Genomic DNA, 72,089 nt, shown 5'->3' with positions numbered 1-72,089 from the left:
CCTTGGTTTAGAATTTTATTTTTTAGGCTTGGGGGGTTGACCAGGTCAAGATGACCTCTGTTGGAAATTCCAAGGGAACGGATGAGTTCGTAGTGTGCTTTTACGTTGGTATACATCTTTGGTTTGTGTCTGGGAGGTCTCAGATGAGTGTCGGGTTTCGGATTGAAGTTAGTAAAAGACCAGATTTTTGCAGGCTCTGGTGTGCCGCACATGCGGATAATTGGCTGCACCTGTAGGCCTACTTCTGCGAGGCTTGGTCCGCAGGTGCGAGATCGTGTGAATTCAGGAGGGTTCGTACCTGCAGAGTATTTTTCCGCAGGCACGGGACCGCTTTTGCGGAAGTTCCACTGCACCAGCGAGATTGTGATATTTTAAGTGGGTTCGCACCTACGGAATATTTTCCACAAGCGCGGTCCCACATGTGTGAGGATTTGTCCATAGATGCGGGATCGCTGAAAATCGGAACTTAAATTCCCCATTTCGAAGCCATTTCTTTCATTCACAAAATTGAAACCTAGAGAGAGATTGTGGGCGATTTTGTGGAGATTTTGAGGAATACTTCTTTGGGGTAAGTTCCTTCTACTCTCTTTGTGATTTTAATATGTTTTGAATATGGAATCTTTGGTAAATATCATGAACTAGTTGGGGAAAATTGGGTCATAAACCCTAAGATGATTTTTATGAATCTTATTCAATTTAAATGAGTTTTGTTGGGCAATTTCTTGATTTCTAACTATCTAATCAATGAGTAATTAGTCCCTAATCTTGAATCTTTCATTTATCTCAAGAATCTCAGTTATGGAAATTAGGAGTTTTCTCTAAATTTGAAATTTTCGATTGATGATGAAATTAATGCTAAATTGGGACTAGTTTGTGATGATAATTAGTGTTTGGACTTCGTAAGTTTTGGGTTAACCTTTTCAAACTTGGATTTCCAATTTTTTCCCTTGTGGGCTTGGATTCTTTTTTTTTATTTTATTTTAAAAAAAGGTCATTTTCTATAGAAATATCTCACGACCCAACTAGCGGATCGAGCGGGCACCCACGTTAACCCCCTTGGTGGGCGAACCCTTCCCTTATTCAACATTCATTTTAAGCATACGTAAAGGAAATAGAAATATTTAAGCAGTCTTAGCATATATATGATAGAATGAGTGTGGAATAAGAGCTACATCATCCCCAGGGAATCTAGTCTGTAACAGTACAAGAGATACTAAATACTATAAGTTTGGATTGCCATGTAAGGCATCATAAGCATAAAAGGGATAACTGTCTTAAAGGCAATAGACAGATATAATATAAGTGAAAACTCGGGCTGCAGATCTAGCAGTGGCTCACCCTAAATCTCCAAATATGACTGCCTTGGGAATCACTCACGAGGGCCTAACGTGGATCCTGTAGCAAACTATGCACTTAGAAAAATGTACAGCAACTTAGTATTAGTACAAACACTATGTACTGGTAGGTATCATAGGTAGACAACAATTAGTTCACATATATGAAGAAATAAATCAATAAGTAGACATGTAAGCAATCAAGCACATTCACGAACCAATTCAAATATCAACTGTCGTGTACAAAATCAAGCAATAAAGAATGGATGTAAGTGTGAATGCATATGAGATGCAATGCATTGGCCAACTGTCCATACCGTACACACATGCTATGGACAGAAACCTCCACGTCTCAATAGTCATGAGCCATAGGGGACCCGCGAAGTCAATGTACACCCTTGTCCCGGCAAGAAACTTTGGGCAGCGGGTATAACACATTGCGCTCCAGTAGGAACCTTAAATCACAGATTCTCATCTCTCTTTTACACTATTCGGCAAAGACCTCAGATGCTCCACTTTCTCAGTTATCATCATTTAGTACCAATTCACAGTTCATATCAATGCATCATATGAAATGAGAATGTATGCCATGCAATGATATCTCAAACAACAGTAAATCATATCAAGAACTCATCCGTGTCTTATCATAGTACACATCACGATTCAAGCCTAATCTCATTATTCTTTCTTTTTTTGATAATAAGTGACATAACAAGAGAGAGATGAATGCATACACAAGTCACAACATAGCAAATACGGCGACAAGCCTAATCATTACAACTACGCGACAAGCCCACAAACAACAACAGAATCAACTTAATAGGATTTCACCTCCACACCATACCCAAAGGCCTAACATGATTTCCCCGTCAATATCTAACTCCTACATATGCTTCACTAATTAGAGTCTAACCGAAAAGTAATCGTAACCTACGTCGATGCCGAGCGGGTGCCACGAACTATCCCACGAGAACCTTGTCCTTCCGATGAGCTTCCGAACGTTCAAAATCTATTCAACAACGTAATCTACATTAGAAACGAAGACTAATAAAACCCATATTGCTAAAATACTATTCGAATAGAAAACAACCCTTTTTAAAGAGAAAACTGTGCCCACAAGGGCAAGAATAGGAATTTCAAGTTACAGTCGGTTAATCAACGCTTAGGAAGCCCAATACTATCCCTCAATTACTAATTAAACCCACTTCATCATCAATTCCGACATTAGATCCAAAACCGCCAAATTAGAGAAGAACCCTAATTTTCATGACTTAAATTCTTGAAATAAAATGAAAGCTCAAGCCTAGGAACTAATTACCCAATCATTAGATGGTAGAAATCAATAAATTTACCAATAAAACCCAATTAGATTGAAAGAGATTTATAATCATCATTTTAGGGTTCATGAACCCATCTTCCCCAAGTAGCTAATTAAAACTACTAAGTAAACATAAGTAATTCACAAAAGGAGAAATAGGAACTTACCCAACGAAGAATTCACCCAAAAGCTCTGGAAATCGCTTGTCACACCCCATTTTAACCGGAAGTTTTAGGAGTATGACGTATTGGTGATTCCTGTTTATTTTGTTTTAAGGAGTCGCCACCTAATTAATTTAACGGTGAATTAGGACACCTAAATATTAACTAAGGGAAAGGTAAAACTAAACCTCAATTAATAGTCTGCTTAACCAGTGTAATTCTAGGTAAGGGCTCTATATTATCCTAAAGGGAAGGGGTTAGGCATCCTTTAGAATCCGTTAACTTACGGTTATCCGACCAACTTAGGTTAATTAATTAAGATTAAATATAAAATTTAGAAAATGACTTTAAAATATTGCTGAAGTTTTTAAAAGACAATAATGTTAGTTGGAATAAGATTTACATAAAATATAATAATTTGCACAAAAGAGGACTTTAAATGCTATTTTAAATAAACTCATAAATATTACTACGGCTTTAAATAAAATGCTATTTTGGAAATGAAAACTTATGAAAAGATAGTTTGCATAAAAGAGAATTTTAGATGTTGTTTAGATAAAGCTTAAAATGTTGCTAATAGTTATTTTAAAGGGAGTAGCATAATAAAATGAAGTTTACAAAACATAATAGTTTATATATATAAGTAGAAGAAAAATGCGAATTTATGCGATGTTTTGATAAATAATTAACAAAACTAAGCAGTGAGATATTAATTGATTTTGAATTTTAGAAGTGTGAATAAGAATATAAAATGGCTAATACATTTCCTTTATCAATTCTTTTTATGTTATCTTTATCAACTATGCTTAATGAATAATATGTATGATTGACTCAAAAATTTGAAGAGTTACAAAAATGTGTTTGAATTTAGGCCTATTACTGATATTTTGAAATTGAGATAAGAATATGACCCTTTTAATTCGAAAAATCTGAATTTTATACTACCAACTATTCTAGAAGTCTATTATGGATATTATAAAGCATTTTAATATAAAAAGAAAAAAATGAAATTTATGGAATTAATTATTGATCTCTTTTAACTAACTACCCATTACTAAAACTAAGCCTACTAATTTATTTAAGATTCATCTAAGTTCAGGAAATAAAACAAAGTAGAGTATTAGTTGCACAAATACAAATCAAATGTATAAAATGAGATAAAGAAGCAAGCGATATTAAATGGGTTGTTGATTGCTGTTGTTGGGCTTTTAGCCCAATAGTTTCTTTATATAGCCTGCTGCGGCTGTTGCTGTCAATTGGGCTTCGGCCCAGATTTTTTTTTTTTTATCTGTGCTGCAGACAGAGCTGATAGGAATGACTCGAGAAGATTTCGTTAGGCTTTTAGCCCAACACCGAACGTGGAAGACGACGAGTCCTTCGGACTCGCACGCGATGGTCATGCACAAAATGAAAGAGAAACGATTAGTATGAGTCGGGATAATTAATGATGCAAAATTCATAACTCAAAGAAAGAGACTTCAAATACCATCTTATGACAAATAGAAAATTAAATTTGATTGGGTTGTCCATACACAAGCATATCCCTACACAAGCATCTCCCTACCCGAAATCAGATTTATGCATGTTTCACGTTTTGGACAAAAATAAAGTCGTAACAGATCCAGCAAATGAGTATGCAAAGAGTATGGAGTCAGCTTTAAAACTAGTGTAAGCATGCTTTAAATATCAACATTAGATTGAGCAATAATCTACCTCAAAGAGGGGTTAAATGTACCAGCCATGCCCAAAAAATAAAAGAACTGAAATATGCTTCTTAAATTAAAGACCAAACTGAACTCTTATTCAGACCCGAAAACAGATCACTGAACCGAACCGACACACACTTAGTCTATTAATTTTACTTAACTCAAACGTGAAAGGAATGGAGAAAATGAATAGCAAAACAAGAAAATCGTATATGGGAAAAAAAAAACAGATAGCCACCTAGTAGCAGAACTAATCCAACGAATTTGAAAATAAACAACTGATTTGAAATGAAGCTAAACTGAAGAAAGAACTCAGTTATCAAACTCAAACAGCGTGAAGATCTCACTGAACTTATCAAAATATCAGAATACAAGAATGACACAGATTAATGCACAGGATCAAAGAGGATGAATAATATGCAAAGGAAAGTCCAGAGAGCATACGAAGAAACATCCATATCTGGGCTTCATTACGCAGTGACTACTGATTCATGACACACATACGACATATGAAACATGATTAATCATAACATGATACTCTATATATGCTTAAACATGGATAAACTTAGGCTAGGATAACATAGAAGCATACTTTGATTAGGCTGAATCAAACAAAGATCCAATCATGCCTAACTGTAAAAATATAACCCATTATATACAACTTCAATCTGTAGCAAATATAAATTTCTTATAGCATACTAGCGGAATGAAACAGATTTCAGCTTGGGCCTAACACACTCAAATCATATCATGAAGAAAAAGCCAACTTTCTTGGTTTATCTAACTGCCTAATTCAAAACTCTTAGAAGAAAAAAAAACTGTTTTACAACAAAATGAAACTTACCAACCAGCCTATCAAGAAGGAAGAAGAGATGCTCCACATTTCGCATGATGATAACAAGTTTGTAGTTTGTTTGAGAGAGAAAAGAGATTTTACTTTAGATATGATCATTGAGAAATGGACATTTCAGATATGAGGTATCCTGGTTAAACAAATAATCCTAATCTACTATGATACCAACAGCCAGTTAAACACCAACAATCAGGACTACTAACATGTACGGGATGATTCACTTAAGGACTCATTATTGTTTTAGAATTCTCTTGTTTTTAGTTGAATACCATTTAAGTCTAGGTGTTCTATTTTGAGCTGATATCTTTCCTTCAGGAACCAGATCAGGACATTTTTACAAGAGAAAGATATGGACTTCTTAGGCAAGATAAACATGATATACTTTAGTGGTAGACTAATTTCATTGTATGGTCCCATTATCAGTTTTGCATACCAGTTATATATGGGTTTAAACCATGGTGTCTAGAATTAAGGGAATTACAGATTCAACTAGCTAAGACCAAAGCCAACAACACAAAACGACAACTTGTTTCAGACCTCCCTATGGTTCTATGGAGCCTATTAGTGATAGGATTTGAATGATATTGACTATAGGCTGAGTTAACTCCTTTTCGTATCTCAAATGATGCACATATAAGTTAGAGTAGTCAAATCCTTTCTGCTGAAGTTTGACAGTATAAAGGAAGAATAGGGCAGGTTTGGGTTCTTTTAATGTTAATGTTTTCAGGGAAAGAAATCAAATATCATTTTGAGTGGCAATCAAGATCACGATGCTGGACACTTAGCACACAAGGGAAAGATCAAACAAGTCTTATACACATATAAGCATGGGTTAACAGATCTATCTTAGGGGTTGATATATATGCCGATGTAGTCTAAACAAGTATGATTATACTTTCAAACCATCTAGGTATATCAATCATAGCACACAGCAGTCCAAAACATGCTCAAAATCAGTTAACTAACTCCTCTGGTCGTGGATAGCATTTAGTGTATATAACCAACCATTTTGCATATACACAGATCAACTAAGCTAAAGTTGATCTGAAATCGGATCGAAAAGGCATAACTATCTAATGATATATATTCTAATCCAAAGCATCATATAACTGAATGAAGCTGAAAACTAAACTAAAGTAAGACATAAACATACAGATTTTGCCAATTACCAAACTGAAACTAAACCGAACTGTGGCACAGACATTCAAACATTATTAATTACTAAATCGAACCTGGACTCATTAAACATGAACATGCGTAATGACACTAAGATGCTAAAATGAAATTAAACCAACTGAAACAACGACACACACACGAACATACCAGGAACTTCAGATTTGAAAGAAAAGAACATACTGACCTTTTGTGGGTGCAACGAAGTGAGGCCTCGAATCCTTGATCTAGTTTGAACACTGCGAATCCCAAATTCGTACACACTCGGGTCCAAACAGAGACCACAGGAGTAAAACAAAATGTAATGTTTTGAGATGATATCAAGATAATTTAGAACTAAAATTTAATGGAAAACTGGAACAGTTGAAAGTTCGTATTTTTGAGAGGAAAAATGGTGATTCGGCGTTGTTTTCAGGGGGTTTTCAGTTTTAATCCTAGGGATCCTTTCAATCGAATAATCAATTTCCAGGGGGTTTCGCCTATCCAGAAGGATCCTCCTCCTCTTTTTTTTTCCCCTTTTACGAATCAACCGAAATCACCCTTGATAGGGTATTTGTTAGGGTTTTCGTTTTATTAGGAGAGAGAGATGAGCGTGGGAACAGAGGAGCGTGGGGGTGGCAGAAGCGTGGGGAACAGGGCATGGTGGAGGCGGCAGAGGGGAGTGGGGGGTGTCAGAGGCGTGGTGGAGATGTCAGGTGAGGGAGATGGAGGAGAGAAGGAGAAAGAGAGAAAGGGGGAGGGGCGGCGGACGGAGAAAAAAAATGAAGGGGAAACCCTAAGGGTTTCCCTTATCATGAAAAAGAATGGGCCGGATCCGGTCCCTTGTGGACTGGGTCAATTTCTTTTGGACCGGGTATTAAAAGAATGGCTAGTGAATTAGAGCATGGACTGGTCTAAAAATTGGGATCAAAGTATGCGCTGGTCCCAAAAAATATTTATGAGTTGATTGGGCTTTGATTTGGAATCCGATAAATCAAAAATACGGACTGAGTGCATGAAATAGTTTGACTTTCCAAAATAAAATACCTGTTTAGATAACTCCTGTTAAAATATTGTTCAATATGAAATATACAATGATTAATGCTCAGATAAAAAATAGCGTTGTAATAGCCGTGCAATAATATTTCGAAAATCCACAGTAAAATAAATACTATTATTTAATTATGCAAAGATAAATGTGATGTGTGTGCGTAAGCTGGCAAAACGTCAAAATGATAGAAAATTGTGAATTATAATAATAGTAATAAATAATAATAATAATAATAATAATAATAATAATAATAATAATAATAATAATAATAATAATAATAATAATAATAAATGATGATGATGAGGATAGCTAGTAACTGTAATAGAATAATGCAATGCCGGTATTGATTATAGTAAACAATAATATATATTTTTTATTTTCCAAAAATATTAGAAGCGCAAATAGGTATTTCGGAGGAGAGGCGGGACAAAATTGGGTGTCAACATCGCTCACACAAACATTCTCTAGGTTTAGAATTTGAGAATGGAAAGACTGGTTAGAAATTAGGAAATTATAGCTTCTGACTATGTCCATGGATGTGGACGCGCCTACGCGATTAAAAGACCCGCATAAGCAGAGTCACTCAAAACCTCATAATCTCGCGTCTGCAGGCTAAGTCTCGCATGGATGGACCCGCAAAGGCAGACACTTACCAGCAAAAGTAGGACATCAGAAAAATCTAGTTTTCACCAAGTTCCACTCAAATCTCGACATCCATCCGAAGCATCCCGACTACAAACCAAATATGCAGACACATGTAAAAACACACTACGAATTCAACTATGCCCTCCGAATTCCTAATGTAGGTCACCTTGACTCGGTCAACCCCCAAACCAAGTTTCCAACCAAGGGTGCAAAAGGATCATGAATGCCTAAGAAATCGAACCAAACATCTCACCAAGTAATAATCGACCCTCCAGACCTCAAGAAATCGACAGAATTCCCAAAAAGGTCCGTTTACCCAAAAGTCAACTATTAGTCAAACATTTTTCACTTTAAGGTTCTAAGTTCCGCAAATCTCACCAAGACTCGCCTGATGACCTCGAGAATTGTGTTGTCCATCCCCGCAGTTCAAATACACTCTAACGGAACTCGGGGAAGGGTCAACAAGAGTAAAAGGGTCAAAACATACATAACGACCAAACGGGTCGTTATAAAATATAGGTGTCGTGATATCACGTCCAAACTAGTGGATCCAGTAGGCACCCACAATAACCCCTCTGGTGGGCAAACCCTTCCCCTATTCAATATTAAGTTCAAACATATGAAAAGTAATTAGAAAGAATTAAGCAGTCTTAAACATAAATAAACTACTAAGTGCGGAATACTAATACATCATCCTCAGAATCTGGTCTGAATCAGTACAAGAACCACTAAATACTATAAGTCTGAAGACTATAAGTCTGACATATAACTACTGTCTCAGAATATAAAGAAAAGACAAGTAAGGATAGAACAATCTCCAGGCTGCAGAATCTATCAAGTGCTCACCCTGAAAACTCTGAAACTGAGATCGGGATCACTCACGAGGTGCAAAAGAGGAACCTGTTACACACTCCACACTCAGAAACAGAGTACAAAAAGGTAGTATCAGTACAAAAACCATGTTCCGGTAGGTATCATAGGCCAACAACAATTAGTTCCCATATATACAAAAAAAGAAATCGAAAGGTAGACACGCAAGTTGTCAAGTACAAATCACAACACAATCCAAGATCAGGAACAATACACATGATATAAATGTCATAGCAGAATCAATGATATAAATGAATGAAGTAAATGAGTGCAAATGCAATGCAATGAAATGCACTGGCCAATTCCGCACGCAGCCTAGAGATGACTTTCATATCAACCTGTACACAATCTTCCACTCCGGTCACAATCTCGGATGTTTCCTCTCTCACTTATTATCACCTGTACCAAGTCACAATTCATATCAAGTATCATGTAAGATGTGTATGAATTCTATGCATGATATCAATATCAAGTGTAAATCATAATCAAGATCTCATTCGTGCCTTTATATGATCACACATCACAATAACAATCCTAAATCTAATCATTTCCTTTTCCAATGATAAGTGACATGATAAGTGAGAGATGAATGCATCACAAACACAACATAGTAAACGAGCGACGACCCCAACGAATCACACATAGATACAAAACAAATCACGATAACAAGGCGACAAGCCCACATAGTCAACAACAATACCAACCTAAGAGTATCTATCCCAACTTCATACCCGAAGGCTTCACATGCTTCCCATCAATAACTAACTCCTACATATGCTTCACTAATTGGAGTCTAATCGAAAGGTAAGCAACGCTGAGATGGTGCTATAAACCGTCAAACGCGAGCCTTGCCCTTCCGAAGAACTATGAATACTCAAAGTCTAGTCATTATCTAAATCTAAGTTAGAAGTGGAGATAAACGATGCCCATATTGCAATACATTCATTCAAATCATAAATCAACTATAGAAAATAGGGAAATCGGACCCACGAGGGTAAAATGGAAATTTCAAGATTGGAAATGGTAATCCAACATTCTAGAAGTTCAATTCTACTCTCCAATTGCTAATTAAACTCAATTAGTGATCAATTTCATCATTTAAGAGAAAACCCCTAAATTAGGACCCTAACTCTCCATAATCAATTCCTCAATCCAAGTTAGAGATTCGAGCTTATTACCTACTAATTCATGTAATTCTATGTTTAGACTAGCCAAATTCGTCAATTAAACTCATATTCATAGCCTACGATTCAAGTATCAAAGTTAAGGTTGAAAAATCATCTTCTCCAACTAGTCTCACTAGTTTCCACAATAGATTCTAGCTTAGAAAGGTAGATAAACATAATATAGGGTGAAAGAAATGTCACACCCCAACCTTACTAGGGTGTGATGGGCACCCGACCCCGATTCGGAGCCGAGCGAACCCGCTGACTCTTATTACATACATAACCTCGTTGGACTTCTAAATCAAATAATCATGAAATACATAGTGAAGCTTTCGAAAACTTTCTTTCTATTGCTCTCAAATCAAACAAAATCTGCAATAATATAGACTTTATAGCATACACATAAAGACACATCGGCTGATGGAACCGCTTACGGAACCGACATTCTATACCCACGACTCTGTCTGCAAAGTCTCTAACTTCAACCAAGACATCATAGCATAATACTCTGACTTGGCAACACTCCAAGGCCAAATGGAGCTTGCCAACTTCGCTGGAACATCTTTTATAATAGCTTCTACTCATCTGGGTGTACCTGCGCGGCATGAAACGCAGCGTCCACGAGAAGGGACGTCAGTACGAGCAATGTACTGAGTATGTAAGACATAAATAATAACATACGAGGGATACATAGCATGAATAATGACATAAAGGAAACATAGGGCATATCATGAGATACAGAGAAACCTGTACATATGAGTGCCTTTTGGCGGGTACCATGCATGCTTAGCGTTGCGGAACGTGAAGCCCGATCCATATATATACTATATTGTTGCGGAACGTGCAGCCCGATCCATATATATATATATATATATATATATATATATATATATATATATATATATACTATATTGATGCGGAACATGCAGCCCGATCCATATATATATACTATATTGCTACGGAACGTGCCGCCCGATCCATATACATATATTGCTGCGGAACGTGCAGCCCGATCCATTTACCCATATATCCCGCGTCCGGGAATCCCGCGTCCAGGCATCCCGCGTCCGGGACGATATCATCTTATACCAACCGATCAGGTGGCTATGCGTCTATAGCGCCTCACCTTTCCCCTTGCCCTATATACATATACATATACATATACATATATCATATAAGCAGCATGCAGGAGAGCCCAAAGAATGTTATGTCTCTATCGGAGTGACGTAAGGTCGGTAACCTCCGAATACATTATGGAAGACTTGATGGACAAGTATACTTACCGACACCTGAAGGCTCAGAAACAAGTTTCGGGGCAATCCGATTTAGTATAAGAAAGTTATGAGCGTTTGAAGTACAGAACCTTCTACGAACGTTTCAGAAGCCATTTTTTTGAAAAATCAAGCAACAATCATGCTAGGTACCTTTCGAATATCGTTGTGGATCAAATCAAATAGAGCTTTTGGAACCATATGTACGTATCAAAAATATATCAAAGACTCAATGGAATAATCATACGTGCTAGCATTTGAAAATCAAAACTTTGGTCATATCAATTATCTTTCGAATGCCATTCGGAAACATATCAAATAGATCTTCGGACATCATAGATACGCCTCAAACCATATGAAACAGCTTATGGAAATCAAGAACGTTAGCCATCCTAGTGGCTCTAAGAATGGGAATTTCTTTGAAATCATACATATACGTCATTTGCTCGTTTCATAAAGATCATGCCAAAGAAAGAAAGGGTAAGCCTTACATACCTGTTCCACGTCCAATTAGCTACGCTTATTCGTCCAATCTTGCTAGTCTACATTCAAGAGAATTGTCATAATCATTAGACTCATCGACATATACTTGACTTAGTATTCCAAATGAGTTCACTTATATTCTACCGAAATTTCGGCAGCATTTCCCCTGTAAATACACCATCCCCGAGAATCTAACTCGGCCAATTTATCAATCAACAATCCGAGAATTTAACTCGGCCAAATTATCAACAACAATACCAACAATCATGCCAACAATATCAACAATCAATTCAAGACTCATTCTAACATTAACCACCCTTGTCGCATAATTCAACGGCCTTTCATTTATCCAAATCAATCACATATAGTCAAGTTAACACCAATGATCTCACATTCAAGTATTAATCCGAAATCATTCTAACATAATTCAAGAATACTTCAAACAATTCTCATAATATTCCAAACAACCCAATCAACATATTACTTCGTCCGAAACCTTCCAAATTCAACAAGAACAATAACAACACACTTCCTTCTTTCAAATTCAATTACAACAACCCAACTTACAATCTTCCAAACACATGTCTCATTTCCAAATTCATGAAGTATATTTCCAACCATTAAATCCTCATATTTTTTTCATCATAGAATCTACCACAACAACAATTAAAATGCTAAGTAAAATCAATTCATCACTTCAATACTATACAATAACCACACGGCCACAACACCCCATATACACGGCCATCACTTGCACACACATATTTCATGCTTTTCATCCATTTCCACACACTACAACATGTACAAAACATTCATAACATATAAAAGAAGATTGATTCTTACCTTTTCTCCTTAATTCCCCACTTAGCTATGATTTGTAACTTGCAAGAATATGTGTTTTTCTTGCTCCAACAATTATCTCATGTTAAAGAGGACCTTCCAATTGCTTGGAATACCACAAGAAAATATTTTTTTGGATCAACTTTCCCATGGGTCATGTTCGGCCAACCCTTGGCCGAATGCCCTTCATCTCCTCTTTTTTTTCTTTCTTGAAACTTCTTGAGTTGAAATGATGAATTATGTGTCTTGCCATGTAAGCTCTCATATATATATATATATATATATATATATATATATATATATATATATATATATATATAGTTCCTACAAGCATGTGAGGGGCACATGCCCTCTTTCTTAAAACATCTTTAATATTAAAAAATAGGATGACTAATTATTTTACTTTTGTCATCACTTTTTATATATATACATATATATACACGGCCAAAGGGGGTTCTCCAAGAACTCTCTTGAACTTTTTCTGAAATTCCCATTTTGCCCCTAGCCTTCCACAATATTACCGTAAGCCACTTTGCGAATTTTCCCTTTTCGCCCTTAGCCTCTCTCAATATTTCCATACTAATAATGTTCATAAATAATATTCATAACCAACTTGTACATTAAAATAATTTTGGAAGATGGTCATTCCCTTAACTTACCACGATTACCTTGAAATATCCGAACGTACAAAATACGGGATATAACAAGAAACTTACCCCAAGATGAAAAAACTCTGAAAGCTCTTCAAATTGCCCCTAAGTCACATAGAGATTTAATTTCGAGAATAGGAAAAAAGTGGTTTGAAATGGGACATTTAACTCTTTCTGTTTCAGCGACATTCGCTCCAACGATCTTACCTCAGCGAAGAATCATCCGCTGGGGTGGATCTTATTAAAAGTCTAAACCTCACGCCTACGGGCCAAGTCCTGTAGAGGCGAACCCACAGAGGCGCAACTAGTCTTGCTGGGGCGAGACACCTGAAACCAAAAAAATGTGATTTTCACCAAGTTTCACCCCAAATCTCGACATCCATCTGAGGCCTCCTGGATACAAAATAGACATGGAAACATATGTAAAAACCAGCTACAAACTTACTCGTGGCCTCGAAATTCCCAATTGAGATCTATTTGACCAGGTCAACCCCCAAACAGCAAAAACAAACTTTCCAACCAATGGTAAAAAACGCTCCCAAATGCCTTGAGAACCAAATTGAATACCCCACCAAGACACAATCGACCCTCCGGGCCTCACGAAATTGACATATTTCCAAAAATGGTCTGTTTACCCAAAAGTCAACTATTGGTCAAACTTTTTTCACTCAAAAGCTCTAACTTCCTAAAATCATTCAAAGACTCACTCGATGACCTCGAGAACTATGTCGCCCATCCTTGCGGGTCAAAATCTGTCACGACCTAATTCGAGGTCGTGCGGGTACCTACCTTTTCCACCTCGGTAGGCGAACCCTCTCATTGAATTCACTTCAATTAAGTAATGAAGATTCATTTAAATCAATAGATACTTAGAAATTCAGCGAAAACTTCATAACATATTTAATAAATGCAAGAATCAATAAAATTACAATGATGTAACACATACAGACTCGATCCACTTCCCATGACCTGGTCTAGACTAGTACAAGAGCGACTAATGATTTCAGATTACCACTACATTCTAAGACTCAATCTCCGTCCCGAAATGAAATGGGAGGAGGTCTTCCAGATAGGCACCGCGTATTTTCACATATGCTTCGATCAATCACCTGAAACAAATCTACACCCCAAAAAGGGTGTAGCAAGTGCAATATCAGTACAAACCACGCGCACTGAGTAAGTATCATAGGCCGACAATGGTTAGTAAACATATCAGTAAAAGAATTCACAGATAAACATGATAACAACCCAATCAAGTCATACGGCTATCTACCACAGACTGTATATCAATATCCTTAAGCATTACTTTCACTCTAATAATTCACCAGTCAAGCTCGCAACGATATCAGAACTCACATAACATTTAAACCGATTGTTTCAGTCGAGTTGTCAACTCATCATTAAGACACTCGTTATCCTACATCACATAGAGATCAAACATATACTAATCTTACGGACGGTGTGTAGGATACCTCAACAAGTTTAATCAATAAATCCAGATCCAAGTATACGTCATTGCCTAAGTAAAGCATCTAATCCCAAATGTGCCAAGTCTGAATAAATCAATCTGAATCCAATCATCACAAGTAAACACCAAATCATCTCAAACAAGCCATAATGCAATGCAATGCAATGCAAGATGTATCACTGCAATGCAATGGAAGATGTATGGATGCAATTCCATGCCATGCAAATGAGTTGTACACATGTACTCCGGACGGAAATATTGACGTCTCAGTAGCACAACCCAGTGTGACTAGCGAAGTCTGAGTGCCACTCATCCCGGATCTTTTCCCAACAGACAGACGGGACCCTGGCTAATTGCTCATAGGGGAAGTCTCATCGGCACCACTCTGGGGACCCGCGGAGTCCATGCACTAACAACGATTTCGGGATAACATCGGAATCGGCCATGCAAAAACGGTGCTCGAATATAACCATCGGACATCGACCTCCTCACAATCACTCAAAAGAGTTTATCAAAATATTAATTTCACTCAATCAACGATACCTGATCATCACAGGGTATCAGCCATGCATCATGAATATGAGGGAATGTATGCAATGCACATATCAACAATTACGGAATTGAATCTCGGACATCGGCCTTCTGGCAATCACTTAGTAAAAGAGTTTCTCAAACATCAGTTTCATAAAATCAACAATGTTGGAATGGATCTTCGGACATCGGCCTTTTTACAATCACTCAAATAAGGAGTTTATCAAATTCAATTACTCAATCAACGATACCGGATCATCACCGGGTATAGGCCATGCATCATGAATGTGTGAGAATACGTTTAATGCGTATATCAAGTATCAACAATCAAGTTTAGTATCACAAGTACCAATAATGGGGTACTCCAACAATCTATTATATCATAATACCAACAGTGGGTATGCCAATAATATACCAATATCACAATACCAACGGTGGGTATGCCAACAACATATCTAATCACAATATCAAAAATACCACAGTGGGTATGCCAATAATATATCCGAACCAAGACGGATAATGAGGTCTAATCTCTATCAACAACTCGTGGCATCCAGCCAGCACAATAGAATTGTTAAGCACAACCAACGGGGTAACTAGTCCCAACACACAACAGGTCAATTTACATTATTACCACTTTCTTAATCAACCTATTAGCTTAGAACAAGTAATCTCACCTTACACTCACAATCATTCGTCACAACTCTTTTTAGAACTCATTCACAATCGTTGGTATATTTTAGCCTCCCATCTATCAACTAGGTTCACTAGTAATGACATAACACAATAATCACATAGTACGGAAATTTCTCATCATTAGACACAACAATAGGTTTCACCCGCTACTTTCAAGTCACATATATCCGCCGATATTAACGAAAACCCACATCAAACAACCTAAGGAATCTACAGGCCACAAGCCCGAATACACAAATCACACACCATCCTAAGATTCCATCCCAAATCTCCAATTCCTATACATCCATTCTCTGTTCCTTCTAATACACGAATATATGAAATTGACTGGAGTCTACCGAAAGAGAAGCCATAACCTACCTGGCAGCCGAACAGGTGCCACGAACCCACACGTTGCCTTGTCTTTTGAAGCGTCTCCAAATAATAAACTCTATCATAAATGAATTCTATGTAAGAAACCATGAATAATGATAACCATATTGGCTAATTTCTATTCGGGTCAAATTCCAACCCTTAATTTAGGAAAAACAGGACCGAAGGGTAAAATGGGAATTTTATGACAACAATGCCAAATTCAATACTAAAAGGTCAAAAACCATTAATTTAATCGTAGGAATACTCAATTAATTCTCAAAATCATCATTATTAAGAAAAACCCCAAATTTGGGTCTAAGAACCCTAACTTTAATCCCACAATTTTACCTCTAAGAATGGAAGAAACATGCTTATATAGTTTATATTCATCAAATTCATGCTTAATGAAGCTAACCCAACCAATAGTACAAGATTTCAAAGACAAGAACCCATTAGGAAGAAAACCCATAAAAACCCTCTTTTATTCTAGGAATTTCTAGCATGGATTCTTACTTAGAAAAGAAAATGGAAGAGATTAGGATTGGGGAACTTATGTCCAAGAGAATTCTAACCATAAACTCCTCATCTCGCCTCCAAGGTGGTAAGAAAATATAATAGAAGTTACGTGAGGAAATAAGGGTTTTTGGAGGCTTTTAAATCAGAAAACTGTCTGTCGGCCGCTATAGCGGTCGATCTTACCGCTCCAGCGGTACTACTGCGGCGGTCATCCTTACCGCTGCGGTGGTCACACCAGACACCCGAAAAATCTGGTGCCTTCCAAACTTGAAAACGGCACCCGAAACAATCCCGGAACCTCCCGAACACAAACCAAATATGCAAATATATACAAAAATGTACTACGAATGCAGTCGTGGCCTCAGAATTTCTAGTGGAGGCTTTGTTGACCAAGTCAACTCCCGACAGCCTAAATATCAATTTTCCAACCCAAGTCCCAAAGCGCAACTAGGTGCGTTAGGAACTGAACCAAACCCACCAATCGATTACAAATGGTCATCCGGACCTCTCGGAATTGACGAATTTTAGGAAAAAGTCCGTTTACCCAAAAGTCAACTCCCGGTCAAACAATTTTCGCTTAAAGCTAAATTTTTCTAGAGAACATTCTAAAGCCCACAGCGATGCCTAGGAAGTCATGCCAACTATCTCCTCGGGTCAAAATAGTTCTAACGAGACTCAGGAACGAGTCCATGAGGGAAAAAATGGAAAAGTCACGGTAACGACAAAACTGGTCGTTACATCAGATACCAATTAAACAATCGCTCGTCCTCGCGCAAAGAACGAGAGTAAGACAAGCTTACAATAACCAAGAAAATCATATCACAGCCAACACGAAACTCTTACGACAAGAGCAAACACAAATCGCAACTCGTTCGCACTTACCCAAAAGACCCAATTACCATAACTCTAAAACAAACACGGATCTCATATACATAAATCAAATGGCACGAACCCTTAGGCATAACTAAATCATAAAGCACTTCGAATTGATGAGATATTCTTAGCTAGCTAATCCTTTTGATTCACCTTTTTTTTTTCAAATCGTTCCTTTAGTCACAATTCTTAGAAGTGCACAATACAAACCGAAACCATGACTTACTCTTCCCAAAAGAGGATCCTAATTCTTCCTGAAAACTATAAGCTATTTCATCCAAAACTTATCTTTCTCGTAGCCAACTTGGTCAGTCTTAAATCTCCTTAGCTCTTCAAATCACATATCTAGGAACTTACCATCGAGTACCGCATAGAGCAAGACCTGTCAACATCCAATGATCAGAACAGAGCCTTATCGCAATCCTAGAATCTCTCCGAAGCACAATCATTACCGTTACAACCCATTGTACTAACCAAAGGTGGAATCTGGTGAGATACCACAAGGACTACTAATGACAAACCTCAAAAATCAGGCGTTCCTTATCACATCCATAAACTGATTTACGTGGAACCCATAAGTTCTCTTGGAGTTACAACCTCGATTTAACCGGTTCCATTCAAACCATAATGATCCACAATGAACGCACCATTTCAGAATATATCAGTAATCACACAATTGATTCCAAGATCTGAAACCCATCACACTCTTACTGCGCATAGCAAACAATAAGTTATCGCTCTCGGCTCTAAAAGCTTAAATTTATCCAAATTGTTCTCAAGGTACCGGATAACTAAATCTTGCGAATGCGACCTCAAATTCCTTAACATTACCCAATATGCATACCTGGTACAACCCAAATTTTTGGACACTAAGGACATATGTACTTATAAACTAATCTTTTAAATATCAAACTTTCCATTATAATATCTCAATAACTTATAATACTTCTAAGAGCATCAAGTCTCATAATCCCTGACACTAACAAGCATAATCATTTAGGACCCATAATATCTGAAGTCACTCCATCAATGTTGTTAATTACATGAAACACTTAGCACAACACGATTCTATCTCAGAAACTCTGATAGCCATAACATACTAAGAATTTTTACAAATCCTTTCTCTTAAACACACACTAACTCATTCACTGCAAAGTACTGCGAAACTATCCAAAGGGTACCACACAAGCCACTTCCTGTAAACCCAACATGTCGGTTATCTGAAATCTCACTTCTCACTTAGCCACTGGTCATAACTTCTTATCACTTACCCATTTCGTAAACTTACTTTCTCAAAATCGCACAACAATCACGAGCTCGTCCATTCCATCCTAGACAATAGAACCACTATTCAAATAGACTCAAGTACTCCCAAGGGCGTACCTAATTCTGGCCACCCTCAACTAACACTAACCAATTCTCGAAGCCGTTAAATCAATTACCGCAAATCACAAGTCTTGCACACTACCGAATCAACCTTGGGGATAGAATCACACAACACACTTTACACATTAGAGTTACCTTTCAATGCTTTGGAGTCTAACCAGACTAAACTCCAAATCCAACGAAGCACATACTTGGTCTACAATGACCCACTTTCCTCTACCAAGGTTCCCTTATTCCATTCCTTATTTTTTTTTTAATTCCAAAATGATCCATATCACTCAAATAGGTTTAAGCCTCATCTCTGATTCACTAAATTAGAACGTCTCCATTGTTGAACCTAAACACACCTAACCATTCAAGCGACTATACCATCAACTCAACCGGATAACAACACCGATAAATAACAAAACTCACCGAAGCCGCACAACAAGTACAAAGGCTCTCAGCCTCAATCTGATACTGGACGTAACTCCTAACAGCTGCCTGGTTACTAGAATCTCACTCTTGTAACAGTCATAAACACATTCTCATAAGCATGTTAGATACCAATTATTTCCTTCTTAGTGCTCAAGAATTTTCTATCCAAATCCTCTTTATCACGACTCAATTCCTTGCACACAACAAGTACCAATACCAATCCCCTTAAGAATTTGGATTCTCTATGCTCGCTCACAATATCGTCATGTTAGTACTTACTCTCAACTTCTCTTATCTACCACACGCAATCACTATACTCGTCGAATCTGGTAATTCCTAGCGAACTCATTCTCGTCCTCGCATGCCAATACTAAAAACTTAACTATTGCAAAATTATTGTCTGCCCTAAGTTCACCTGTGCCACAAATCTGAACCGAGATGACACCTCTCATACCATACCACCACATAATGTACGAGATCAAATGCATGAGAACAAGTGTTTGTTGTTTGAGGGAGGATGAAACAAGGATACATATATAACAATTGGAATCACCTAGATACCAATTGGAATTGCCTAGATACCAATTGGACACGCCGATATACCAATTTAACCGAAGTAGCACGAATAGAAAGAATGAAGGGAGTTTTTCCAAAGATGCCTCATAGCCTCTCGCGGATGGGTACAGACGTCTCCGTACCATTCCACGAGACTCTACTATACATTGCTCTTGTACCTAGTAGACCGGTAACCTAAGCTCTGATACCAACTTATCACGACCCAATTCGGGGTCGCGCGGGCACCTACCTTTCCCACCTCGATAGGCGAACCCTCTCATTGAATTCACATTAATTAAGTAAAGGCGATTCATTTAAATCAATAGATACTTTGAAATTCAACGAAAACTTCATAATATATTCAATAAAATCAAGAATCAATAAAATTGCAATGATGTAACACATACAAACTCGATCCACTTTCTATGACTTGGTCTAGACTAGTACAAGGGCTACTAATGATTTCAGATTACCACCACATTCTAAGACTCAATCTCCGTCCCAAAATGAAATGTGAAGAGGTCTTACAGATAGGCACCGCGTATGTCCACATATGCTTCGATCAATCACTTGAAACACATCTACACCCCAAAAAGGGGGTAGCAAGTGCAATATCAGCACAAACCACGCGTACTGAGTAAGTATAATAGGCCAACAATGGTTAGTAATCAATATCAGTAAAAGAATTCACAGATAAACATGATAACAACCCAATCAACTCATACGGCTATCTACCACACACTGTATATCAATACCCTTAAGCATTAATTTCACTCTAATAATTCACCAGTCAAGCTCGCAACGATATCGGAACTCACATAACATTTAAATCGATCATTTCAGTCTAGTAGTCAACTCATCATTAAGACACTCGTTATCCTACATCACATAGAGACCAAACATATACCAATCTTATGGACGGTCTATAGGATACCTCAACAAGTTCAATCAATAAATCCAGATCCAAGTACACGTCATTCCCTAAGTAAAGCATCTAATCCCAAATGTACCAAGTCTGAATCCAATCATCACAAGTAAACACCAAATCATCTCAAACAAGCCATAATGCAATGCAATGCAAGATGTATAGATGCAATGTCATGCCATGCAAATGAGTTGTACACATGTACTGCAGACGGAAATATCGACGTCTCGATAGCACAACCTAGTGTGACTTGCGAAGTCTGAGTGTCACCCATCCCTGATCTTTGCCCAACAAATAGACGGGACCCTGGCTAATTACTCACAGAGGGAGTCTCACCGGCACCACTCTAGAGGACCCGCGGAGTCCATGCACTAATAACGATTCCGGGATGACATCGGAATCGCCATGCTACAATGATGCTTGAATATAACCATCGGACATCGACCTCCTCACAATCACTCAAAAGAGTTTATAAAAATATCAATTTCACTCAATCAACGATACCGGATCATCACAGGGTATCGGCCATGCATCATGAATATGAGGGAATGTATGCAATGCACATATCAATGATTTCGTAATTGAACCTCGGACATCGGCCTTCTCACAATCACTTAGTAAAAGAGTTTCTCAAACATCAGTTTCATAAAATCAACGATTCCGGAATGGATATTCGGACATTGGCGTTTTTACAATCACTCAAATAAGGATTTTATCAAATTCAATTCTCAATCAACGATATCGGATCATCACCGGGTATCGACCATGCATCATGAATATGTGAGAATGCGTGCAATGCGTATAGCAAGTATCAACAATCAAGTTTAGTATCACAAATACCAATAATGGGGTACTCCAATAATGTATCATATCACAATACCAACAGTAGGTATGCCAACAATATACCAAATAGCCTAAGGAATCTACAGGCCACAAACCTGAACACACAAATCACACAACAATACCATCCTAAGATTCCATCTCAAATCTCCAATTCCTATACATGCATTCTCCATTCCTTCTAATACACGAATATATGAAACTAACCGGAGTCTACTGAAAGAGAAGTCATAACCTACCTAGCAGCCGAACAGGTGCCACGAAGCCACACGTTGCCTTGTCTTTCGAAGCGTCTCCAAATAATAAAAATCTATCATATATGAATTCTATGTAAGAAACCATGAATAATGATACCCATATGGGATACTTTTTATTCGGGTTAAATTCCAACCCTTAATTTAGGAAAAACGGGACCGAAGGGCAAAATGGGAATTTCATGACCACAATTCCAAATTCAATACTAAAAGGTCAAAACCCATTACTTTAATCATAGGAATACTCAATTAATTCTCAAATTATTATTATTAAGAAAACCCCCAAATTTGGGTCTAACAATCCTAACTTTAATCCCACAATTTTAACTTTAAGAATGGAAGAAACATGCTTATATAGTTTATAATCATCAAATTCATTCTTAATGAAGCTAACCCAACCAATAATACAAGATTTCAAAGCCAAGAACCCATTAGGAAGAAAACCCATAAAAACCCTCTTTGGTTCTAGGAATTTCTAGCATGGATTCTTACTTAGAAAAGAAAATGGAAGAGATTAGGATTGGGGAACTTACTTCCAAGAGAACTCGAACCATAAACCCCTTAAGTCGCCTCCAAGGTGGTAAGATAATATAATAGAAGTTATGGGAGGAAATAAGGGTTTTTGGAGGCTTTTAAATCAGAAACCTGCCCGTCGGCCGCTATAGCGGTCGACCTTACCGCTCCAGTGGTCACCTTTACCGCTGTGGCGGTCACACCAGACACCTGAAAAATCTGGTTTCTTCCAAACTTGAAAACGACACCCGGAACCCCCCCGAACACAAACCAAATATGTAGATATATATAAAAATGCGCTACGAATGCACTCATAGCCTCATAATTTTCAGTGGAGGCTTCGTTGACCAAGTCAACTACCGACGGCCTAAATATCAATTTTCCAACCCAAGTTCGAAAGCACAACTAAGTGCATTAGGAACCGAACCTAACCCACTAATCAATCACAAATGTTCATCCGGACCTCTCGGAATTGACGGATTTCCAAAAAAAGTCCGTTTACCCAAAAGTCAACTCTCGGTCAAACAGTTTTCGCTTATAGCCAATTTTTTCTAGAGAACATTCTAAAGCCCACAGCGATGCCTAGGAAGTCATGCCAACTATCTCCTCCAGTCAAAATAGTTCTAACGAGACTCAGCAACGAGTCCATGAGGGAAAAAATGGAAAAATCACGGTAATGACAAAACAGGTCATTACAAAATCATACCAACAGGGCTCGGGAAAGGGTCAACGCGGGGAAAAGTTCAATCATACCAAACAGTTCGTTACACTTGAGTCTCAAAATTTAGTGTAGAATAACAATCTGATAGACTTTGACCATTCGGAGATGATTCATAAAGGGACGACTCAAGTTGGATAGTTCGTGGCACCTGCTCAACACTGAGGTAGGTTACGGCTTACCTTTTTTGTTAGACTCCGGTTAGCGAAGCGTATGTAAATATTAGTTATTAACGGGAAAACATGATAGGCCTTTGGTCAAGGTATGGAGGTGAAATCCAACTAGGTTGGTATTATCAACTGTTATGTGGACTTGTCACCAACGTTCCATATTTGTGATATATGTTTCAATTCATATCTCTCTTGATATCTCACTTATCATCCGGAAAGTAAGGAATATGAAAATGACACGATTTGTGATATGTACTTTATGGAAAGTATCGATGAGTTTTGATATAAATTACTGTTGATGTTGACATCATGCATGGCATGAACTCTTATTTCGTATGACGATCTGATATGAACTGTGATTGGAAATGATGATAAGTGAGAAAGAGTAGCCTCCGAGGTCTCTGCCGAAGAGCGTAAAAGAGAGATGAAAGTATATGATCCGAAGTTGTTATCGGAGCGAAAATAAGTGCTCGTGATCCGAGGCCATTTATCGGAGTGAGAGAGTACTCGTTCCTGAGGTCATTTGTCGGGACTAGGGGTACATGGACTTCGCAGGTCCCCCATGAGTCATGGCTATGAGGGATTGCCCTTAGCATGTGCGTACGGATTGTTTGCTAGTGCATTGCATATACATTCACTCATTTATCTTTGACCGTGTATATGGAATCTTATACATTTAGTTGATCTTATACATTGACTGATATTGCACTTGTGCCTGACCTTATACTTGATACTGTACATTAATTGTACTTAATCGCTTATCTCTCTACCTGTTAGTTTCTTTCCTTTATATATGTAAACTAATTGTTGTCGGCCTATGATGCTTCCCAATACTAGTGTTGTACTGATACTACTCTTGCTGTATTTTTCCCTTGAGTGCAGAGTTCGTCGCTATTTCTATCTCGCAGCCTCCCGACTGATCCCAAGGCTTACTTACCAGAGTTTCCAGGGTGAGCTACTTAATGGATCTGTAGCCCAGAGGCTCCTCCTTATACCTTTCATTTATTTTCTATTGAGACAATTATTATTATGTATTATGAGACTAGTTCTAGTATTTAGATATTGTACTAGTGTAGCTTTTGCACTAGTATTCAGACTAGATCCTTGGATTATATTATTTCTTATTTTTCGCACTTACATTATTATCTGATATATCTATTGAGACTTAGTTTATTCATGTTTTTCACTTCCGTATTTAATTTATGGCATGATATGAGGGAAGGGTTCGCCCACCAAGGGTGTTAGCGTGGGTGCCCATACGATTCATGAGTTGGGTCATGACATCTAGATAGTCCATATGCTAAAAATTATGAAGTTCTAACCACAAATGGATCCTCAATATCATAAACCTCATCAAAATCCAATTCTATGGAAAACCCTTATTTTCTACTTTAGAAATCATGAATGGAAGCATAGATTATTGGAAGGAATCACGTATAATCACTTATATTTAGGTTAGGAACTTACCCCGATGAAGAAACTTGAACTTAGCCTTTGAAATCACCCTAGCCCGAAATCTAAGTCTCAAAATATCGAAGGATGAAATGATTTCACGAAATTAGGATTTTAGTACTGCTAGGGGTCTTTGCAAATGCGACCCCTGGCTCGCAAAAGCGACCTCCGCATTTGCGGACAACCTCTCACAATTGCGAACTACCCCTTCCCTGACTAATTCTCGCAAAACTAGAAAATAGTTGAACCAGGTTTTTCTAATTTTTTCACTAATTCCTGATCCAACACTCAAAACTCATTCAGAATCCCCCGAACACAAATCAAATATGATTTTTTATCATAAAACACACTACGAACTCCCTCATGCACTCAGAATATCCAAAAGTGGCCACTTTGACCTGCTGTTGAACAAGTTCAACTCAAAAACTGTAATGACCTGTTTGGTCATTACGGCTTCCTTAATCATTTCTCGAATTACCCCTTGTTTGAGTTTGCACCAATAATTATAACACGTGCGGTTTTCGGGTATGGGTATCTTATAGCCGGGTTGAAAAGGTAATTAAAGCAACTAAGAACTTCCAGGTCCAATTGATTAGCTCCGGCGATAGTCAGGCTGCGTTGGGTGTGCCTGGGCCGGTGGTAGAACATTCGCTTTGGCATTTTAAGTTAGTCCGCCTCAGCAGATCAATTCCTGCAAAAGCGAGGACGCCTCAGCGAGCCTCCTTCTGCTTCTGAAAAAATCGCTAAATCTGACCTGGTATATATTTCTCCATTTCGGGACTAGACCTCATTTTACACCAATACTTATCTAGGACTAGTTAGAGAGAATTTCCAGAGCTTATCTATGGTCATTAGAGAGGGTAAGTCAACTCCATCTCACTTCTTCCTGTCATGTCCCTTATCCTCCATTGTGTATCTTCCATGTTTAAGATCGAGGTTTGTTGGAAACCTTGTGACTTCTAAAACCCTAGGTAGGTAAAATGTATTTTAGAACTAATCTAATGATTGATTAAGGATAATAAGTTATACTTTAGCTAGGGGAAAACATTTTCTTACTTTTATCTCTAATCTTATTTTGGATTTCTTAAATGGGTTAGCGTAGGGTTCATCTTGAAATTGAGAGTTTTGGGAATACAAGGAATTTATAGCTTATTTGGGGTTAAGTGATCATGGAAATTAGGTTATTAACCATTGGAAGGCTTAGTGATATAGTTTAACGGGAAAGTTCCAATTTGTATTCTTGTGGGCTCGGGATCGTTAGTCCTTGAGTGTCTTCGAGCCTTTCTAGAGTCATAGTAAACCGAATATTTCTCTACATGTTACTTACGTAGTCTAATTATCTTGTTAGACCTCTTCGTATCGGTATTTCCCCCACTGAAGGATGGTAGAGTTCGAGTGGATGTTTGTGGCACCTGTTCGGCTACGAGGTAGATTTACTACTTACTTTAGTTAGACATTGATTAGTGTAATATATATATATATATATATATATATATATATATATATATATATATATGCATAGTATTGACGGGAGAAGTCATGATTAAGTCTTCGGACATGATGTTGCGATGGATATACTCTTAGGATGGTATGATTTGTGGATATGTGGGCTTGTCGCCGTTATTTTACACATTATGATTTATGGTGTACTTGTTATGTTGGAAGTGAGGTGATATGATAAATTCTGTATAGTGAATGTAAATAAATTATTGGTTCTATTTCCATGGTTGTTGTGATTTATGCAAATCTTATTACGGCTTATAGCGCTTTGTGGTTTCAAAGAATATTCACTGGCTTAATTGCATTGATTTCTCATTCTTGCATTCATACATTCATGCATGATGGAATTGTTGTGGGAAAAAGTTGGATGAAAGAATCGTGGAACAATTGATAGAAAAATACTTTGGAAACATGTTGTAGAAAGTGAAAGATGAAAGTCACCTCTAGGCTTTGTGCGGAGTGGCTGGTTTTATGAAAGTGAAAAATGAAAGTAACCTCTGAGATTTGTGCGGATTGACTGGTACATGGACACCATAGGTCCCTCATCAGTTATGACCACCGAGACGTCAAGATTCCTTCTGGAGTATGTGTGCATAGGTTGAGACACTGGCCATTGCATTGCATTCCATCACATTCATATGCATTGAATTTAACTTATCTTGTCTACTCTTGATTTCGGCGCGTATCATGACTTGTTGATTGTATAGAAGACGTCTAGTTGAGCTGAATATACATATATCAGGGTTTAGGAATTGAATAGGGATATGATATGAGCGCAGTGAGACTCGTGTGTACCAGATATTGTGACTTCTTGTGTTGATTGTATAACTTTCTTACTATCTTGCCCAACTGTTGATTTCTACTTATTATATATGTTGTACTAATTATTGTCCGTCTATGACGCTTACCAGTACATGTGTTGTACTAATGCTACTCTTACTACATCCTTCTTGGGTGTAAAGTTTGTTACTGGTTGATATCCGAGATTCCATTAGCTTCCGAGGATCTCACTGAGTTCATTACAAGATTTCTGTTATTTCTCATTCCGACAGAAGTTGTACATAGTTTAAGGTTGTATTTCATCCTAAAGTTTAAGGTTGTATTTCATCCTAAGTTGTAATTTAGTATGCTCTTGTACAAGTCTAGACCCGGTTTTGGTTTCGGTGTATTTATGAAAGTACTTACTTATTATTTTCTACTCCTTTTAAATTTCAAAGTGTTGAAATGGTTACTTATTGTTGCTTAAAGAGTGAGAAACTCGGGGTTTTAGTTTGGGAAGGGTTTGCCTACAGGGTGGGATTGTGTAGGAGCCCGCATGATCCGTGATTTGGGTCATAATAAAAACTCTAAAATCTCAACTCTCCAACCAAACACCCAAATCACACCTGAACGCCTCGAGACCCAAATCAAAGGCTCAACTAAGTTAAAAATCACCTCTTGAAACTAGTGAAACCGACGAAACTCCAAAATGATATTTACCCTCGATCTTGACTTCGGTCAATCACTTCCATTTCCTTAACTTAGAAAACTCATATTCTACTAAAACCAAACCACCTCCCCCCCCCCCCCCCCCCCCCCCCGACCCCGATAGCCTCGAGAACCGCGTTACCCATCCCCCAACTCATAAATACTAGAACGAAACTACGGGAAAGGTATATTTGGGAAAAATACGGTAAAAATCTCAAAACGACTAAGCGAGACGTTACAATAATGGAGGAAGGTTTTTAATATTATGAGGAGTCTACTTTATCTAAATTTAAATTTTCGTTAGATAATTTAGGTTGTTGAAATACTTCAGAAATTCTTAATATGATTCTACAGGTTTTTTTTATTCTCAATTGGCTATTTAGAGCCCTCTATACCTAACACAATATTAAAGTGAAAAGTTCTATCATTTTTCAAAAAGTTTGCGGCTTACTTTTAAAAAAAACTAAAGTATCAAAGCCTCACTGGTCTTATAGGATCCATGAGTTTAAGAACTATTTGAACATTATTTTAAACTAATACCAATTTTTCAACTTTACTTTTCAAATATGGCAAGAAATTTAAATGCCTAGCAATTTCTTACTCGTGGTTACTATCAAATTTAATCAGTAAAAATGAAATTGTATTTTGAGGCCTACAATATGTGGGAAGTTGTAATGAAAAATAGACTCTTACAACCACTTCCTACAAGTCATATATACCCTTGTGCAAATTAAAGCTCTTAAGAAGAGAAAATCAAAAAATATAAAGCCAAAACTGTAATTCAACTTTCAGTTGTACATTAAATTTTCTCAAAAATCATTGCTTGTGAGACAAAAAAAAAATTGGGAAAAGCTAAAAAATTAGTACCAAGAAAGTGATCGATTTAGACAAATGCAGAATTTGAATCTCTTAGGAAGTAGGAGGATGAGACTATCAATAAGTATTCTTACGGGATTTCTTTGTTTGTTAATAGATTCAGGTTGCTTGACGTGGATTTCAAAGATGACAGGACAGCTGAAAAAAATCTTTTGATAATTTCAGAGAGATTTGAGTCTAAATTCTCCTCTCTAGAAGAGGCTAAATATCCCTACCGTCTCAGTTGCAAAATTAATAACTGTTATTCAAGTACAAGATCAAAGAAGACCCTTCCGACAAGACAATGTGCTTTGTTTGAGCAAATTAAAAAAGAATAAGTCAATTATCCTCTTTCCAAATATTGCAAATTATAAGGAAACATACCTGAAACTTTTTTATTGATAGAGACCTTAATACGATATATAAAAATTGCAAAATATTTCATCGAGTTCAATTTGATATGGCTTGGTTTACTGAAGAATGTGAATATATATTTCAACTTCAAATCACTAGAGTTCACTTTTTGTGTATACTTTCGGTTTTATTTTATGACACACACAAATGTACTTAGAATGTGGATTTAGCTAAAAGTTTGTATTTTTAGATATAATTTTTGTTATAGTTGACCATAGAGATACACGTGCAAGATATGTGCCTAGTAATTAGCAGTATTATAATGAAAAAGCAAATTACACAGTGAAAACAAAGGTATTCAAAAAGCCAAATAGCAATTCTGTGGAACAAAAAATCAAATTAGAAAGGTTCATATAGGAGTGTAACGACCCGTTTGGTCGTTTTAGGCATTTTACCGTTTCTTTCCCAAAATATTATTCTAGTAGTCTCTTTTCTGTATTTATGACTTGCGGGGATGGTTGACGCGGTTCCCGAGGCGGGTGGGTTTAGGTTGATTTTGAGAATTTTAGAGATTTCTAAGTTGAAGAAGTGAAAAGAGTTGACCAAAGTCAACATCAGAGGTATTCTTGTCATTTTTGAAGTTTCATCGATTCCTTTAGGTCCGGAACGTCATTTGTGACTTAGTTGAGCATTTGGTTCGGGTCCTGAGGCGTTCAGGTATGATTTGAGTCATTGACTGGAATTATGAGTTTTGGATGTTTTGGAGTTGACCATGGTCAACCCCGGGTCAAGACGACCTCTTTTGGAAAATTTGAGTGCGCAAGCAAATTAGTAGCGTCGTTTATACTCGTTCTACATCTTTGGTTTGTGACCGGAAGGTTTTGGGTATGTTTCGGGTATTCATTCTGGGTTTGGGAGACACTTGAAATTTTCTGGTGTCCAGGTCTGATTTCCTTCTTCGCGTTCGCGAGGGAGAGGACGCATTTGCGAGGCCACATTCACATGGCCCATCTTGCGTTCGCGAAGAGGAATGGGTTTGGGTCAACCCAGATGCGAAGCTTCATGTTCGTGAGACCAGTCTCACATTTGCGAAGGCCATTTTTGCTAGGCCGGGTTGCGTGTCGTCGCGATCGTGGAATAGATCCTTAAAGTGAAAAGCGTTTGACAAATAGTTGATTTTTGGGTAAACGGACCTTTTCAGAAACTCGTCGATTCCGAGAGGTCCGGATTATCGTTTATGAATTGGTGGGAGGTGTTTTTGGGTTCCCAAGGCACTTGGGAGCGTTTTGAGACTTGGGTTAGAAACTTGGCTTTAGGCCATTGGGGGTTGACTTGGTCAAATAGACCTTCGTTGAGAAATATGAGGTCACGGGTTAGTTCGTAGCGCATTTTTATGTGTGTTTGAATGTTTGTTTTGTATCTGTGGAGCCTCGGGTGATAGTCGGATTTCGAGTTGAGATTTGTCAAAAACCAGAAAAAATCTGGTGTCTGGTGTCCGCTGTAGCGGCACTAGACTCAACGCAGCGGTCTTGCTATAGCGAGTGGGGGACCGCTGTAGCAGTCGAAGAGGATTCGAGGCATGCCGCACCAACGGACAATTATCCGTTGGCGGGCACGCTGTGGCGGTCATGATACCACCGTAGCGAGGCCTGTGTACCTTTGGGTTAGGCTCCATAGCGAACCTTGGGTCGCCGTGGCGGATTCGCTGTAGCGGTTTCCCATACCGCTGCAGCGCATGACAGGCAGTTTTTAGATATTTTTTCTACGTTAAAACCCTTAAACCCTCGTCATTTCATTCCATCCTTTTCTAAGCATTACTTGGGCGCCTTTGAGAGCTTTGGAACTGAATCTTCATAGAGGTAAGATCCTTGGTCTTAGAATTCATTACTCACCTTCCTTAATCATTAATCCATGCTAGAAATCACTAGAATCAAAGAGGGAAAGATGGGTTTTATGATAAATTTTTAAAATGGGTTTTAGATTTCCTAAATAGAAATTGTTAATGAAATTGGCTAGTATAACCCTAGAATATGATATATTCATTGTTGTGAAGCTTATATCTTTTATTATTAGAGGTCAATTTATGGATTGAAGAGTTAGAGTTCATACCCAAATTTGGGGGTTTCACTTTAAATCCGCATTTGGCTTAATCTTGAGTTGATCTAGAAATTGATTAGTTGGTTTTGACCATCTGAACTTGAATTGAATATTTCACCTTAGAATTTCCCATTTTAATCTTGTGGGCCCATTTCCTAAACTTTTATAGGTTAGATTTGACCTAATTTAAAGCTTAGCAATATGGGTATTGTTCTTCAGGGTTTCTAATCTAGATTAGTTTTATAACTAGACATTGAGTATTTGGAAGCACTGTGAAAGGGCAAGAAAAAGGTGTGGTTGTTCGTGGCTCCTATTCGACATTCCAGGTAGGTTACAGCTTACCTTATGGTTAGACTTCAGTTAGTAAAGCATATGTAGAGTTAGTGATTATTGAAGACAGCATGTTACGCCTTCGGGCATGAAGTTGGGATGGAGTCCTAGGTTAGTATTGTTGTTTGATTTGGTTTGTTTCCTTGTTGTGATTTATTGGCTTGTTTCCACGTGTGTGATATTAGATTAGATGCTTAGTCATTTTATCATGATTGAGATATGGCTATCCCTCACTTATTGGTATTTTCTTGGATAGAGGAAAGAACTTGACTTGTTATTGATATAGAGAGATGTGTCCATGTGTGGCACGATTGATTTGATATGTTGTAATCATTCATTGATATTATGCAATGTACTCGTTCTCATCTTTCATGATAGTCTGATATGAATACTTAGTGACTTATTCATGGTTGTGAACCCGTATCTCTCAGTTATTGGTTATTGACTTGTGAAGAGGAAGGAATTGATATTGAGGTTGTTATTGTGATATGCGTCCATGTGTGGCACGGTTGGCATTGATATACTCTTATTGACATTGATATCATGCATGCATTCATATATATTTATATATATTGGATCAGGTTGCGCGTCGCAACACTTACTTGGATCGGGTTGCACGTACCACAACACTGACTTTAGATTAAACGTTCCGCAACACTAACTTGGATTGGGCTGTGCGCCACAGCAGGTACATGGACTTCGCCGGTCCCCCATGAGTCATGACTGTCGGAACGTAGACATCGTCCGTCTGGAGCATGTGTGTATCATTGCATTGCTTTGCATTCATATTTATTCACTCATAATTCTGATTTCTGGTTGTGGTTACTTATTGCATTGTATGGTGTTTGTGAGCATTGACTTCCTGGTTGGTTACTGATTTGAGATCGCTGTGTGACTGATTAATATATAAATGGGAATTAATGGATTCAAGGACTAGAGGCTTTCTCCTAGGTTAAGACTTGAGGTTAAGAAGTACTATTATTAGTGTACTGGTGTTTTTGGTTATTATGAGGAAATGTGGAAACCTTGGCAAGACTTGGGTTCAGATGCTTGACTATAGGCTTGATCTGGATATAATTCATTGAGTTGTTATTCTTAGATGTGTGTTTATGCTTTATACTTGATTGTGAGCATGTCTATTCTTCAATCTCTTCCTTTATATATTTTAACTAACTGTTGTCGGCCTATGATGCCTACTCAGTACGTGTTGTTATATTGATGCGGGCTTGCTACACTCCTTTTCGGGGTGTACAGTTTGAGACAGGTTCCATTTCCACTCCTCGAGGCCTGGTTTGCGAGTATCGAGGGTGAGCATCTGATGAGTCGCTGCCCGGAGACTCCTATATCCCTGTCTTTATTTTCTTCCATTCAGACAGCTGTATTTAGCATTTGAGACTTATATTTTCTAGGCGTTACTTAGTTTCTCTTGTATGAGTCAGACCAGTTCCTTGGGAGTTGTATTTATATTCAGCACTTATGATTATTTATAAATCAGACTTCTACTTATTTTGCTCTATTTACTTTATTGTGGTTTGAATTGATGATTTGGGAAAGGGTTAGCCTAACGAGGTGGGAAATGGTAGGTACCCGCGCGACTTAGTAAAATATGATCGTGACAATCTAGACTATGGGTAACATAATTTTACTTTCAATTTCCAGTTTTGCCCTTGGGACTCGGGTTTGGTTATTTTGGGTTCATTTTTGGGTTTCTATCTAAGTACAGCAATTTGGGTATTGTTGGGTTCATATGATCATATAGGTTACTAATTTGATCATGTTAAGTTCAATTTCTCTATAAATTACCGTTTTGACCTTCGGAGTTGAGATTTGGGCTTTTGGGTTGACTTTTGGACCCGAATCCTTTACAATTATTTGAGTATCCTTCGGTTCATATTTTGACATAGAATTTATGCTTTTTAGACTTCAATCGTTCGGAAGGGTAAAGCATTGACTTGAGGGTTCTTGGCACCTGCTCGACTTTGAGGTAGGCTATGGTTTATGTTTAGACTCCAATTGGAGAGCATATATCGCTTATAAATAGGGTATTGGGCGTGATAGGGCTCCCGCCTTACTGACCGTGATGAGAACTTGGTGAGTACTGGTGTAATTGTGTGTGGTGTTGTTATATCTAACGATTGAGACGAGGATTACATATTAGGGCCCTCGGGCATGGTTATGGTGATGAATCCACTGGTTTGGTATGTTTGATGTTTATGTGGGCCATGATTGATAAACACTTGCAATTGTTTGTTGTTGATTACCTCATCACTCTATGACTTATACAAATTATGAAAGAATGAATCATGTTGGTGCTTGAGTGGAAGTATTTGAGTTGTCTATGATATATTATGCTAATCTATCTTCATATGTACGATTTATGAATCTTGATATTGTTGCACACATGCATTCATTCGAACACACATACATACACACACACACACACACACACACACACACACACATATATATATATATATATATATATATATATATATATATATATATATATATATATTTGGGATCGGGTTGCACGTCGTAAAATATATATATATTGGGATCGGGTTGCACGCCGTAACAAGGTATATGGACCTCACGATTCCCTATGAGACATGACTGCGAGGCATAACCCGTAGCGTGTGTGTATCAGGTTTGACATATGGCCATTGCATTGCATCGCATTGTATTCATACTATCATATTTCCATTGTTTCTCTACCCGTCCTACGTGCTATGTGTTTATGTGTATTATGGTGTTGATTGGACTATTGGGGATTGGTTGGTGAAGTTAGGTTGAATTGTGTGGCGAATGTTAGCTTCAATCTTTATATCTTGTATATGTGTTTTCCTTTCTTTGTCGGCCTATGAATACTTGTGGTGGTACTCATACTACACTTGCTGCATCTTTTTTGGTGTAGATACCGCTCCGAGTTCTAGTTTCGGGCCTCGTTTTTTATCCCGAGGCAGTTGATGTGGAGTTTCAGGGTGAGCCTTCAGATTCCATCCGCAACCCTGGATCTCCCTCTATCTCATTTTTTGTCTTTACTTCCTTTTGAGACAGTTGTTACTTTTTAGTATTCTAGACTTGTAACAAATATTTAGATGCTCTTGTACAAGTTCAGACCAGATTTTGGGGTTGTAATATTTTAGTAACTTCCGCACTCTTTTATATATATTAAGGATGTTTAGAAGTAATTTATAATGTTTAATTTTCCGCATTTTTTCCCTAAAAATAATTAATGATTTGGGGATGGTTCGCCTACCAAAAGGGATTGTGTAGGTGCCATCATGATCCGTGAATTGCGTCGTGACACGGTGTATTTGTCAATAATTGATAGACAAAATTAACATTTTCTATCATATACCTATAGAATATGGCGTTACTCCTTTTATTCCTTTAAGTCATAAATTTTGTCCAAGAATAATGCTATTTTTATTGCTAAAAGTTTATAAAAGAAGAGGATAGAAGTAGCTGCCGCAAAGACAGAAACATAGAAAACAACTAAAAAAGTGAAGATTCATTTTTTATTACTACAAATTTTGGCGTCTTAAGAGAAGAGTAATAATAAAATGGCTCTTTTTGTCAACTTATATTTTTAAATTTACAACCCAAGAAAATGTTCCAAGAATGTGTATACGGCTATAAATTTAATACTATTGATATAAATTTTGTAATGACTCACCAGGAATACACGTGCAAGGAGCATGCCTAATTGTTAGTAATATAATAAAAGGCCAAAATAAAGTGAAAATAATAATAAAGTTGAAGAGCTGAAAAATCAATTGTATGAATCTAAAATCAAATTAGATGTTCACAAGGATTAAAATTATATTTTTCAATAACTTAATTCTTTTTATGTGTCACACACGTGCAAATTTTTTTTTTTTTTATATTTTGTGGCGGTAAAAATTGAACCCATAACCTGCATCCACTATAATAGCATGAAATATTCTCCCTTCAAATTGACGAGTCAGAATCCAAATCAAAGCCATGATTAAAAAAATGCCCTAAACAGAAACAAAGGAAGAAAATTTACTTTAATATTAGATGAAGTTGAGAACTCCTCAACATTTTATTCATTATTCTTAACCAATACCAAATTTTTAATCTTACTTGTCAAACATGGAAAGCAACAGTGTCTTTTTAAATCTCACAAATTTGCACTGCTGAAAATTATCAAAGTTGATTAGTAACACTGAAACAATTTTTTGAAGATTGTGATCTTTTTTGAGAAGTTATAATGGAAGATAGACTCTTATGATCCCTTCCCGTAAATACTACCATTGGTTTTTGGTATTCCATTTTTTTTAAAGGAAAAACAAAGAGAGAGAGAGAGAGAGAGGGGAAACAAAAAAGACTGTACCTGACTATATTTTATGTTAGGATTCACAACAAGTGAAAAGAATCAAAACAAATGGTATCTCAGAATCTTCTTGGAGAGAACGAAATTGCAAAACAAGCGATCTTACAGCTTTCTCTTCTTCAGCAACATGGTGGCAACTTAGCCATCTCCATGGCTACCACCGTCTCTCCCCCAACCTTTGGCTATGAGAGAACCTTCTCAAAACCTTAACAAACACACTTCAAACCCTAACCCTCAAGTTTCTTATGCCACACGCCTAAATCCTAAACCAATCGAGTCATCTTTTTCAAAAACAAACATAAAACCTATTGAAGTTATCCATGGGATTCTCACGCTTCAGTTTACAATGGATGAATGAGAAGAACTTGCTAAGGAAGAAGGGATTCATCAAGCCATAGTGGTAAAGCTCTCTTCAAGTGTGCCGGATTTGCCAACGATGAGAACTTTGCTGCCGAAAGTTATCCATGGGGTTCTCACGCTTCAGTTTACAATGGATGAGTGAGAAGAACTTGCTAAGAAATAAGGGATTTATCAAGCCATAGTGGTAAAGCTCTCTTCAGGTGCGCCAGATTTGCCAAGGATGAGAACTTTGGCATTAAAGGGCAATGTTTGATCGGATTACTTGTCCCTAAATAATTACTTATTAGGGCTGATCAATATGACGACTTTGTAAATGCTCTAACAAGGTCAGTCTCCTACACACAAGGGGAAGGAGTATTAAATTAGGGGTTTTCCATGGTTGATTGGTTTTAACCCTAAGGAGGAAACCATGAAGGCGGTGGTTTGAATTTCTCTTCCAATCTCCGGAGCTGTTTGTGAAGAGGTCCTTGTTATCCATAGCTTCAGCAACTGGAAAATCCATTGACATCAATAAAGCCATGCAAACAAAGTCAAGACCTAGTACGACTAGGGGTAAAGTGATTCTTGATTTAATGGACACACTGCCTGATAGATTGAGGCTTCAATGTGTGGACAAAAGGACTAGTAAAATAGTGGAGCAATTTTAGGAGTTTTTCTATGATAATTTTCTATCATATTAAGCATCAAGCACACGACGAGAGTAAGTATCACTTACTAGGGGGAAGAAAGTTGATAGGATTCAAGATTGGATACCCACAATTGATGGAGTCTCTGTTGAAAATTTTCAAAGTGATGCAAGGGATTATTTGAATGCTAGGAAGTAGCTTGATGATGTACAATCAATCGTGAATGAGCAGGAAGTTGAGAATTTGCCTAGGACTAACGGGACTAATGAGGTTTTGGATGATAAACATGAAAAAAATGGGCAACGAGCTAAAGAGATGGAAGTCGCGGTGGATATGGATTCAGGAAAAGTTGCGGATGATGCAAGGCTTTCCATGTAATCGAAAGAGTTAGGAAAAGGTAAAGATAAAGTTGGTGATAACGATTGGACCGTCGTAACACACAAGCAAAGCGTGGGCACCATAGTTCACACTTTAGCTTGTGACAATGAGTTAAACATTTTGATAAAGCAAGGTGTTCGATCAAACTCCTCAAAGAATACTATTTGTCCTAACCATTTTGATGCTCTTTCAGCTAGAAAGGAACAATAGTCTAGTCTGGGCCCGCATAGTGCACATCCGGAATTGGCAAACATGCTAATGCAACAACTTGTTACTATTTTAGTGTCACGCCCCAGTCTTGACTGGAATAGACTACATTCTACATACATACTATAGGCATCTACTGTGAAATTGTAATAATCTACATGACGTAATAAACCTGTAAATCTATTAACATTAACTATAAGATAATATGTCCATATAATCAGAATACTAAACCTATACATGACTGAACCCGACCACAAACGTCTATGAAGCCTTTAGGATAACTGAAATTATACAACTGACATGTTGTCAGGACAGGGCCCTGACCTATCCATAATCTCTACGTAAAAAGTATAAGATCTGACTTAGCTCTAGGAAGAAATGGAGCCTACACTATCTCACTTAACATTTATACCATCTAGAATGCACGCCTGCCACTCGGTATACCTGAACCTGCAATGTGAAACATAAACAAATGCAGCACCCCCGGCTAAGGGACGTCAGTATAGAAAGATTGTACCGATTACGTAAGGCAGATATGAAACTTATACAATAAACTGAAGCTGAGTAAGGGAGCAACAGAAGAACAATCAAACTTATATGACTAAAGGCCCTATAACTCTCTATGGAAACACATATTAATTCTTAATATACTTCTGTCTTTCTGAATTTTCTTTAGAGTCTGATGGTAACTTTGGGTCTCTATGTGGAGTGACGTTCTGGGCCTGTAATACTTGGGACCACTGTTCATTAGATTTTTTCTTAACTTTCCTGTAGGCCTTACTTGGCCAAATGAATACAACATAGTATATCAATAAAATATAGTACATACGAAATGCTCGAGGTAGCACCTATGGGTTTCATAGCCGGTCCATAAGAACCATTTGTATATGCATAGCCTTGAAGTCAACTGTATATGTATAGACCCGAAGGCAACTGTATATGTATAGCCCTGAAGGCAACTGTACATGCATAACCCCAAAGGCAACTATAAATGCATAGCACCGAAGGCAATTGTATATGTATAGCCCCAAAGGCATCTGTATATGTATAGCCCGAAGGAAATTGTTTATGCATAGCCCCGAAGGCAACTGTGTATGTATAGGCCCGAAGGTAACTGTATAACTGTGGGCCGATACGTTTCTTAGTCCGTCCATAAGACATACCATCTCTGAACATGCAATGAACGTGATGCAATGCAATGCAATAACTTATTAATGACATGCATAATATATATACGTTAAGCATTTTGGGAAACTTACTCTCGAGCTTTTGGGAACACGTAACTTATTCCTTATAAACTGATCATCCGTGAAACTTTCTTTCTATCTTCTGTGGGACTCATGATAAGGAACGACACGTGACTCAACTACATGTCTAGGGATACGATAAGGAGTTACACGCTTACGTTCTAGATTCTCATTCGGTACTTGACAACTTTATATTCTAACCCTCTTAGTCACCTCACCCTCGGGGAGGATCATGCTTACTATATCACCTTGGTTCGTCATTATTTACGTTCTAGCCCCATAGTCTACTATACTCTTATAAGGTCTTGTATCCCTCTATATTAGCTTAAATCGTCCTAAAGGATTGATCTGTGACTCAATAGGGTAATAGGGGTTCTGCTAATCTGTTCACCTTACCTTACACTCTAGCCTCCGTGACCACTTCTTAAACATTGGCCACTTGGCATAATTTATCTTAAGCGCCATTCATTTTTTATAATGCTCTATAATCTCCTTCTGTACACTTGTAGGCTATCAACGTCATCTTACTTAAGGAAAACTCTAATCCTACCATAACAACTTAGAACTCTACTCTATGAGTAAATCGCTTGAGTACAGCTAAGCATGGACATATAACATTTCTTAAAAAGACTCATAAGGCTTGTAACATAGAGTTAACACACTTTTAAACTCTAGGCTTCATGATTCATGTAGGAAACAATAAATACTCGTCGTGCCATAGTGCCGAGTCAAGGAATAGCCTTACGTACCTCACTTCGATCTTCGACTGACCACAACGAGTCCATCCTTTGGATATACGTCCAACCTATTTAAATAGGCTAATATCAACATAACTACAGTCTTACAAAATATTACAGCTATACCAATATTATCATCGAGCAATCAAGGAGCGACGAGCTCCCTAGGCTATCTACAATGGTATACTCCGCACCCGACCTACTTTTAATATCTAACCAGCTCTATACGAGCTACTGAACCCCAACCAATCTCCATACCACATAAAACAACCCCTAATTACATAACTACTACAACTTGGACTCACGGCTTCCGATCACTATCCCGTGAGTTCTTACCAAAATACATACCTTGGGTGATTTCTCAGCTAATGGTGGTCCCGCGATTTCCGAACGACCCCAAGAATACTAATCTCTCCCCGAGCATAAAAGTTGATCAAAACTCTTGTCTATAGTTGACTAACGTCACTAGAGTATTTCTTATCATTGATACTTTTGGAAAAATAATCAACACTCTCCTTCTCTTCTCCCTAGCGTAGCCTCTGTATACATATAGAAGAGCTGGGCAAAAAGTGAAAGAATGGGACATTTAGAAAAAGAGAAGATCCATAAAAGAAATGGATTCAAAAAGGGAGAAATAAATAAATGAGTATGGAAGATAAAATCTGTGGAGTAATTAAGAAGAATGTGAAATACATTTGTTGCTCGAGAAAATGTTAAAATACGTGTCATTAAATGGAAAAAAGGTTTGTCAGTTGCTGCTACGTGTGAGATAAGGCCAAGATTAAAGTAAAACTCACATCTATCTATATAGAATAGCATCATGTCATCACAAAAAAATTCGTAATTATTAAATAAATAAAATAAAACAGACAACAAAATATTATAAACACACAAAAAATCAAAAAGAAAAGACAAAAAAAAGAAAAAAAAAAAAAGGAAAACTAACTTACCACATCTGTCACTAACTCACACAACGTGCACATTTATTTTATTTTTTAAAAAAATTGTAATTAATAATTTTTAAAAAAAAAAAAAAAAAGACACCAAAGAATCAGAAAGAAAAGACAAATATGACTTACCACATCTGCACGCGTGCACATTTAAAAAAAAAAATTAACAAATCAAAAAATAAAAAAGACAACAAAAAATCAAAAATCTATCTATCTATCTATATAGAATAGGAGAGGCAAAAGAATGGTAAAATAACAAGTGTCATCACCACAAAATTCAGAATTTAAAAATTAAAAAAAAATGCACCTTTTAGTAAAAAACTTGAAGGAGCAATTTACGTACTCGGCAAAATCTATCTATATATAATAGGAGAAGCAAAAGCATGATAGAATGACAAGTGTCATTATGAGAAAAATCCTATTTTAAAATAAAAATAAAAAGACAATAAAGGAATGAAAAGAAAAGACAAAAAGAGAAAAAAAAATTATGAAAAACTAACTAGCACGTCCATACCCTATTTCCCAGGAACTAACCCACAAACATACACAAACACGGTTTAAACTTTTAAAATTCAATAAAAATACGATTTTTGGCTCCATTTTTTTGTTGCAAATTATATTTTTTAGAAAAATATAATCTATCTATAAAAAAAGAAAAGTAGTAAATATGCAAAACTAGAAATATTTGAATTTAATTTCAAATACGTGTGAAAACTAAAGGAGTAACCAATTATTACTATATGAGTAACCTCCCACTTTTTATAATGTGTAAGCTACTATTAACTCCCCCCAAAATCTATATCACAATTAATTTCCATCGAAAACAACATGAAGAAAGCAGGACTCTTTGCAACCGCCGTTCTGCCATCTTTTTTATTACATCCACCATTGAAGTTTCTTTTCATAAGGTAAACATTCAAATTTCCTCAGTTTTTTATAGAGTTAATGGCAGGACCTATATTACCTTTAATAAAATATTCATATATTTTAAAGGTACATGATTACGTACATGTGCTTTAATTTGCAGAAAGCCATCTCTACTAGGAAAATATGTATCACTCAGAAAAGAAAAAAAATGTTAAATTCCCCTTTGTTTCATGTTTTGAATTGGTTTTCATTATGTGTTTGGTGACATTCACTATTACTCCCTCTTTATCAATTTATATGATACATTTTCTTTTTAAGTCTGTTCTAAAAAAATTATGAATTTTTATATTTAAAAATAATTTTACTTTAAACTTTCTGTTTCATCCCTAATTAGATGATTTATAGGTACATATAAATATTTATATTTATAACTTACTTTAGATCAATATATTTAAAAAATGGTTGTTGTTTTAAATTTTTATGCCTGAGCAATATGCTTAACATAAATTAGGAGGGAGGAGTACACAGCGAAACATGAAATGTATGATTACTTGCAAAAGTGCTATTCCAGAATCCCATTTTTTTCGTCATGCTATTACTTGCAAAAGTGCTATTCAAGATAATTTCCAATTTCTTTTTTTTTTTTAAATCTCTCCAGATGTATATAGATCTAGGATAATAACTGATACCGTTGTATTCAAAATTTTGGATTAGAATTGACTTGAAAGATTCTATGAAAAAAAATTATTTATCCAATAATCTCAAATTTTAAAATTCAAATTAGAACAACAGAAAAAAGAGACAGCCAATATTAATATTTTACTTAATAAGATTAATATTTTTGTTTTTACTGGTGGATTGTCACGAAAGGAAATATTAATATTTTACTTAATAAGATTAATATTTTTGTTTTTACTGGTGGATTGTCACGAAAGGAATTTAAACTGCAGTATCGTGTAATTAAGAATATAATTAATCATGTAATTTATTCTGCTTGCCTTTATTTTTTTCTCTTTGCAATACTTATTTATAAAGTGTAGCAAGATTACAATATTATACGTGTGTCGCCTGTGTACTATTGAGAATGTCGAGTACTCCTTACACAGTAACAAGAGATGGATCATATTTTAAAGACCAAATTCTAGATTTTGATTATAAAATAATGTAAAAGTAGAATCTAGGAAATCATCTTTTTTTCCTGGAAGCATAGATATCACAGTACTATTTCGAGCTAACTAACAGTAAATACACATTTCTCTGATAATAATCTTGAAAAGAAGAAAGTGATAAGAACAAGTCTTAAAGAAATAGTCTTAGCCAAATTGCACAAAATGGCATTAAGATTAGGATAGAGTACCGGATAAATGACAAGTAGACTACTTATGCATTTGTATACGCAACTGAACAAATATAAAGCCAAAAAAAAAAACATAAAGCATAATCAATCTTTAAAATCTATATTATAGAAGGAGAGCTGTGGAGAAGAATATTAAATAAAGTGACAAGTTATTAAAAATTTAAATACCAAATTTTGAACAATATTAATCGGTACTATATTTATAATTGAGTAATTTTTTAAATTAAGTGTGGTTATTTGTTAATCTGAATTGAAAGATATTTTTTTAATAGAGTATGATTATTTTTTGAATTTCAATCACAAATATTCAAATAGATCTTAGCTGAGGATCCAACACATTTTCAGAATAGAGATTAGCAAAGCAAAAACATGTTATTTATGGGTAAGAAAGGTTTTTTGTTTCATAAAAATAAAACTGTATTTTCTAGAATAATGAGAAATTTTTTTGAACAATATTTATTTTGTCTACAACATAATAGTTTTCATAAACACCTGTAATTCAACACAACTGTTACTCAATCTTTTTGTTTTGAGAATGAAAAGATAGGAAAAGAATCTGTTCCAACAAAGAAAAAAAATATTTATTATAATAAAATATCAAGAACTTTATATTCAATATTACATTTAGAAAAAAGTATGACATCATAGAACCTTTTTTACCAAATATATTGGAATAAAAACAGAGAAGACATCCTTAATTTTCTAAAAGCAATATTACCTAATATCCTCAAGTATGTCAAATTAAATTTGATATGATTTTAATATTTTTGTACGTGTTCGCGCATCGCGCGGGTTACAATACTAGTAAATAATAAAACCCCAATTGTTTGGTTGCGAGTGCTGAGATAGGTTTGTTTTTTAATGCATAAGCAGTCATAAAGTTTGGCCCAAAAGTAAAAAAGAGAAGTGCGATCATTGAAGCTGTTTTGGTGGTCGAAGATTTTGGACTTTCTAAATGTGACGAAGATATTATTATTGAAACCTAATTTGAACATTTGCTAAAGATAAAAGAACTGAATGTTGTTTATTTAGATATGTTTAATGCTTTAGTTTCTTTATATGGTGAAGATGGGTAATTCTTAATGCTTTAGTTTCTTTAGTTCCATTTAATGCTTTGTTTACATGCATATCGTCCCTTTTCTTTTCTTTTTTTCACAACTTTTCGATAATAGGCAGTTTAGGTGGTTAACTTGTGTATGCCATATTATTGTTATTAAAAAGAAAAACTAAGAATTAAAATAAAAAAATAAGAAAAAGGAGAAAGATGAGAACTGTCTAACAAATTAAAAATCTCAAATAGAAAATCTCTTTGGAGAAAGTGAGATGACAAATTTTTTTAAAAAAAACCATGTAAATTTTTCAGCCTTGGGCATGGTGGAAGCTTGAAAGAGGGAGAATCTATAATACAATGAGAGAGAAAATTACTTAATATTTATATTAAATAGGCGTTTGGCCATGAAAATCAAATATTTTTCACTTTTTTTTTTTTTTTGAAATTTTGAAGTTAGAGTTGAAGATGGAATTGTGTTTGGTTATAGTTTTTGCCAAGAATATTTGGTTGTTTGAATGTAGTAAAAGTGAAAACAAGATTTTAGGTGTTTTTCAAATTACAAATAATTTTAAGTTGTATTTGGAATTTCCATGGCCAAACGCTAATTTCCAAATAATGTAAAAAAAAAATCAAAAAAAAGTGAAAATTCTCATGGTCAAACGGGTCCTAAATTTGTGGAAGTATGTAAAAGTGTGTGACTGTGGCGGCAAGGGTGTCAAACCAAATGGCAAATAAATAAAATGTCGTTTAACATATTTTGACAATGTCAATAGTTAATGTAATAACAAGATGATAATTGAGATTTTCTTAAAGCATTATAATCTAATTTGCAATTACTAATATTCTTTAATATTAACCGCGCATTGCGCGGGTACAAGTACTAGTTGCTAATAAAATAGTAATAAATAAATAAGTTGACCCATCACTAATGGTAGTATAATTATATAATTAAAAGTTAAAACTTGTGTACTCAGCAATATGGATAATATAATTTGTATACAAAATGGGTAAATATTATTCATTTACAACCTAATATCAAAAGTACAAATTTTTGTACATTAATTCTCAAAATGGAAAAAGAGAACTTTCTTATGAGAAAATAATTTCTATTCTTATAGCAAATAAAATCATATTTATAAACTTTCTCATGTCATGCATAAATAATTTACGGCGTATCAGAAAAGTAGTTATAACAAAAACTAGCTAAAATCATATTTATCAAATTTCTACAAAAAGTGTTTCACTTAAAAGAAAATACCATATCAAGGAAATATATAACAGTTTCAATGTTGTAAAACTTACGGGGTCTTACAATAACACTATCATAAACCCTCTATAACCTCATGAATGATTTAATCCGCTCAAACTCATATGGATTTACTACGACACATCCTAACGCCAAGGTACGAGGTGTTACATTTAGTTTGTCTCCTCCCTATTTTGAAGCCTTTAATGGATACTTTGAACGCTTCGGCGTAGGAGGTGCCAACACAATCTATGGAGTCGTTTGGTGAGAAGCAAGATGACTCTGGACAGCTACTAATCTCTATGGATAATAAACAAAATATGGGCACAATGGTGGCCTCAACTCTAGTGCGCTCAGCCAACAATTTTGACGTTAAGAGTGGCCAAAAAGGTGGTATGAGTGTGAAGAGTTGGGTAGACATGGGGGGATTAGGGGCGGGTCTCATCCCCTCTAATGCCCAGCAAGTTGAGTCCAGTAGCCCCCGCATTTGTGCCAATCCGTGCCATTGTTCTTCCATCTCTAGCCGTTGGGCAACTTGTGGCTCAAACGAGTGCACTTTTGAAGCTATGAATCCTACTAAAAGGAAGCATATTGAAATAGTGACCAAGAGGTATGAGTCAAGAGCTTTAGTGGAAGATCCATTGGAAGTTTTTTGGTGGTGATTTGGGCATTGACATATTTGATGAAAAAGATGAGAATGAGGTATTGGATGAATGATTTTCTGAGGTGGCTAGGGATGAAGATCTTTCACCTATGCAACAAAGAAGTGGATTCAAGACAAAGAAGACCCATGGAAGAGAGCATAGTTGGGATGGTAAAGTATCTGAGGAGGTTGTTTTAAGGGAACTACCAATGAGAGCGGAAAAACAGAAGGAGACAAGGTTTAACTACATCAACAAGGTCCAATAGATCCAAGAAGAATTGATGAATTATCAAGAGATTTTAGAGCGATTGGAGGAAGAAGACAGTGAAGAAACAATTTTTTATCAAGATACATATCTTTGAAGATTCAAAGGAACAAGGTTCTGGCTCTACATTATTACCTATTTTAATTTTTCAGTATGTAAGTATGATCATAGAGAATGTTATATAAACTCTATGATGATCATCGAATATTTAGTTATCTTCTTCTTATTTTTTACATGCATGTTAATTAGTTGAGGTTTTTTACGCCTCAATAGGATTAGTAAGGTAAGGCTTAGGCCAATAGCCCCACTTACTTGTACTTTTTTCTATGAGTTTCACTTTTATTATATAAAACTATAGAGAGAGAGAGGGAAATATTTGTTTGCTTAAGGAAAGGTTATGGTGTTGGCTTGGCTTAGTGAAAGAAAATTGGTTGCTTATATAAAGATAAGTGGTTAATTAGTGCTTGACAAATACTTGATAACGTGTTTCTCTGCTTGTTTTTCTATGAGTTTCACTTTTATTATATAAAACTAGAGAGAGAGAGAGAAATATTTGTTTTGCTTAAGGAAAGGTTATGGTGTTGGCTTGGCTTAGTGAAAGAAAATTGGTTGCTTATATAAAGATAAGTGGTTAATTAGTGCTTGACAAATACTTGATAACGTGTTTCTCTGCTTGTTTTTCTTTTAATTTAAATAGTTTTGCCAACTGTATTCCGTTGGTCATGAATTTTTGGTTTCTTCTTTCCCCTTTTAGTTTACTCCATTGTTTTTTTTTTTTTTTTGTGAAAAATATATACAGTGAAGAGGCATGCAGGACATATCATATACTATAATGAAATGAGTGATATAGAATAGAGGTTACATAAAAAGGTTCAACTTTTAGCTACTCAAGCCATAGGTCTATATATGCATATCATAATCCAAAATTAAAGGATTATTAAAATACTTAATGAGCATTCTATGAACCAACTGAACCGTAAATTTACTCAATGAAATCACTAAACATTCATATGGGCTCCTGCATCCCTACCATTATATTTGTTTACACATAATATAATTAAGTAATAAAATATATGTTTTTCCTTAACAACTTAAGGGATGAATATAAATTTTGACTCATAGTATTGCTATTTTCGCACTTTGAATTACTTAAATATTTCCACCTTATTTTTCCTTTTCATTACATTGCTATTCACTAGGCACATGTCTTGCACGTGTATCTCTCTTGGTAATTATAACAAAATTTGTATCTAAAAATACTAAACTTTTAATTATATCCACATTCTTAGAAAAGATAAACATGATTTGCTTCTATAACTTATTTTTAACAATGTCTTGACTTTTTACTGTCATTATAGTACTTGTCAGTAAGCACACCTAGCATGATTCTCGTTTGTCAATTACCTAAGGTATATCATCAAACTTGTACGTGAGTTGTCGAATTATTTGTTTTAATGCTAATGTTATGTGAAATACAAAGGTCAATCCATATCCGTTTCCTTTAATTGCTTAGGTGGAATGAAAAAAAAATGATATATTGGCAAAAGAAAGCCAAAAATATACTCCTTCTAAATAGCACGTCAATTTTGATACAATTATATGTGAAAGTAGATGTTACAGGCAATTCTTAAGAGAACAAAATAAGATTTGTCATTAAGAACCAACTTCTTCACATTTTCTTTATTAATTAGCTTTTTTCTTTGTTCAATTGTCGTTGGTGCTACTAGTTCTATCCTCTTCTTTGGTCACTTCCTTTTTTATGAGTTTTTAACAAAAAAAAAAAACAACAACACTGAATTACTCTTTGGAGACGATTTATGACCGAAGGAATTGACAGAGATTGAACTCCATCTAATATTAGAGTTATTTTTCTTCAAAAACTTCAACTTCATCTCATATATATTATGAGTTATTTTCTTCCTTTATTATACATTTAGGGTCATTTTTGTCATGGCTTCTATTTGGACTCTGATTCGTCGATTAGATGGGAGAATATTTCATGTTATCAGAGTTGGCACAGGTTCTTAGTTCAAATTTTACCATCACTTAAAAGATAAAAAGAATATCTGCACATGTTTGGCAAATGAAAAGAATCAAGCTCACACGCGTGTGCAATTGAAGTGGGACGCAACCTCTTCACCTTTCTTTTAGCTTCTTTTCTGTTTTATCTTTGACGCAACTACTTCTATCTTCTTCACTTATGAACTTTTAGCAATATAAAGCATTGTATTACTCTTGGACATAATTTATGATCCAAAGCAATAAAGGGATTCTTTTCTTCTCAAGCACTTGCTATTTCATCTTTTTTTTGATAGGCTATTTTCGAACTCAATGCCATCAAAATGTACTTAGCATGCCTACTTTTTCTTCTCTTAATTAGCATGTAGCCGTTGGAGGAAACTCTTCTTTTTATCCTCTTCTTTGGTCCGGCTGGTAATCCCAACCAAATAAGCAATCGAAATCGCTACAAGCAACCTATTTCATACCCTTTCTGTCATACTTCTTGTTCTCCTTATCTTCTTTCTCTCCCTGCCGAGCTTGTTGGAGTGCCATTGCCAAGATTTAGTGTAATTCCTTTTGCCCGGGAACCAGTCCCACTAGTGCTAGTATCAATAGGAAGATCTTTATTTCTTAGGATATTTCTTGTTTTATTCCCTTTAGTGTAAAAGTATGCAGGAATGACATTTTATTTAGTTAGCAGGAGGAAAATTGTGAATTTGGTCTACAAGTTATTGACGAATAAGTTATCGAAGCAAACATGTTTGTCAGGGAACGTGGATATAAATAAAAAAATTGTATTTTAGATACAAATGTTTTTATAATTGACAAGAGAGATACGCGTGCAAGGCTCGTGCCTAGTGACTAGAAATATAATATAATAAAAAGGAAAAATATACAAAGTGGAAAACATAAGAATAATTTGAAGAGCCAAAATAGCAATTCTATGAATCAATAATCCAAATTCACAATTTTACAATTTTATTTTGTCACACATATCGAGCATGGCGTTCCTTTTGTTCCTTTCAGTCATAAATTATGTCAAAGAGTAATGCAATTTCTTGCTAACAGTTCATAAGAAAGAGGATAGAAATAGCTGCCCCAAAGACAAAACCAGCAAAGATGCTAAAAAAAAATAAAAAATGAAGATGTTAGGTCTTAATGTTAATTGCCACCATTTTTGTCTGTCTTAAAGGGCAGACAATAGCTATACTCTTAAGAGTAGAATGGCTATAGGCAACTTTTTGTATACTTTATTTTTTTATCTGATAACACAAGCAAATGTTTTAATAATTAATTATGTGTACACGGTCAAAAATTTAGTACTTTTAGATACAAATTCTGTAATAACAGACAAGGATATACATGCAAGTTATGTACATGGTGATTAGTAATATAGTAAAGGTCAAAACAAGGTGAAAATAATTAGTTGAAGATCCAAAAAAAATAATTCTGCGAATTGAAAATCAAATTAGATGTGTTTACAAGGACTAGAATTAATATTTGGCAAAAACTTGTAGACCAAATTCACAAGTTTTCTCCTGTTACCTATAAAAAATGGCATTCCTGTGCTTTTATTGCTTTGGGCAAAAATCATGTCCAAGAGTAATTGTTTCAATTTTTTGTCAATCCATCGGTCATAAATTGTGTCCAAAGAATACTGATCAATATTGTTTCTCTCTTTTTTTTTTTTCCTTTTTTTTTTTTTTTTTTGGGTAAACTACCAGAGGGTAGTGATGCTATTTTCCTGCAAAAAGTTACAGAGGAAGGCTTTGCCTGACTTCGGAATACAACAATTGACTGGATAACCAATCCAGCCAACAACAAAAGTAGAGTAGGACTAATATAAAAGGGATTTTACTCTAAAGGCAATTTATTCAACTAACAAAAAAGTTAGCCTTATCATATCTTATTCTAATGCTAGTTAATTGACATTTATCCAACTGGTAGGGCCCCTTGGCATCCTTAGGCAGTGAATGAAATGTATCAAAGTGTAGCCCAATGTCATTCTTGTTAAAAGCTCATAAAAGAAGAAGTGACAAAAGAAGATAATACTAGTAGTTACGCCAAAAACAAAAAAAACAAAAACAAAAAAAAAGATACAAGCCAAAAAAACGTGAAGTCGGGTTTTTAATTACCACAAATGTTAAACTTATCCTCTTAAAGAGTATAAAAAGCAACATGTATTTTGTAAAGTCTTCTTTTTCTTTTTTGTCGGATAACACTGCTTAAAATCTTAAATCTATTATTTATAATAGTCACATCTTGTATACTCAATTTTCAATGAGCTCTCTTCATCCAAAATTCAGGAGTTTTGGCGGTGTACAAAATCTAAAATTATTGATCATCAAACTTTTTTCATTTGTACAAACTTCAATTGTTTTCCTGTGTGAATGAGGATACTTTATAATCTTTTAGACCGATTGAAAAAGCTCCTGCTTCTCTCTTACTTTCTCTCTCTTACATAGTACTGTTAATTACTAGCCGTTAGGCTCACCAGTGGGCGTATGTTTCTCACCGTGGACCGGGAGGTCCACGGTGACCCGCCGCCGATTATCAGTCAAAGGGTTCCCTCCCAGAATCCCCAATTTCTCACCCCCATCGACCTTTTCCCCCCACTTTCTCTAGCAAATCCTATAGATTCTTTTCCCCCAAATACAAATCTCTGAACAAATGCTCTTACCCCCTCCTCCTTCTCAAGTTCCTAGCAAAGAACCGGAACCTTCAAAATCATCCTATGCAAATGCCGCTGGGAATCGATCCACTCGAAGGTCTAGGGTTCGTCTCCCTCCAAGGTCACACGAAATGCTCAACGGGAAACCAGTCGTGGATTTCTCTAATGAGGAGAATCAGTTACTGGCCCAAACATGCAAATGGACCATAATCGGTAAGTTCACTCATATCAGACCATCGATTGACATTATTCGAAGGGAATTTGCTAAAATTATCCCAAGCAGAGGAACTATAAAAATTGGTGCTTTTGATATGAATCATGTGTTTTTGGACTTTGATGACTTTGAAGAGCATCTCAATGTTATGTCTAGGAACTTTATTCATCTAGGTGGCCTGAACATAATGAAAATTCAAAAATGGTCCACTAAGTTCAAACCAAATGCTGAAAATACCACGGCTCCGGTTTGGATAACTTGCCGGATTTGTTGTGGCATTATTATGAATGGGATGCGATATGTAGGATTGTGGAGCCGATAGGCATTTCTCTTCTACTTGACAAAGCTACTCTAGCTAAAACGAGGCCTGTCACTGCTAAAGTTAGAGTGGAAATAGACTTGACCAAACCTTTAGTCAATGAAGTGCTACTTGAGATTACAAATGAGGATGACATTACTGAGCTTATTTCCCAAAGAGTGGAATATGAGGCTATCCCACCCTTTTGTTTCCACTGTAATATGAAGGGGCATTCAGATGAAAAATGTAGAAGACTCCATCCCGAGTTGACGAATAAGAATGAGGGGGGGAGGGGGCTATTCAAGTCTCAAGGAAATCAACAAAATATTGACATGGGAACCACTTCTAATACTTCCAATGCAGAGAAGGAATTTAATACCCAGAATAGCAATATGGATACTAATGAGCAAAATGTTGAAGATGACTGGAAAACAGTGGTAAGGAAAAGGGGTAAAAGCTCTTTCAAGAATAATCCCTTAGTGGAAACAAATCAGTCACCTCAATCCAGGAACAACAACTCTAACCCAAGAACAGTGCAAAACCAGAACAACATCAACACCAATGTGAAGGATAAGACTACTCAAGCAAGTTGTCCTGCCGTGGGAGAGGATAACATAGAAACTACTATCACTATTAGGGAACCAGAAAAACAACAAATAGTGTATGAAAGAAGCATCACCCTGAGATCTCATGCCAAAAGTGGAAAAAATTAGAGGTAAGAAAGGAAAAAAAAAAAGAGCAGAAACTGCAGAATATCAAAAATAACATGAGGAAACAGAAACAAAACAGTGTGATTAGTTATCCAGATACACCTGTACAAACCCACAACCTAGACATTCCTTTGGTAAAGGTTCAGGATTCTGGCAAGAAGGTGACCAACAAAAGAAAGAAATTTATCTCTACTGTTGCAATACCGCTTGAAGTGATTTTGGGAACTGAAGAGATGAGCCTTGAGGAGAAACAACTCAGGATCTCTTCTATTCCTCCTCTCTTTAGGCTACATCCTAACTTGGATATCATGATAGCTAGAAGGAAGGCTAAGGAGAAAGAATATCCAATACAGGGTACTAATTCATGCCTACCTCTGGGTATAGATCAATGTGTTCCTATGTTGATGAATAACAGGGAAGAGCAAGAAGATACTGCATATAAAGATTGTGAGGAAGACCTCCGGCCACATGGTTAATGCTGATGAGAAATATGAGCCTTCAGTCTCTGATGATGAACAAATCAGAGGAAATAGGCCCTCTTTGACTTGTACCAAAGCTGGAAATTCTAAACTTGTCCAGCAAAATGTTGCTTATTTCAACAACCTCTCTCCTAGAGGCATCAATGTGCATCAAATTCATGAGAATGAATTTCTCAGTTCAAAGGAGTTGGATCCCAACTCTCAAAAGGCTTTTTCCTCCAATAGTGTCCATGATTAATACACTATCATGGAATATTAGATGGATAGGGTCCCAAGGATCTATTGAAAGGCTCAAAACTCTAAAAAAATCAACACAAGTTTCCTTACATGTTTATCCAAGAACCTATGGTGAACTCTAGGAAAATTGAAAAGTTCAAAAGAAAACTTGGTTACCCCCAGTGTTTCAACAACTGTTCCAATAAGATCTGGATTTTCTGGTCCATTGGCTACCAGTTGGATATTATTGAAGACAAGGAGCAACATGTGTTGGTTCATATCTCGCATACAGATGAACTAGTGGACTTTCACCTCTCAGTTATCTATGCAAAATGTGATGAGCAACTTAGAATCCCTCTTTGGGATGATCTAAGGGATATATCTAGCAGAATAACAGGACCTTGGGGAGTGGTGGGAGACTTCAATGTTATTTCTAGTCCTGATGAAAAAATTGGAGGTGTTTCTTACAGAATGGAGGAGAGTCTAGACTTCACTGCTTGTCTAGATGAGTGTGATCTTCAAGATGGAGGGTGCCTAGGTGCTAAATTTACTTGGAGTGACAATAGAGACCCTCCAAACACCATTTGGAAAAGGCTTGACAGGCTCACCTACAACAGTCACTGGTTTGATAAATTTAATTGAACCACAATCACTCATCTTTCTAAAACTTGTTCTGACCATGCTCCTCTTTTAATTAAATGTATTCCTGAAAATTCTAACCATATCAAATATTTCAGGTTTCTCAATATTTGGGCTGAGCATGAGGAGTACTTGACAGTTGTCCAAGAAGCCTGGTCTCAGACTCAAGAGGGCAACCTTTTACAAATCCTTCACCAAAAACTCAAGAGTGTTGGTAAAACTCTTAGTTCTTGGTCCAGAACAATCTTTGGGGACTTTTATGAAGAGCCTAAAAGGCTTGAAGTTCTGATAAGGGACTTAGAAGTAACTTCAATCAACAACAACACACCTGAGAACAGGATGAATCTTTCTAAAGCCAAATCTGATTTCACTAGATATTTGAAACTTCAGGAGAAAGTTTTGAGTCAAAAGGCTAGGGTGAAGTGGCTGGAGGAGGGAGACACTAACTCGGCCTTCCTCCATAGTGTGATTAAGGATAAGAGAAAAAGACTTTCCATTCAAAAAATCAAAGATCAAGATGGCAATTGGGTAGAAGGGACTATACAGGTTGCTGAGGCTGCTGTAATTTTTTTCTCCAACCTTTTCAAAGCTGAAGACATTGAGGAAGACAGTTTAGTACTTAATGTGATGGAGAGGGTTGTTGCTTGTGAGGACAATAGAGCACTCACTACACTGCCTAGTCTCCAAGAAGTCAAAGATACTGTTTTCTCCATTGATCCTGACAGTGCCCCAGGCCCAGATGGCTTAAGTGGAAAGTTTTACCAATCAACATAGCCTATTATTGCTGAGGACATTCATGCTGCAGTCATTGCATTTTTCCAAGGTGCTATCGTTCCTAAATTGTTCTCTCATACTTGTTTAGTTATGCTCCTTAAGATTAATTCTCCCCAAGATTTTTTTGACATCAGACCTATTAGCCTCTGTAACACATCCAGTAAGATTTTTGCTAAACCAATTAATTCTAGACTATCCACAATCCTTCCTAGAATTATTAGTCATAATCAAAGTGGATTTGTTAAGGGCAGGGACATTACTGAAAACATCTTGTTAACTCAAGAAATTGTCAATGGTATTAGCAAAACTAACACTGGTGGTAATGTTGTTATCAAGTTAGATATGTCTAAAGCTTATGATAGAGTTTCTTGGCCTTTCCTATGTTTTATTTTGAGAAAATTTGGCTTTGCTGAGACTTGGATTGATCTTATATACAGGTACATCTCCAATAATTGGTATACTCTATTGGTAAACGGTAGCAGACATGGCTTCTTTAAATCAGGAAAAGGGCTCAGACAGGGAGAACCTCTTTCCCTTAGCTTATTTGTTCTATCTGCTGAATTGCTCTAAAAACTGCTTAATGCACTGCATAGAGTTCCTTCGTTTAATAGTTTTTTCATGAACAATCCAGGATCACAAATTAATCATCTTTCCTTTGCAGATGACACGATCATATTCAGTAGTGGAAGAAAAGCCACCTTGCATACCATTCTCAAAACTCTGGCAAACTATGAAAGAGTGTCAGGGCAACTCATCAACAAAAACAAATGCTCGTTCACTATAGCCCCTAACACTACCCTTAGTATCATCAGAAGAGTTGGAAATTTTTTGAACATGAGATATGAGCACTTTCCCATCAAATACTTGGGATGTCCAATATATACAGGAAGAAAAACATTGGATATTTTTCCAGAAATGATCAACAAGGTTATAAATAAGATTAGAGGGTGGCAACTTAAATTCCTCTCTTCAGGAGGCAGAGCAACTCTTATTAGACATGTGTTACTAGCCCTCAATGTGCATACTCTTGCAGCTGTCCATCCCCCAAAAGGCATATTTGAGTTGATTGAAACATACTTGACAAGATTTTATTGGACTGGTAATGAGGAAGGAGGAAACTATCACTGTATATCTTGGATAACTTAAAATTTGGTGGAAAGTTAGACAAGGGAATATCAGCTTTTGGTTTGAAAACTGGACCAAGCAAGGTCCTCTATGTGATTTGATGGAGGATATCAATATTCAACAGCTAATTCCTATCAATGAGGTGTTCAAACTAGGTCAATGGGATTGGACAGTTCTAGTTCCATACCCCAGTGATCAGATCAAAGAAATCATCAACAATTTCTACATTAGCCTAGACCACAACACTGAGGATACCCCGTACTGGACACCTGCTGAGACAGGAAATTTCTTAGTCTCTTCATCTTGGAACCTTCTCAGACATAAGAAACCAATAGCCCCTATTGATTCAAGATTATGGCACAAAGATGTCCCCTACAAAATGTCTTGTATCGCTTGGAGGGAAATTCACTATAGGCTTCCAACTGATGATAAAGTAGCCAAGAAATTCAAAATTACCTTTGTTTCTAAATGTTTTTGTTGTATTGGTACAGACATGATTCCAGGAATAGAGACAGCTGAACATCTCTTCTGCAATGGGAATTTTGCACAATTGGTATGGAGCTTCTTTGCAGGAAGGATGGGAATCAACACCAGAAATTCAAACCTCAGGGATTTGCTACACAGATGCTGGAATTGCACAACAAAAAATCATATAGCGCCTTACATTCTGAAGATTCTCCCACCTATCATAATGTGGGAACTTTGGGGATCAAGGTGCAATTCTAGATATGAAGAAGAAAAGCCCTCAACCATCAGATCTATCTCCCTTATCTTCTTCAACATCTACCAGTTGTCCAAGAGAACCTTTGCAAATCTGGAAATCCCAAATAATTGGAATAATCTCCTCAAACTTATGGAACCTAAACTAGTTGACACTTTCTCTGTGGCTATCAAATGGATCAAACCACCTCTTCTTTTTGTAAAGATGAATTTAGATGGATCGTGTGTTGGTAGCTCAAGTGGAGGAGGTGGGGTGGTTAGAGATTCGATGGGAAATTTTATAATGTCTTTTATTCTTCCGCTGGGAATTGGCACTAGCAACACTGCCGAGGCAAATGCTTTTCTTTTTGGTCTCAAGTGGTGCATCGACAATGGATACAATCTCATTATTGCGGAGACTGATTCCCTACTTCTTCGAAACTGCATTTCAGAAAGTTTGGTCACACGATAGAGGATAAAGGAAACAGTTGAAGAAATCAGGAAACTGGTTCTAAGGCATGATGTAATTGTTAAGCATTGCTTTAGAGAGGCCAACAAAGTGGCGGAGAAGCTTGCTTCCATGAGCCATGACACTGAGGTAACTAGAGTCTCTACTGATCCAAACTCTATGCCAAGACAAATTAGATGACTTTTGAACATAGATAGATTGCAATTCCCTTCTTTTAGAATAAAAATAAAAAAAAAAGCTGGGATTGATTTATTTTGAACCACCCTGAATTTTTCCTATGTTGCCACCGATGTGCATATTTTTGCTCCAAATTTGTACAGATCTCTTCAAGAAGGCATGGTCTAGTCCTCCTTCTTCAAATGTACTCTCCTTTAAGTGGCAATGAGATATGGTCAGTTCCAAAAAAAAAAAAGAATGGGGATACTTTATGGGTGTTGGACACTCAACCTGGAATGCATGCTCACGATTTTTCTCAAGAAATTGGGTCAAAGATTTTAATGCTGCTTCCTGAGAAAAACTAAAAGGATAGCTGTTAGTATTATATTTTTCAAGAACCTAAAATAACTAAAAAAAATGAGGTTGATTTGTAGATATGGTAACTTGACTTTTATTTTATTACAAATCAGAGTTATTAAATTATATTTTGTGATATAATATTAAGTCACTAAGTAATTTTCTTGTAACAAAAAAGTCATTTAACTTTACCTAATTATCATATAAAATGTCATCTTTGTTTCCTCCTAATAACTTTTTGTGATGCTTAGGAAAAGCTGGGTAATTTTGTGGTTACAAAAATTAGCTTAGTGAGTAATTTTTGTTACAATAAATAGTTTAATGACTTTCATGATACTTATGTAAAATTGAGTAACTTTTCCTTTGTGAAAAAAATTAATGATTTATTGCAATTAAGTGAGTTTAAGTAAACCATGGTTTAATAGAGCCCATCCTTTCTGACTTACTGGGGTTCCCGGGAGTGGCAGTTTTTGATTTTCCATTTTCTTCAAAAGGAAGGAGGGAGGTAGGAAATTGGTTGCTTATATAAAGATAAGTGGTCAATTACAGCTTGACAAATATTTCATAAAGTGTCTTTCTGCATGTTTATCTTTTATTTTCTTTTAATTCAAATTGTTTTGCCACCTACGTTCTATTGAATTTATGTTTTTGGTTTCTTATTTTACTCTTTTTAACTCCATTTATTCTTGTAAAAAATATATACAGTAGAAAGGCAAAATATATTATACATCTAGTAGATGAAATGACTGATACATAATGAATAATTCTAATTTACTGCTACTGCTCAAGCCATAGGTGTAGATATATCCATGCTATAATCCAAATTAAAGGGTTGTTACAAACATTTAACGAGCATTTTATTCACCAACTGAACAATAAACTCACTCATATTTTAATTTACTCAATGAAGGCACACAACATTCATAAGGGCTTTGGGCGGCCCTATACCACCATATCTGTTATGATATAATATAATTAAGTAATTAGAAGTATGTACTTTCTCTTTAATAACTTAGATTTTATGCGTCCTAATTTTGACACGTAGAATTGCTATTTTGTCTCTTTAAATTACTTATTTTTCACTTTATTTTGCCTTTTTATTATATTACGGGTCACTATACACGTGTCTTGCGCGTCTATAAATATCTTGTAATTATAGTAAAATTTTTATTTAAAAATACTATTTTTAGTTATATTCATTTTCTTAGAACATTCCTGACAAACATGATTTGATTCTACACTTATTTGCTAACCATGTTTTGATTTTTTATTGTCATTATATTACTTGTAAGTAATCACATGCCTGTAGGTTTTTTCATTGAAGCTCTAACTTGGTTTGCCAAGGCTGCTTATATAGTATCCTCTTCTCAAAAACATTTTGCTTTCTACAACGGTAACTTTCTTATCTCTAACAGTTGGTCCTGAAGTGGGCTTCCGCGTGGGCTTTCTACAACGGTAACTTTCAGATGGGCTTTGGCCCATTAGCTCAACAAGCTGAAAATCACTAATAAGTGGCTGGTCTTTTCTGCACACCCAAAAATAACCTCTCAATCATGGTCTTCACTTGGGAGTATTAATGTCATGTGGACCATCTTCAAGTCCTTCTCTAGATCTACTTTGTGGGCTTCTAGTCCTTGTCCCACGAGCTTATTTGTCAAGTCTTGTATTCTTCTTGAATCCTTCTAGCATGAGCTCATGTTGTTGGACCACTTGGTATTTGTTGTTCTTGAAGAGAGTCTTGGTCAGCCATGCTCACATCATCTCTCATCTCTTCAAAAGAATTCGTCCTCGAATCAACACCTACATCAAAAGAAGATAGATCAGAAATGTTAAAAGTTGCACTAACTTGAAACTCACCGGGTAAGTCAAGCTTGTAATCGTTGTCATTGATTCTCTCTAGAACTTCGAATGGCCCTTCACCGCGAGGATGCGGTTTGGTTTTTCTTTTTGTTGGAAATCTTTCCTTTCTTATATGCACCCAAACCAACTCTCCTGGTTCGAAGACCACTCGTTTTCTTACCTTGTTGGCCTTAGATGCATATTTCTCATTTTTCTTTTCAATTTGCTAACGTGCTTGTTCATGGATCTTCTGTACCAATTCAGCTTTCTGCTTTCAATCATTGCTAACTATCTCACTAATAGGTAGAGAAATTTAATCCATTGGAGTTAAAGGATTAAACCTATACACTATTTCAAAAGGTGAGAAACCAGTAGAGGTGTGAACAACACGATTATAAGAAATTAAAAAAAAAGGTATGCATTCTTCCCATGATTTCAAATTGCTCTTAATCATAGCACGCAACAAGGATCCTAATTTTCTATTAACCACCTTAGTTTTCCCATCAGTTTGTGGATGACAAGTAGTAGAAAACAACAATTTAGTCCCTAACTTATCCCACAAAACTCTCCAAAAGTGGCTAAGAAACCTCACATCTCTATCACTCACAATGTTTCTAGGTACCCCATGCAAACGTAGTAGATTCTTGAAGAATAAATTGGTAACATTTGAAGCATCATCAGTTTTATTGCACGGTGTGAAATGCGCCTTTGAAAAGCTATCCATTACCACAAAAATAGAGTCCATACCTCTTTTTGATCTAGGAAATCCCAAAACAAATCCATAGACAAATCAACCCAAGGTGTACTAGGTAGGGACAAAGGAGTATATAAACCATGAGGCATGACTCTAAACTTTTCTTGTTTACATGAAATGCAATTAGAACACACTCTTACCACATCTCTCTGCATGTGTGGCCAAGAAATATTCATGCAAGATGTCTGATAACGTCCAAATCCACCCTATTAATTAGAATGAGCACGGTCGTATGCAAATATAATTTACCCAACTATGAGTCGGGGTCGAATCCCACAGAGAACAATATAGGCGATTAGGAAAAGTAGGAATTATCACCAATAATAGCTATGCCAAACAATAGATAATATTTTGGTTTTTGGAGAAAAGTATAACTAATGCAAAAATGTAAACTAGCCTAGAAAGCAAGTAAAATGATCAATGGCCACAAGCATGGATACAAGGGAAACTACGCTCAAGTAACGATCCAATCAACTTCATGATTTACAAATAATAATGGTGAGTTTATATTACTTAGCCTCGGATAATGACTCTAAATTAGCTTCTTCCGAAGACTAATTAGACTACCTAATTGAATATCCCTAAAGAAATTAGGAGCATTAAGAACACCCGAATATGGCTACAAGTGGTGTCGCCTATCCCTAGGTCGTTTTCCATTAGATGAGGGTTAACGCCCCAAATTCTTGTTAATTAATCTTTCCCAATCCCGAGTTTGCCTCTTCCAAGTTTAAATCGAAATAAATGGGCAAGTCTTAGGGTTAGCTACTCCCTTAAGAATCATTCAAAATGAGATTAATTAAAGAAACAATAACCCACTTCATTAGGAATAAAATCATTCAACACATAAGCAAAACAAGAGATTATATCCAAACTTAAACAATGTATACTTCCATAAACAAGGTTCAAGTATTGAAATGAAATACTACACACATAAATATTCAATACAAAACAAGGAATTGAAGAAAGGATTAAGAAATATCTCATTAAAGTGCTTCCAATCTTCTCCTCCAATGGTGTTGGTGATGAAACCCTAGCCTCCAAGTTTATGTGTTATGCCAAAGATGTGTTTAGAAAACCCTAGTTGGCTTTTTATAGGAACTGGAATGGCAGAAATCGTCAAAGCCCAAGTTCTGATAGAACTGGGCAGAAAATCCTTCTACGCGAACGCGCCAGTATTCTGCGCGAACGCGTGGAATCACGTCCGTTCTTCAGCGCGAACGCGTGAGCTTCCAGAGCGAACGCGCAGACTTAATAACGCGCGTGGGCGCGAACGCGCAGAGTAATTTTCCACGAAATTTTCCAGAACCTCCAGTTGTTTCCAGTTTTGCAGCTTTTTTGCTCTTTTTTTGCTTGTTTTCCACACTTAGGCTCTAGGAACCCCGTATTACCTGAAACATGACAAAAACTATGTAAAATCACATAGACTTGCTTAAAAACAAGTAAAACTTATAGCCGAAAAGCATCGATTGTGGCGTAAAATCATGCCACATCAATGTCTTTGCACAAGTAATCCTCTTAAAGAACTATTAGAGACACAAAGCTTACCTTCTATAAATAAATACCTCTCATGCCTATAGAACTTATCAAATGCAGATTTCTCACTTGCCTCATACACTTTAGAAAAGTCATGATCATGTGCATACAATTGTTTCACATGCTCAAACCATTAAGGAACCTTGGCATGGTAGCTTCTCTATCCTCATGGCCACCTCCATGGCCTTATGGTAGTCCCCTACGCTCATAGAACCTTCCTTATGGTAGTCCCCTATGCTCATAGAACCTTTCTCTAAAGTTTGTAACCTCTGCAGCAAGTCTTTATGGTAATGGTTGATGTGCCGCGAAATTTCGACATATTTGATGCTTTTTTACGTCGAGTTTTACTTGTTTTTCAAGCAAGTTTGGGTCGTTTGATGTGTTTTTGTTATGTTACAGGTATTTATCGTGTTTATGGTGAAAGTCATGAAAATAGCTTAAACAGATGTTCAAGAAAGAGAAATAACTGAAGCTGGGACTTTACGGAGAAAAAAGACGGACCGTATAATATTTATGGGCCATCAATTCCACCGTAGATCAGTGACAAAGAGATGCTATGTTAAGAGAAAATTCATGGCAGAAAGTACAAACCGTATATTACTTACGGTCCATAAATCCCACCGTAGATCAACTATAAGAAGTCTCACTTTGAAAGAAGTCTGATGGATTCGGAAAAGAATGAAATAAAATTCCGAGTCAGTGATGAGGAAGTTACTTTTCAGGCAAGTAACGAGATGAAGTTACTGAGTGCTTATGAGAGCATTTCGGTGATTGATTCTTTTGATGTTGTTGATGAAGCTGTGGAATTCAAGATGGAAGAGGAAAGTTTGGGAGAAGCTCTTGCTGCGATTCTTGTAAATTTTGATGCTGAAGACATGGAGGGTTATGTGGAGACGGTTAATTCTCTTGTTGGGTTGGGCTCATATTCTTACCACCCAAAGAATCTTACTCTTGAGAAAATCCTTCTATCGTTGAGCCACCGAAGTTTGAGCTTAAGCAACTCCTATCACTTTTGAAGTATGAGTTCCTTGGTCACAATAATACCTTACCAGTGATTCTTTCAGCATTGCTGACTGAGGAGCAGATCGAGAGGCTGGTGGAGATATTGCACGAGTATATGCATGCTAGTGGTTGGACCATAGGAGACATTCGGGGGATTACTTTTGGGATTTGTGAGCATAAAATCCAGTTAAAGGAGGACAGCAAGCCGAGTGTGGAACATCAAAGAAGACTGAATGAAAACATGCAAGAAGTCCTAAAGAAAGAAATCATCAAGTGGTTGGATGTAGGAGTGGTTTACCCAATTGCTGACAGTAAATGGGTGGGCCCAGTTTAATATGTTCGGGAAAAGGGCGGCATCACAGTGGTGCCCAATGCAAAGAATGAGTTGATTCCGACGAGGACTGTGACAGGTTGGAGAGTTTGCATGGACTATCACAAGCTTAACACTGCTCCTTGCAAGGATCACTTCCCTATGCCTTTTATTGATCAGATGCTTGATCGGCTAGCTGGGCGGTCTTACTATTGTTTCCTAGACGGATATTCGGGCTACAACAGACCAACATCTCCCTTGAGGATCAGGAAAAGATGACATTTACTTGTCCTTATGGGACATTCGTTTTCAGCGGGATACCCTTCGATCTTTGCAATGCACCGGCTACCTTTGAGCGGTGTATGATGTCGATATTTTCTGATATGGTGGAAGAACTTCTTGAGGTCTTTATGGATGACTTATCGATTGTTGTTGATTCTTTTGATGACTGTCTTGACTATCTGGGTCGAGTGCTTAAACGCCGTGAGGAGACTAATCTGGTGCTGAATTGGGAGAAATGCCACTAATCTGGTACTGAATTGGGAGAAGTGCCAGTTCATGGTAAAGGAAGGGATCGTCCTCGGGCATAAAATCTTTGAAAAAGGGATTGAGGTTGATCAAGCAAAGATCGATGTGATTTCAAAGCTTCCTCCACCTATCTCAGTTAAGGGTGTCCGGAGCTTCTTGGGACACGCTGGTTTGTATAGGCGTTTCATTAAAAATTTCTCAAAAATTGCTAACTCGATGTGTAAGCTTCTTGTTTGAATTTGACGGTAAGTTCCGCAAGCCATTCGATGAATTGAAGGAGCATTTGACCATAGCTCCTATTATTGTTTCTCCTGACTGGTCTCTGTCGTTCGAGTTGATGTGTGATGCGAGCAGTTTTGCTATCGGTGTTGTGCTTGGACAGAGACATAATAAAACCATGCACCCTATCATTCTCAAACAAGTGGGCAAGTTGAAGTCTCCAATCGGGAGATCAAGAGTATTTTAGCTAAAACAGTGAATGCAAATAGAACTAATTGGGCCCACAAGCTCGATGATGCTCTATGGGCTTACCGGACTGCTTTCAAGACTCCGATATGGACTTCTCCTTTCAAGCTAGTGTTTGGAAAAGCTTGTCCCCTGCCAGTTGAACTTGAACATAAGGCCATGTGGGCCTTGAAGAAATTAAACATGAATTGTAAAGAAAGGACCAAACTCAGGTTGTTTCAACTCAATGAGATGGATGAATTCCGGTACCAGGACTATGAGAGTACATCATTGTATAAAGAGAGGATGAAGCAGTATCATGATAAGAAAATCCTGAAGCAGGAATTCTACAAGGGTGATCTTGTCCTGTCGTTTAATTCTAGGTTGAAGTTGCAACTGGCAAGCTAAAATCAAGGTGGTCCAGTCCTTTTGAGGTGGTAAGTGTTTCACCCCATAGGGCGATTGAATTGAAGTCCGGAGATGGAACTCAGACATTTAAGGTGAACAGGAAGAGGGTGAAACACTACCATGGTTACATTGATGGGGATAGAATTGTTGATCGGTACCGGTTAAAGCATCTGAGAACGAATGTTGACCCAGAGAATCCTGACCAGGAGTAAATTGGTGACAACGTCGTGCCGCAACGTTAAATCAAGCGCTTCTTGGGAGGCAATCCATGTTTAATTTTTGTTGTTTTTGAATTTTTGTAACTTAGTGTGTGTGTATAGGGTAACGTTTGTTTTGATGCAGGATGAAAAGTGCAGAAAAGCTGAAGTGGAGAAACTGGAGTCAATCTACGCTAGAATCTATGGCCCGTAAAAGTTTTACGGACCGTAGATAGAAGCGTAGATCTGTAGCAACAAGATGGATTCACTGTTTATGATTTACGCCAGAATCTACGGCCTGTAAAAATTTTACGAACCGGAGATGGAAGCGTAAATTTTGGGCAAGGTAAAAGATCTCTCAGTTCTTGATTTACGCCAACACTTACGGACCGTAGAAATTATATGGCCTTAAATGGAAGCGTAAACCAAGGATCGTTAGATGATTTCACTGTTGCAATATTTACGTCATAATTTACGGCCCATACAAAATATACGGACCGTAAACGGAAGCATAGATTGAGAATTCCCATCTATTGCCACGTCATTTAAAATAACCCCAAGTAAGTGCCGTAGAACTGTCCGTAAAAATTTTATGGGCATAAATCAATCGTGTTGTATATACGCCCCCTTATAACAGTATTCTTCGGAGCTATACCTGTTCATTATTATATATACTAATATGTACTCCACAGGTATAGCTCCGAAGAATACTGTTATAAGGGGGCGTGCCCAGGACAAAGGACAGGGCAGGGGACGAGGTCAGACACAAATTAGAACAAGGCTCCGTGATCAGTCCATCGCGACCCAATCGGAGGGCCATGACGGGCAATCTGGAGCTAACCTACCCAGCACCTCTTGATATACTTCTCATAATCATATCTAGGTGGGCCACACGCTTAACTCATAATTATCACAAACTGAAGAGACACAAGTTCATTAAATATATGCCCGTCTATATAAACATCATCAACTATGCCATATGTACAAGCCGACAAGGCTGCCAAAAATGAAATATGAATCAATAAGGTTATGAAGCTTCTAACTATATACATCTATCTACGAGCCTCTACATGGAGTACATGACATCACAAAGACAGGACAGGATCCCGCCATGCCCATATATACACAAAAGATTAGTACCATCTGAACTATAGCTCCAGAACAAATGAAGCGCTCCTGTACAAACGCTGATGAAGAAACCTAGGGTCTGGTCCGTCTCCCTGTCTACCTGTAGGCATGACGCAGTGTCCATAAACAAAAACGACATCAGTACGAATAATGTACTGAGTATGTAAGGCATGAATAACAACATAATAAAAGTATGAAAGAAGCATGAGATAGGAGAAATAACCTGTACATTTGATTGCCTCTTATAAGGAGGATATCATGATAAAAAAACATTTTCATACCTATATAATATAAGTGTTAGTCCTGCGGAACGTGCAGCCCGATCCAAATATCATATCATCCCGCGTCCGGGGCATCCTGCGCCCGAGGTAACATCATAACATACCCACTGCAGTGGTGTGCACAATAAGTGTCATACCCGGCCAACTATAGCGCATCTCGGTGTGAGAAAATAGCTACATATATATAAAGCATGCATGAGAGCCCAAATTAAAGCTATAACTCCTATCGGAGTGACGTAAGGTCAGTAAACCTCCTATGTGTCGTTATGAAATCATCATCATCACTATATCTCACCTTGAAGGAACGAATATCATAAGATGAGATTCAACAACAATGAATAAAGCCAATAATCATAAAACAAGCTCAATAATATCATGAGAACATCATGAACTATAAGCTTAGTATCTCTAGAAATGGAATCATCATCATTATCATGGAGAACATTTATTAACAATATCATAAGAACCTTGAGAATCATGAGCTTCTAGCATTTCTAGGAATAAGGATATTATGGATATCATATGTAAGTTCACAACAAAGGAATCATGCCTTAAGAAAGAAAGGACCAGCCTTAACATACCTTTACGTCTCCTTAAATACTTAATGTTCTCCTCCCAAGCTCGCAAATATACATTCAAGAGGATTCATACTAAGGTTAAGTCTTGAAAACTTTAATAAGTTCAAACTAGTGTAACTAACGAGCTAGCGGAATTTGGGCAGCACTTCCCCTATTTTATCGACTTCCACCATATTCCAAGACAACTCCCAAACAACAAAAATAACATCAAAAATACCATACTCAAGGAATTATATTCAATTTAATCTCAAATTAATCCAAAATCTCCTTCCAAATTCATCTCATAGTCATCATCTTCAATTCAATACTTTGTGACTTCTCCACTTTGATTCTTTTCCTTTCCAAAAGTTACTAAACCTTTAAAAAAACTCAATCATATAAATAAGATGGAGAACATACCTTATAATAGAAGAACTTCACTTCACTCAACTTCTCCCAAGATCAAATTCATCACAACATTGAAGAGAAGCAAGAACAATCATCTTCCATGGATTATCATGAGGTTTTGATGTTTGATCTTCTCTCTTAATGGTATCGAAGGTTGTGGAATGTTGTAGAACCTTCAAGAAATCTCTTATAATGTGGGGAGATAAGTGTGGGAGGTGGATATGAAAAATGGGATCTTTTGAGACTTAAAAATGATTGAAAACCACCCCACCGCACCGTGTTGCAGGGAGTATGCGGCACCATATACTCAATATGCAGTCGCATACTCCCTCCACAACATATGGGGGTGGTGTTGGGCAGTAGGCTTAGCAACAATGGCAAGTTTGCAGCCAGTATGCTGCACAACATACTAAGTATGCGGCCGCATATTGCCCCAAATTTTCAATTTCGCGAAAATGCGTTCTTTTCGATTCGTTTGACCTCCAATCCTTATAGTTCCTTCTTGGAACTTGTATAAAACTTCATTAACCATCTAAGGAGAGCTACATATTCCTCTCAAGGTGATGTTAAGCAATGTATAACTCAAATGACACGAAATATTCCCAAAACATAACTCAAATTTCCAATCCTCAATGAACTTACTTCTGTCGGTTCATTTAACTCCGAAGCCTTAAGGTAATCACTTAAAATTATTAAATGCCCTTCTTAACCTTGTAAGGGCTTCATATCCACTTAATTCTTGTGTTAGTTTACTTATAATGCAAACAACGCGAAACTTCCAAAGTGTAACACAATCTCCTGACCCTTCGAATGAAGAGGATCAAGCCCCTATAGCACGACTCACGAGGCAGCATAGAACAACCCAAACCCCAAAAAACTCCTATTATAAAGAGGGGTCCTCATCAGGGAACACCGGCTCCAACAGTGATGGAGAGTAATCATCTAGCTCTCCAGAACTGCCCACTCAGGAGGAGGCGAGTAACATGCCGAAAGAGTCTGATGATGAGGAAGCGGCAAGACAGAATGAGAACAAAATGAAGGAGAGGTCCAAGAATGTTGTTCTGTTCTCGGTGCAAGGGTCAAAGGAGATATACGAGAAAGGGCTGGAGCCCAAAGAAGGAGGACATGGGTTCCGTCGGAGCATCTATGAGGAGAGGCAGATCAGTTTCGATGGGGTGGACCATTTTCCCAACATTCAGGCTGTCATTGATCACCATGGACAGGGTTTCCTAAGCCACCCACCCGGCATATATATACAGGCTATTGTGCGAGAGTTTTATGATAATTATGCAGCAGAGTTAAACAACTGGTATAGGCCAGTCCAACAATCTAGGACAGTCATACGTCTTCCAAAAGTAACTGTTAAGGGATTGAGGATTGATTTCTCCAGCAAAGCTATCAATCGGTTTTACTTCGGGGACGACTATGAGCCGCCAGCAAACACTGATGAGTTGGACTACAGAATGGGGGAAAGAAGACCAGATTAATTGAATGATGCCATGGGTAGCTTCAGTGATTGCACGAGATAACCCTAGGTGGCGTACCAATTCTAGTGTGTCGACTAAAAAGAAAGATCTCTCAGTTGAAGGCAAGTTCTGGTGGAGCGCCTTGATAAACAAAATCTTCCCTACTCAGGCGGATAATCAGCTTACTATTGACCGAGCAATCCTAGTGGCTTCCATCATGTGGGGTATACAGTGGATATATGGAAGTTGATAGCAGATGAGATTCGTACACGGGTGACCCAGCCTGGGCTTTCTTTGGTTCCCGTGCTTGATTACGGGTCTTTATTTGAAGGCAGGGGTTCAGAATTTCTCCTACTGGGACCACATACTTGAGGCGAAGGATAAAGATGTTGAGGCTGCGTTGTTAGCAGCCCAAGATGGTGTGGTAGCACAAGCACATGTGCAGTATGAATCCGACCAAAATGAGGAGGTGGGAACTACACTTGAGGAGACCCATAAGGTCTTGAAACTGCTACCATGGTAGCACCAGCTCCCACAGATGCCCCCGCATCCTTTTCGGGTCCCACCGTTTCAGCAGCCCTTGAGACCAATACTGAGCCTGCTACCACGACCACTCCGCCTGCTCCTAGGGTCACCCCCACATCTACAGAACTTCCTGGGGGTGTCATTATTCCATTTAACAGGCAAAACTTTCACGAATCCTATGTCAAGCCTGGCAGAGCTGATAGACATATTGCTAGCTTGTTGGAGGAGTTGGAAGGGGTAATAGCGTGGGCAGTCCGGAAGGAGATGAAGGCGCTACAACAGTCCCTCACCCACTCACACCATTAGATTCACTCCAGAATTGATGGTATTAAGAAGAGAGTCCTCGAGTTGGAGAAGGTGTCGTCGGTGACTGAAATGAAAATGGTAAGGAAGGATATTGCGCAATTGAAGGACGAGGTCCTTACGCTACAGGTGAAGAGGGGGGAGTGTTTGTAGACCCTCCTCAACCAGCAATGACGATAGATTTAGCGTCTTTGGTGCCACTGGTGTGATTGTCAAGAGAGGAGCCCTCAGTCCAAGATAGAGGCAAGAGGCCGAGATCTGGGGATGATAGTGAAGGGTTGGATCCAAGTTAATTAGAGGAATTCCAACTGAAGAGAGCCACACGACAGTCCCTTGTTGACTACCATTTCACGGGGGCATTGACCAGCATAGCTCCCCCTGTCGAGCAGACGGTGCCCAGCATTGTGGTACCTGAGGAAGTCGCGACTACTGTCCTCGCAGAGGAATTACACCCACAGAGTCAGTCAGAGCCTTCTAGCAGCATTATTGATCCAGCACCCGTCGGTACTGATGCGGTGGGTGCACATCAGGATGTGCACCGCGCCTAGAGTGCCTCGGGTAGTCCTAACCCTTTATTTTTTTATGCTCACATTGATGCACTGGGGGCAGTGCATAATGTTTTAGTTGGGGGTGGGACTACTTGATTTCATTGTAATGTATATATGTGTTAGGAACCCCCTCGGCTTTTCTTTGCCATGTGTTCTTTTTTTAAGGGGTTTATTTTATGTTGAACCTGGCATGTTTAGGTAGTGTTTAGGTATAATAGAGTAGTTTTGACTTATATGGTAGTACCTTTGCAAATTATGGCATGTTTATGTTGTTTTTGTTTAAAATGGTGAACCCCTCAAAATTTGATGCATGCCTAGGAGTAGATACGAATTGACGTGATTGGTTCTTCTTATGAAATGATGATTATGAGGGTATTGTGTAAGATAAATGATCGCTTGGGATGTTGTGTTAATTTAAAATCCTTATGTCATTGTGTAAGTGAGTTGTTAGTATGTGTTCATATATTTGCATTTGCAATCTAGAACTTGCCCCGTTAGTCGTGCTTAATTACTAAGGATAATTTGGTTGTTGAAATGATCTTAGGCTTTTTTTGTGTGAATATTGAAGCCAATTCTGCCTTAAAAATCCTACCCAGTCCATGAATGTTATCACTATTCTCCCCTTTTGAGCCTTTCGCCTTTTTCTTGACTAGCCGTAATTAGCCCGTACCCTTGTTTGAAAATATTCCATTGTTTGCACCTGTTCCCTTCTTGACACTAGGAATTGATGAAATGAGGCTAAAAGCCTGAGTTATGGGTGAAATGTGTGTGAAAGCATAAGTTGGGGGTGCTGCAAGTTACTTAGTAGAGAAATCGATGTGGTTGATTAAGTAGTTGTGTAAGTACATATTAAAAAAAAAGCAAAAAAAAAAGGATTGAAGAAAAAAAAAAAAATAGCAGTTTGAAATAAGTTAATAAAACCACACCAAAAGCAAAGGAATAAAGAGAGGGAGAAGAGAAGGCGAAATAAGGTAACAACAGTGTAGTGTTCAAGGAAGGCAAGTCACTAATATCCAAATATCTACCATTCCCGTCCCGAAAACTACATTACAACCCAATAAAAGTCCTAGAGTGATCTCAACCGAATAGTCCAAAGTATATAGCATTGAAAATAAGGGCAAGCCTATGGTATGTGTATTTGTGATACTTGAACTTCTTTGTAAGTGAGAGTGTTTCTCTTTTTCGTTGCCTTAGTCCCTATCTCGTTGTACATACGTGTGAGGGACATTCTTTGGTCTGTGTGAGGGCATTAGGATTAAATTATAAGCAGTTCCTAGAAAAGCGACATTTGTGTGAACATTGATGCGTCTAATAATGTTATGTCATAGATTAAAACGTCATCGTGAGTTGTAGCACCCTTGGTATGAGTCATCTTCCGATTTTTGAAAAATGAGGTGGTTACTGATGATAAACATGCGTGCCTGTAGTTCGGTGTTAAAATCATTGTAGACATCTTTAATCTATCGTATATAAGTTAGTTGAGTCATTTGTGTTGTGTGACTTACTTGAGGACAAGAAAAGACTTTGTGTTGGGGGTCTTGATATTTCGCGAAATTGCGGCACATTTGATGCTTTTTAACGGCGAGTTTTACTTGTTTTTCAAGCAAGTTTGGATCATTTGATGTGTTTTTGTTATGTTACAGGTATTTATCGTGTTTATGGCGAAAGTCGTGAAAATAGCTTAAACAGATATTCAAGAAAGAGAAGTAACTGAAGCTGGGACTTTACAGAGCAAAAAGACAGACCGTATAATATTTACGGGTCGTCAATTCCACCATAGATCAGTGACAGAGAGCTGCTATGTTGAGAGGAAATTCACGGCAGAAAGTACGGACCGTATATTATTTACAGTCCGTAAATCCCACCGTAGATCAGTTACAGGAAGTCTCACATTGAAGGAAGAATTGACAGTCCAGTTCTACGGACCGTAAAACATTTACGGTCCATCAAAGTGGAGCATAGATCTGGGCATCAGGATGAGATTTTATGGACAGGAGCTGAAGATTTTACGACCCGTATAATATTTTATGGTCCGTATGATCCGATGGGGGCACTTTTGTCAACTTATTTTTCATGAGTTGGACCATTATAAATACTTGATGTAGGGTTTTTGTAGATTAGACTTGACCAGATTTCAGTTTTGATTTTCTTAGTATTCAAATACTCATAGTTTTTGGAGCTTTTTGGGATTACAAACAATTGCAATTATTTTCTCTTCAATTCCAATCAATCATTCGTAAGCATTATGATCTCAATTGTCTATTTCTGTTCTTCTTTCTCTATGAGTATCTAAATCAATTACTAAGGTTGTGAACCCTAGGATGACTGTTTTGTGATTGGGAATTGGGATTGATATATGCATAATGGATTGTTAGGGTTTATTTATTCTTCATTCTTCATTCATAATTAATGGTTGCAAACATTGATTAAAGCCATAAACTTTATTTAACTTGGGAAAGTACTTAGGGTTGGGTAAGAATAAATAATAAGAACTCAAAGCTTTAAACTTTGTTTAATAAATTCACTTAGGAATAAGAAGAATTTACTTGACATAATTAACCGTTCTTCATATCAACTTTCTTATATTTGGGAAAATCATAGAAAGAAATATTTTTTATTTATTGGGAAATAGTAAAGATTCACATAGAGGTTAAGTACATTCATATAACGATCCATTAAAAGTATATCAAGATTAATACCCATGATCATATACTTTATCTGACGGGGACACAACCTTGATTTTTTTTACCATATATTACACGATCCAAAGCAATTAGTTAGCAATTAGTCATAAACAACCAACTTTCTACAAAATCATCGGAGTAAGACATTAGACCTAGGGATTCTCATTTATGGTTCTTCAGTCAACAAACTCTGATCACCACAAGATCAAGTTTTCCTTTTGTAGTAATTTGGAATAGACTAAACTATAAAAGAAAAGAAAAAATAGGACCAATAGGTAGCAAGCTCAAAAGAAAATCTGAT

The 72,089-nt window shown here is 36.9% G+C and overlaps 1 protein-coding gene and 1 long non-coding RNA gene across 2 annotated transcripts; one reads left to right on the top strand and one right to left on the bottom strand.

Annotated features, from left to right (window-relative positions):
- Positions 1-37,760: 37,760 nt before the first annotated feature.
- LOC132621613 (uncharacterized) lies at positions 37,761-41,445 on the bottom strand. The gene is made up of 3 exons (XR_009575590.1): positions 40,035-41,445; positions 39,699-39,754; positions 37,761-38,152 (listed from the first exon to the last, which is right to left on the bottom strand). It is a non-coding gene; the product is annotated as an uncharacterized LOC132621613 (long non-coding RNA).
- A 13,847-nt stretch (positions 41,446-55,292) lies between these two features.
- LOC132628804 (uncharacterized) lies at positions 55,293-56,363 on the top strand. The gene has a single exon (XM_060344568.1). It carries the CDS (start codon positions 55,293-55,295, stop codon positions 56,361-56,363), a length of 1,071 nt encoding a protein of 356 aa, XP_060200551.1.
- The last annotated feature ends 15,726 nt before the right edge of the window (positions 56,364-72,089 follow it).

The sequence above is a fragment of the Lycium barbarum genome, chromosome 2, assembly GCF_019175385.1.
Source record: "Lycium barbarum isolate Lr01 chromosome 2, ASM1917538v2, whole genome shotgun sequence".
Lineage (NCBI taxonomy): Eukaryota > Viridiplantae > Streptophyta > Magnoliopsida > Solanales > Solanaceae > Lycium > Lycium barbarum.
Note: the sequence above shows the minus strand (reverse complement) of the source record. Positions and strands in the feature narration are given on the sequence as shown.

What these genes read in the sequence shown, in the direction of transcription:
- LOC132628804 (XM_060344568.1), top strand. Translation starts at nt 55,293, where the DNA reads ATGGAGGATATCAATATTCAACAGCTAATTCCTATCAATGAGGTGTTC.